Genomic DNA, 72,089 nt, shown 5'->3' with positions numbered 1-72,089 from the left:
CATCTACCACATGGCCTACATCATTGGTGGCTCAGAGGTGGTTTTACTCTGTTGGGGCAGGTTACATTGGGTTGTTTCTCATTATAATCATGGAAAATTTGATTTTTATGTTTATGCATAAATAGTTAATTAGAAAAAAGAGAAATTTCTAGTAATTCATTTTTATGTTAAAAGAGTAATCCCCATGACAATGGAATCCATGTATTCCAATGAAGTACGAGAAAATTTGGGATGCTAAAATAATGTATATTTTATTTAAAAATTAAAGAAGAATTTTAGTTAAATTTATCTTTTTGCATAGATAAGTTTAAATGATGAAAGAGAAATTCCCACCATATTGGAATTCAAATATTTAAATGAGGACAATGTAATTCCTAGTGTAAAGGAATTAATGAAGATTTTTATTTAAATTTTAAGAGAAAATTTAGTTAAATTTATCTTTTTGCATAGATAAGGTTAAATGATGAAGGAGGAATTCCCACCATATTGGAATTAAAATATTTAAATGAGGAAAGTGTAATTCCTAGTGTAAAGGAATTAATGGAGATTTTTATTTAAATTTTAAGAGAAAATTTAGTTAAATTTATCTTTTTGCATAGATAAGTTTAAATGATTAAAGAGGAATTCCCACCATATTGGAATTCAAATATTTAAATGAGAAAAGTGGAATTTTTAGCTTAATGGAATTAATGGATATTTTTATGTAGTTTTTAAGAAGAATTTTAAATAGATTTAATTTATGGTAAAAGAGGAATTCCCATGATAATTGGATTGCACTCATTTTAAAATGAAAAAAAGAGGGATTTCAAGTTTATTAAAAAAAAAGGGTATGATATTTAGTTAAAAAGAAGAATTTTTTTGATAATTAAGAAAAGATAGATTTGAATTAAATTTTAGTGTCAAAAGATGAAATTTCCACCATAATTCTACCTAATTAATTAAGGTTGAGAAATTATGTGATAGAAGGAATATCTTTGGATATTTTAATTGGTAAATCACGAAATGGATATTTACCCAAAACTAGATGTTTATCTGAAGGAAGTCCTTGTAGAACTAAACCGAATGAATTTGGTTAGACTACGAGAGGGACGGACAGTAAACCTACTTATCCATCTCTCGATCTGAATCAAGTAAAAACTTCGTGAGACCAATCCCAGTTTCTAATCAAAGAATAGACTACCGAAACTAAACTAGTTTTTCCTGACTGAACTCACTAAGAATCTAATTGGACAATCAGAATGAATGGTAGATTACCCTGATGAGAGATCAAGGATCCTCATTATGAAACTGGGAATTATGGAAAAAGGGTTTTTGGAACCAATCTCAAATTGGAATTTTACTGGCATTGGAACCTCTGTTTTTTTAATTCAAAGGACTGTTTTAAGCTAGAATGCTGGAGGAACCATTGGCTTATGTTTTTCTTAGAGGAGGTTCGTTGTTGGAATAGGTGGCGGGAAGTCGTCAAGGGACGTTGCTCGTCGCTCCTCGCGGGCAAAGCTTGCCGAGGTCTTGACCAGCCTTGGTACGGTTAAAATGGTGTGCTTCCGATACGATGGGCGAGGACCGACGAAGCGGTCCCTGAGTGAAGTGCTAGGACACCTAAGGAGGATCCTAGAGAGTTTTGACCAGGCGATGCACGGGCTCGCGGTTGCTAGGACACCCATGCGTACGTCGAGGAAGATTTTGGATGGACTAAAAGGAAAGATTTTTGGGAACCAAATTTTGATACTGGATCTCGTTGGTTGGCTAGTTGGTCTTCAACAGAGAGTCCAGAGGATGTTATTGTAATACAATGGACTCGGAATTTTGGAAAATGATGATCAGAAATATTATGATTTCTATTGAAGGATTGTTTTAAAGCTAATCGAATCTATTATAAATGGTAATTTCATATTGGGTGTGTACGTGGTATGCCTACCAATATAGTGGTTGGGGTGGTTGGCTAACCCATGGGCCGGATGGGCTGGATCGGAAGATTCCTGAGAAACAACTAGATACGATTAGTTTAAATCCTGAGAAGACCTTGTTCTGTGGGAGGGGATCAGTGGTGGCGGATGTGCCTCATAAATGAAAAAAGCAATGATTCCATGGACCAAGTGCAAGTCTCTCCACATCTACATGCATACATCCATTTTCACATTCTCATTCATACATCCACATCCACATCCACATACATTCATACATCCACATCCACATCCATACATCCATACATACACATCCACATTCACATTCACATCCATATCTACATTCGTACATCCACATCACATCCATTCTCGCCCTATCACAACCCATATACATCTTATCCCATCAGATACACTTTTTATCTCATCCCATACACATCTTTCATATCCTAACTCATCTTAGCACATCCTATCACATCTCGTATACATCTTATCTCATCAGATACACTTTTTACCTCATCCCATACACATCTTATCACATCCTAACTCATCTTAGCACATCCTATCACATCTCATACACCTCTTATCATATCTGTTAAAATATACAAGTGAATAGGGTGTGTGCGGGAACAAGCCCTTGGTTAGAGGCTGTAAAAGAGAATGAGTAAATGTGAAAGAACCTGTGAAAAGGTGAGAAGAATCTACTGGGAGAGAATAAAGGGTAGCATGAGAAGATTTAGGAAGTGTGGAGATATTCTAGGAAGTGTGGAGATATTCTGGGAAAAGTGAAGAGGTGGAGAGAATCAGGGAAAAGAGGTGGAGTGAATCATGGAGAAATTAGTGGGATTTGATGCTTGATGTAAACTCTATAAATTGAGGCATAGCCCTCATGAGAATTTGCTGGTTTTTGAGTATCCATGCCTACATTAATCTATTTGCTAATTACCCACTAATTATGTCTTAATGAGAATTTACTGGTTTTTGAGTATCCATGCCTACATTAATCGATTTGCTAATTACCCACTAATTATGTCTTAATTATTTGCTAATCACTTTGTTAATGATGTTGATTCTAGTGTTTGATCCACCATAGCTCATCACAATGCCCTAATTTTAACATGGTATCAGAGCCATGCTGATTTGTGAGCCCATTATCTTGCTAATTATTTTGTTAATTAGGATTAGTAGAAAATTATAAATTTCCCTCTTTTTTCAACTCACCTCTATACCCCCAGCCAGTGGAGGAGCTCCCTCTCCTTGCACATATAAAATTAGGCCAAACCCTTCTAGCACATGATAGGTATCTCATAGCTCTTCAAGCTCATTCAAACAACGTAGCAAACCGCCGTTGGATGAAGGAGAAATCGCTGTTTTAGCAGGCTACGTTTTTCAGCAGAAGATCTCAGATCTACACTCACTCAGGGTGAATCACTCTAATTCCTCTTAGCCCAAGGTGTTTTGAAGCATGCTCTACAAGCTGGTGAAGATAGAATTCAATTTCATCAAGTCTACAGTGAGATCCAAGCTCTTCATCAAATTTGCAAGTGACTTTGGTAAAACAGAGATTAAGCTTTCAATATTTGGTCAAATCTTATGTTTCTTGGCTTAATCCTCTACTAGAATCATTGCTATTGATGGCTTTGAAAGCATTTGAGCTCATTTGAAGTCTAAGGCACCAGATCTGGACTCCCCGCATACTCTGTTTTTTGCACACAAAATAGTGGATTAATTTGCTAATCAGTGCTAATCACTATATTTTGGTACAATTGAGGGTTCAAATTAACCATTAGGTATGTGATACTCTGTTTTCTGCACATAAAACAGTGGATTAGTTTGCTAATCAGTGCTAATCACTATATTTTGGTACAATTGAGGGTTCAAATTAACCATTAGGTATGTGATACAGATCCCTATAACTTCAGATTGCAATTCGGAGTTGGTTTGATACTTCAACCATCTCGTACAAATTGGTTACCCTTGATTTAATGTAATTTCTAGAAAAATTGTGCTAATAAAATTGTGATAATCATCATTTTGTATCTAACCCTTGGTTAATGCGTGTCAATCTCACTCAAATTCAAGATTATTCATAGCCAGAGTTGCATTTGGGAATGTGCATAAGAATGAATGCTATACGCATTATGTATTGGGCACATTATATCAGTGTAAAAATGGGATCAAACACTGCCCTTGTCCCAGAATAAGGCAAGAGGTAAGACCTCCCACATAAATTTGGGTTTGCATTGCATAATGACAAGATAAATATCAAAAACCCAAAGGAACTGTCGGCAAAACATTGAAACATGTTGCTCACATGGAGCAAGAAGACCTGAGATGGACAAGCTCATGGCCCCAGCCATGAAAGAAGAAGAATATCTCTTTCCAAGAAGAGGATCCACACCAAGAAGATCTAAAGGAAGATATGGACACGAGAAGAGAAGCTGTCACAAGAAGAGAAGCTGCCCCAAGAAGACTGAAAGAAGAGACGGATGCGTGGAGAGAAGCTGCCACGACAAGAAGACTGAAGAAAAGAGAAGATGTGAGGCTCCAAAGAGTGAGGAGCCATGTAAAAATCTCTGAGAGAGAGAGAGAGAGAGAGAGAGAGACCCCACAACCCAATGTAACCTGCCCCAACAAAGTAAAATCACCTCTGAGCCACCGATGATGTAGGCCACGTGGTACATGTATGTGTGAGCACTTTAGTCAAGGTCGCGGCAGGGCACTTATAGTAGCCTTGGACACATAGAGAGAGAGAGTGTGTCAAGGACTATGGAGTTTAGGGACTTGAGGCACTGGTCGCGGACTATCAAGTAAGAGAGAAACTTGATAAAGGGTCTACGTGTGCTAAGATAACTTGAGGGGAGGAATAGACACTAGTCGCGGGCTATCAAGTAAGGGGAGGCAAACTTGGTATAGGGTCTAGGTGTACTAAGAGTATTCACTTGAGGGGAGGTGTTGAAATATACAAGTGAATAGGGTGTGTGCGAGAACAAGCCCTTGGTTAGAGGCTGTAAAAGAGAATGAGTAAATGTGAAAGAACCTGTGAAAAGGTGAGAAGAATCTACTGGGAGAGAATAAAGGATAGCATGAGAAGATTTAGGAAGTGTGGAGATATTCTGGGAAGTGTGGAGATATTATGGGAGATATTCTGGGAAAAGTGAAGAGGTGGAGAGAATCAGGGAAAAGAGGTGAAGTGAATCATGGAGAAATCAGTGGGATTTGATGCTTGATGTAAACTCTATAAATTGAGGCATAGTCCTAATGAGAATTTGCTGGTTTTTTAATATCCATGCCTACATTAATCTATAATTACGTCTTAATTATTTGCTAATCACTTTGTTAATGATGTTAATTCTAGTGTTTGATCCACCATAGCTCATCACAATGCCCTAATTTCAACAATATCCTATCACATCTCATACACATCTTATCACATCCTATCACATCTCATACACCTCCTATCACATCTCATACACCTCCTATCACATCTCATACACCTCTTATCACATCCTATCACTTCCCATACGCATCTTATCACATCCTATCACTTCCCATACGCATCTTATCACATCTTATCACATCTCATACACCTCTTATCAGGTCCTATCACTTCCCATACGCATCTTATCACATCTTATCACATCTCCTACACCTCTTATCACATCCTATCACTTCCATACGCATCTTATCACATCTCATACACCTCTTATCACATCCTATCACTTCCCATATGCATCTTATCACATCTTATTACATCTCAATATCTATTTATAGAATACAAGAGAATTCTTATATTTGATATAAGATTTCTTTACACATCTATTTATGCATAAATTCCATTTTAAAGAGAATAACACTTTCGAAATAAAAATCAATCTTTTATGCATCTTCCTATGCATAAATTCATTTTAAATGAGAATGACACTTTTGAAGTAAAAATCAATCTTTTATGCATCTTCCTATGCATAAATTCAATTTAGATGAGAATGACACTTTTGAATTAAAAATCAATCTTTTATGCATCTTCCTATGCATAAATTCAATTTTGATGAGAATGAGACTTTTGAATTAAAAATCAATCTTTTATGCATCTTCCTATGCATAAATTCAATTTAGTAGGAATTACACTTTTAGAATAAAAGAATTTCTCTTATGCATCTAATTTATGCATAAAATCCATTTATGATGAAAATCACACTTTTAGTATTAAAAAAATATCTTTTATGCATACCTCTATGCATGGAATCCAAATATGATAAAAGTAACACTTTTATAATAAAAAAATAATCTTTTATGCATACCTCTATGCATGAAATCCAATTATGATAAAAGTAACACTCTTACATTAAAATAGTAATCTTTTATGCATACCTCTGCATGAAATTCAATTATGATAAAAATAACACTTTTACATTAAAATAATAATCTTTTATGCATACCTCTATGCATGAAAATCAAATGTGATAAAAGTAACACTTTTATATTAAAATAATAATCTTTTATGCATACCTCTATGCATGAAAATCAAATGTGATAAAAGTAACACTTTTATAATAAAAATTTATCTTTTATACACATAATCAAAATGCATCTTCTATGCATGAAAATGATACTTTAGAATATAGAAACCATAAGGATTACTCTTTTAGAATAATAAAAGATGAATTTTATTTCACTAATTTCTAAAAATTTTACCATAACCTCCTTTGTATGGCTGACCATTTTTAAAATTTTTAAGTCTTTAAAACTAATTAAAGTGCACCAAAAGTATTGAAATTATCCTAAAGTAAATATTTTTTCACTTAATTAAGATAACATTATAAAAACTTGACATTAATCATTAACCATTCACCCCTAGGATAGAGAATGGTTGGTTTTGCTAGAGAAGAGAGGGGAATGCCTTTTTGTAATGAGGCATAACATTTTTAGAGAAGACATAAAACATAAAAAAACCATTAATTTGGCCTCAAGCATAGATTAATCTTGGATTAAGAAAAAGCTTTATGAAAAGCTTCATTTGGATTGAGAATAGGTCATGAGTATGACCATTTCTTGAGTGAGAGAGAGAAATTACATAAAAACCATTAGAATTAAGCATAAATAAAAATTTATGTAATACTTTATTATCATTCATCAATTAACTTCAATAGCATTCAAAAATCATTCCAATTAAGCTTCTCAAGCTTGAGAGGGGTTGAGAAGAGAGAAACATTGAGAATTTATAGAAAAGATCAAAATTCACCCTTTACCTTACAAATTGCTTGATTCTTTGTTCACGGTAGAGGCCCCCAACCAATCAATTGGTTAAGTATGTTGATGGAGCCACCAATGGGGATTGAAGAAAGAGGGAAGCTCCAATTTCTTCAATTTGGAGAGAATTTTAGAGAATAGTAAAAATTAGCATTATTTTAGCATAATTCTATTATAGTAAAATTCTCCTATTTTTTACTATAATTCTATTATAGTAAAATTCTCCTATTTTTTTCAAAGGACTCATGTTCTATTTATAGGAGAGGGAGGCTCTAACTAAGGCTAACTGATTTCTGTTGGAATTAGGGTTGCAAGAAAGCACACAAAGCTTGGAGAAGAAGAAGCAAGAATGCACACAACACAAAGTGTATTAGATTGTGTCAATGTACAAAAGATAAGTTAGCCCTAGAAGGATGGGCGTATATACAAGCCAGGGGAAAAAACCTCCTAAAGAGGAAAAAAGTACCCCGGCGGTCCTAAGTGTGTTCACACACATCACTGCCTATATATATGGCAACAAATCCCCCCTGGGAGTGATGGTGTGAACGAGAGCTGGCACTCATGTATAGGGGAGTGCCATGCCCGAAGTAGATCAATCCACAAAGGGGAGCAAGCCCAAAGCTTTGCGGAAAGCTTCGAACTTCTCACAAGGAAGCGCCTTTGTGAAAAGATCGACGAGGTTGTCCTGTGTTGGCACATAGGCCAAGCTGATCTCTCCTGTTGAGAGTCTCTCCCTGACATAGTGATAATGCACCTCAATGTGCATTGTGCGAGCATGAAAAACTGGGTTTCTCGCAACTGCCAATGCGCTCTGACTGCTGTCAGTGAAGATAGAGGTGGCAAACTCCTATCCAACACCCAAGTCAGCCATAAGCCGTCTGAGCCACACACACTCAATCGTAGCTATGAAAGCTGCCCTGTACTCAGCTTCACAACTCGAAGTGGCCACAGTAGGTTGCTTCTTGCTCAACCAAGATATGCATGAGCTACCGAGCATGAAACAAAAACCACTTGTGGACACTCTTGTGTCATAGCAACCAACCCAATCTGAGTCTGAAAAAGCATGTAAATCTGGCGGCAACGATCCCCCCTTGGGATAAAATAACCCAAGATATATGGTGCCACTCAAGTAGCAAAAGATGCGTTTAACTGCCTTCCAATGCTGAGACCCTGGGCTATGCATAAACCTGCTCACCTATGAGACTGCAAACTGAATGTCTGGCCTCGTAATGCATACATAAATGAGGCAACCAATAGCTATCTGATAGAGTGTGACATCAAAGTGATCTCCAGCATCATGAAGACTCAACTTCAAACCTGTCTCCATTGGAGTAGCAATAGGCTTGCAGTCTTCAAGGCCAAATCTCTACAACAATGTCTCAATATACTTTGTCTGACACAAAGCAATACCTCCATCACACTACTTAAATTGTATCCCCAAATAATGATGCAAATGTCCCAAATCTGACATCTCAAAAGAAGCATTCAAATCAGCCTTAAAATCAGCAATATGACTCTCATTTGGTCCTGTGAGTAGCATGTCATCGACATAGAGAGCAATGATTAGATATACATCATCCACACGTTTAACATACAAAGTGCTTTCTGTTGGACTATTCTGAAAACCATGTGTAGTCAAATATGCATGTATCTTTTCATACCAAGCTCGTGAAGCCTGCTTTAAACCATATAAAGCCTTTTTCAACCTGCACACTTTGTTTTCCTGCCCTCTTTGAACAAAACCACGAGGCTGCGATACATACACCTCCTCATGCAAATCTCCATTCAAGAACGCAGTCTTTATGTCCAACTGATGTACATTCCAACCATTATGAGCTGCCAATGCACAAATGCTACGAATGGTAGTCATACGACAAGTGGGAGCAAAGGTCTCATCAAAATCAATGCCCTTTTCTTGAGCATAACCCTTTGCAACAAGCCTAGCCTTATAGCGATCAACACTGCCATCTGGCTTTCGTTTCAACTTAAAAACCCACTTACATCCAATGGCCTTTTTACCAATAGGCAAATCACACAAAGACCATGTACCATTCTTCATTATAGCATCATATTCACTTTGCATTGCAGCCAACCAATTTTCTGATTTTTGTGCCTCATCAAATGAAAGAGGTTCTTCTTCTTCACACATACTAGACACAGCCAAAGCATAACAATCTGATGCGTAAGAGGCATGCTGAGAACCTGAACGAGTACGACTAGACGTAGGTGCATCAATTTTACTATCGTGCAAGGTTTGCACCAGCCATTTAGGCATACCTCTATCCTGCTCATTTTCAACCCTATCCTTATAAATTACATCCTGTAAATCTGCATCAGAAATAGGCTGATCTATGATGTCGTTTGAAATCTGCATAGGCTGAATATTTGCCTCATTAGGACTTACATTTGAATTCCCACCTGTAAATAGAGGCAACAATGTATCAAATACATCCCGTGAGCTCACACCTGTCTCTTTGGTACATGATAACAAAGGCTGCACAGTATCTTCCACAAAAACAACATCTCGACTAATCAAGAGACGCTTTGACTGTGGATGATACAATCTGTAACCCTTGCTCTCAGCACTGTAGCCAACAAAAATGCATTTAACAAGCCTTATCATCCAATTTTCTGCGTTGTTGCACAGGCACTAAAGCATAGGCCAAGCAACCAAAGACACGCAAGTGACCAATAGAAGGCTTCCTGCCATGCCAAGCTTCGTATGGAGTAATAGACTGCAAGGCCTTAGTGGGACACCTGTTGAGTATATATGCAGCACACATAACAGCCTCAAGCCAAAACGCATGTGGCATACGGCACTGTACATTGGTGTTTTATCCCCCGACTAGCTAGAAATGCATCAAACTCTTTAGACATGTACTCCCCCCCCTCGATCAGAACGGAGGGTGCCCACATTACAATTGGATACATTTTCAACCATAAGCAAAAACTGTTTGAAGCACAAAAACACTTCGGACTTTGCCTTCAGTGGATATACCCATGCATGCCTTGAGTAATCATCAATGAAAGTCACGAAGTACAAGTGTTTACCAAATGACAGAGTTTGCATAGGGCCACATACATCACTATGTACAAGTTGCAATTTGCGATTGGCCCGCATAGAACCATCCTTTGGAAACGCAGAACGCTGCATTTTGCCCAAAATACAGCCTTCACAAACATGTTTCAATGGTGCCTCAAGAGGGGGCAATAAAGCAACCATATCAAATTTCTGCAAACGCAACAAACTAGCAAAGTTCAGATGACCAAAACGAGCATGCCATAGTTTTGCATCTGAAACTGCCTTTTCATCAGAAATTGCATTTGCTGAATCTTCCACACACTTGTCATAAGAATTGAGCCTATACAGCCCACGAAACAAGGTGCCAGATACAATAATCGTATCACCAGAAGTCAAATCAAGAACAGTACATCTCTCATCCACAAATTTGACTACAAGTCCAAGTCTAGCAAGCGCAGAGACAGACAATAGATTCTTCTTTATCCCTAGCACATACAAAGCATCTGAAAGTGTGAAAGCGCTACCATTTACAGCAGTAAGCATAATTTTACCAATGCCCTTCACTGGGTAAGAAGCATTATTGGCATATGTGACAGTATTCCCATTAGGGACAGCCTCAAGAGAAGTGAACATATCATGATGCGAGGTAATGTGCTTTGTAGCACCACTGTCAAAATACCATACATGAGAGTCAACAAAAACTGCCAAACATGCATCATGTACAGATGGGTCATACTGGCAATACACGCTAAACGCCCATTCTGTATCCTGCACAACATTTGCAGAATCTGCATTTGTAGAAGCATCCGCTATTGTGGCTGCATTTGACTCTTTCTTCTTTGCCTCTTTAGCCTTTAGCTTAGGGCAATTCTTAATGACATGATCATTTGCCTTACAATAGTTGCACCTGGTCTTTTTCTTGCCTTTATCAAGAGCCTTCTCAGACTTATTGTTGCTATCTGTGGAAGGAGAAGAAGTTGCAGACCTACTAATAGGAGAAGAAACAGTGGAAGGGGCTGCCTTACCACTTCTTCTCTGCTGGGCAGCAATCAATGCCTAATCAACTGCACGCTGCCTATCCCTGTTTTGCCTGGACTGCGCTTCTTGCAAGAGCTTGTTGACTAAAGTATCATACTTGACAACATCAGGTAACAAGTCTCCACGTGGAAGCAAAAGTCTGATATGACTCAGGTAAAGTATCAAGAACATTTTGCACAAGAGAATGATCTGGAATAATCTCACCTACAGAAATCAATTGCTCCTTGAGATCTTTAATCTCAGCAAGAAAAACATTCATGTCATCATCTTCTTGCATAATCTTCGATTCTAGCTCTTTACGCAAGTAAGAGATTTTTGCCTCGTTACAACTTGCATACAAACCAGCTAGAAGATCCCAAGCCTGTTTTGCTGTTTTAGCTGAACGAATATGTGGGGTGATGTTACGTTTGACAAAAAGTGCAATCAAGGCATGAGCCTGCACATCTTTACCATCCCAACGAGCTTGTTCAGTAGTGGGGTAAAACAGCAGTAACAGTAGAGCTGCTAGAACCTGCAACATCCTCAATAGATCCTACATCCACAGAACCTGGACGTACATCCATACCCTGCACAACGTTTCACACTCCTTTTGCAACCAAAACATGCTACATCATGTATGCCCAAAGTGGGTAGTTGCTGTCTCCATCCAGTTTGTCATCAGCACAACATGCGAAATACATCATTGCTGTTATCAGTCATGGCCACTGACTGAAACTGATGCAAAAGCTACCTGTATGAAGCAAAGACTGAACAGAAAACAACTTGTGCTATGTAGCACGGCCCACAATAGAATACATATGCCTGTTTTGCAGAAAACTGCACTGTCAAAATTTTTGAACAAAATGACAAAAACACCTGTGTGCAGAACTTGAAATGCAAAAACGGAGCCCGAAACGACCTCAGATGCAATTTCTGAGAACGCGAAGCCCTACGGCCTCGTTTGCAGAGTATAGGGACCTACAAGCGCTCGTGAAAGCTCACCTCAATCGGAGAATGTGAGTCAGAGGATACTGGCGGTGTAGCCATCGGAGCCGATACCTGCTCTGATACCAATTGTTGGAATTAGGGTTGCACGAAAGTACACAAAGCTTGGAGAAGAAGAAGCAAGAATGCACACAACACAAAGTGTATTAGATTGTGTCAATGTACAAAAGATAAGTTAGCCCTAGAAGGATGGGCGTATATACAAGCCGGGGGAAAAAACCTCCTAAAGAGGGAAAAAGTGCCCCGGCAGTCCTAAGTGTGTTCACACACATCACTGCCTATATATATGGCAACAATTTCTAGAATTTTCTAGATTCAATTTGGTTGAATTTGGACTAGATTTGGACCTAGTTTGGTTCCTTTTTGATTCGGTTTGGTTCCATTTTGATTTGGTTTGGTTCAGGAGAGAGGAGAGATAAAAATATCACATTATTTTTGAGTTTAAAACTCATTCAAGCATGTGAAGTATGCACCTCCTTTAAGGGACTCCCCTTCCTTACATATGTGTCAAAATGGAATGATTATACCCAAAATATCTCATTTTTTTAGTAATACTCATAGTTATTTTACTAATAACCCTTGTACATAGTCAACTCTTCATCTTATGTGAGCATTTACTCATTTTTGGATACCCAAAATATCTCATATTTTTTATATTACTCATAGTTTCTTCCTAATAAACCTTGTACATAGTCAACTCTTCATCGTATGTGAGCATTTACTCATTTTTGGATATTTTTTTTACAAATTGGATTTATCTCCTCCCCACACATGGATTGATCTTATTGGCCCATAGGAACCTTAATTGGACCATAATCCAAAAATTTCAGAAAATCTAGACCCTTAGGCTAAGGTCCTTTATACACCCATTTCCAATTTATTCCAATTGCACATTGGAAAGTTCTTTTTGAATTTCTGTTTCAGGGGAATTCAATTTAATAATCCATAATCCAAAAATTTCAGAAATTTTTCTATCTAAAAATATTCAAAATCTGAATATTCTCTCTCTAGGTTAAAACAGTTAGAAATAAGATCTTTTATATTTCTGAAGAGGGGATTGATTACAGGGGAAGATGTTGGATATCTTGAGAGGCCGGGGAGGAATCTTACATTCTCTCCCACTTGAAAAATGCGAGATGCCCTCATCTCGCAAATTGGGGATAATTCTACAAGATGTACAAATATGAGACTAAGAGAAATTTTAATTAGGAGTAACCACCAAGAAAAGTCTCAAAGAGAGCAAGACTCAAGACAAGAACAAAGATTTCAACTTTATTCACTCTTGGAACATATACAGTAAGATAGAAGAACTTTTTACAATTCTATAAGCCCATCCATCATATGGTCACAAAAGCAACACTCATAAGCAGCACACGTATAAGGTAATTCATCTATGGGAATAATTTGGCCGGTTATTGCAGCACCTACCTCAATGGTATGAGGTGACCTAATAAAAGGACCTCTAAGAGGTAAGCCAAAAATGGGATAAAGGCATATCTTCTGGTGAGGAAGAAAACACGCAAGTAAGAAGACCCGCTCAGAAAATCCACCATGCCTTGATCTCATCATGCAATAGTATCGGGGACCCAAACCCAAGGCTTCAATAACCATAGCCAAGCGGACATTGTTACGAAAGTGATGTCGGTCCCACGGTGTTACCCTGGTTATGTCTCGATAGGTCCGCCATTTGGTCTGAGCTACAGAAGTTCCCAAGTGAGGGAAAAGTGAGCGCTCATACAGTTCTATAAAATCCTTCTTCACAGACTCGCTTGCGTCTTGAAGGTGAGAAATCATCATGGATAAAACCAAGTCTTGTTGCCAAGCCATAAAAGAGATTAAGAAAGAAGGGAGATTGATGGAAGTAAGATTATTGCGAGCGACAAGTAAGAGTTACGACTTATATAAAAGAAGGAACTAGCGTATCCTAGAAGCCAACGGTGTATCTTACCACTGAAGTTTTACCGTCTTTCCATGATTTGGGCTTGGCACATAATTCTTTAGAAGGCTTACATGAAATACATTATGAACTTTGAGACGAGGAGGTAGAAGAAGCTCGTAGGCTAAATCACCTACTTTCTTTAACATCAGATATGGCCCACAATATCTGGGGGATAACTTCATATACTTCCCAAGAGATAAAGAACTTCTTTTGGGTCATACTCGAATGAAGACCATATCTGCTTCTTTGAATTCTCTGACTGTCCTCTTCTTATCTGTATACTGCTTCTGTCGATCCTTGGCAACTTTTATATCTTTATGAATTCTCTGACTGTCCTCTTCTTATATGTATACTGCTTCTGTCGATCCTTGGCAGCTTTTATATCTTTATAAATTGCCTGCATCTGCTGCTCCATGTCATCAAGCATTTGTCTGGACATCTCGACGCTAATCAATGGGTCGGACCTAGTTAATGGAGTTAAGCAATCTTGTCCATACTGAGCTTTAAAAGGGCTCCTGAGAAAGTATTCTGAGGAAAGGGTCTTCCTTTTTAAACAGAATCTTTCTTTTATTTTAGAGAGGGAATAATTATAAGATCAGAAAGGGAGGTTCTTACTCTTGTATACCTTGAAGGCTGGGGAAGGAATCTTACATTCTACCCCACTTAAAAATGCGAGATGTCCTCATCTCGCAAAGTAGAGGACAACTCTTTTTCTTAAGATCCAATTTATTCTGGGGTTCTTATATTCTAGTCAACCCAACAGAATACTGGGATAAATATCCCTTATATAGAACTCATCATTAAATAACAATTCATTCAGATCATATCATTCATATCTTTAACACGATAATGGTCCATTAGACCGAAAAAATTTCTTTCTGAACATTCCTCCACAGGAATTTCAGTCAAGCAAGTTCTCAATTTGTCATCCCTTAATTTGATCTACCGTGTCAAGTGTTAACAGTAGCAAATTGACAACACAATCCACTAATCTCATAGTGATTTGCTGAAATCATTATCATTATTCTAGTTATGAATATCATCACAGGGACTCGTCCCATTCATCCTCATTGTGGTTTCGCTCAGGTTATTATATTTCAACTAAATTTCAGAAATCATCATTTTTCAATCAGAATCCAAATCAATTCATCAGTTCTCAAACAGAATTAAAAATCATATCAACCATATTCGAAATCATCATCTGGATAGCATTAATGCTTATAATTTCAAGTCTTAGATTTACTCGTATATACTGCCGGTAAAGAGCTGCAGTTATACCCTCGGTATATACGGATAGTCATGATAGTTGGAACTACAAGGTAAATACCATCATGTCTAGGCCTCAAGCAAGTCAGGGTTCCATACAATTGCGGTACTTCCATTTGAAGACCCAATTACTAATTACGAATTTTCAGTTTGAATATCAAATTGTATGAATTATATCACACAATTACATTCTTTTTGTGCTTCTTGATAAATTTTTGACATATTTGACTTCTCAGTTGATCTTTATTAGCCAATTTGCTCTGATACCAACTGTGAAATCCCTATCTCTACCACGCTTTGGATTCGGGGTGCTAGCAGCGGAAGTAGCACTTCTAGCGCGGGGCAGGGTCCCACACTCGGGGCCTCGTCCACCCACGGATATCCGGACAAAAGACTAATCCGTCGGTTTTTCCAAAACCGAACCCGAAAAAACTTCCTTTACCCGGAAAGCATGAGCGATTCCACCAGGATAACTTTTTACTCTAACGTAGTCAAGACCATTACTGATCAAGCTGATCCGACTACACCTATAAATATACTCGGTTAGATCAAGGAAGAAACTTGCACTTGGATCATTGGGATCAACGCTTTTTTCCCCATCAAGAGGCACAGCCGTTGATTCCTATCCATAGGACAATTACAATCCGAGATTTACTTTATCTATCGTAATAACAAAAATTGAGTCTCGATTTATGGATCCATCAGTCCAGCCTAACCCCATCCAGTCCCATGGGTTAGCCAACTGCCCAACCACTATAGTGATGGGATCCAATTAGGAATTTGGTTAGGTTTTGTCCCGGGTACCAAGAAAAAGAGTTCCTAGGCCCCCTAGCCGGAAGTTCATGCAAACATAAAACTAGTCACACAACTTACACACCCAATATGAAATTGCCTTTTTCTCAGCATCAGCTAACTTTAAAACCATCTTTTAATGAAACCATTATGTCACTGATGACAATCCTCTAAATCTTTGATTGAATCCATATTTCCAATCATTCATTCATCGGTGTACTTATGGCATCATTGGCAACAACCAGAATGCTCACCACCTGTTCACTCAGGGGCCTTTTCAATAGTTCCTAGCTCATAGTACCCAACAATATTTTCACATTAAAAAAATCAAGATGGAATCCTGGTTGAAGATCAGCAAGATCAATCAACAGATCCATATAAGAGAGCCATGGACTCATCCGTTAAGGACCAGCGAGGCCGATCAACCAGATCCATGTCCGATTTCAGAAAACAACTCTTACTCCTTGTTCCAATATCTTCCACGACGCACGTGTGGGTATCTTCGGCGACCCAGAGCCCGAGCACCGTATGGTCTCAGCACCCTCTAGGATCCTTTGCAGGTGACCTAGCGCTTCACTCATAGGCTGCTTCCTTGGTCCCTCATCCACTGTACCGGAAGCTCACCATTTAAATCAAACCGAGGCTGGTCAAGACCTCGGTCGACCTTGCTACGTGAGACATCCTCCATTGACTCTCCGTCAGCAGTTGCAACTTTATCAGTTAGGTCTCCATGACCTTAATCAGTTAGGTCTCCGTCAGCAGTTGCAACTTTATCAGTTAGGTCTCCATGACCTTAATCCACAAGACGATCAAAATGCTTTCCCAGCATTCTTGACATAAAACAGTCATTTACAAACAGGTCACAAAATATAGTTTCTATATCGAACTCTCGTCTTTCCACATTATCCCTCCTCAGTCCACATTACTTATTCCACATTCCATTCAATGTGTACTCATTCTCCTCCATTCACTGATATCGACGACACATTATTTCACATACACATTCACATTCATTATTCTACATACATATCCATGTTCGTACATCCACATCATACATCCAATCCCATATCCGCATTCATACATACACATCCATATCCACATCCACATCCACATCCACATTCACATCCATACATCCACATCTACATGCATACATCCATTTTCACACCAAATTCACATATATACATCCACATCCGTATCTACATCCATACATCCACATCCATACATCCACATCTACATGCATATATCCATTTTCACATCCTCATTCATACATCCCCATCCACATCCAATCCATACATCCATACATACACATCCACATTCACATCCATATCTACATTCGTACATCCACATCACATCCATTCTCACCCTATCACAACCCATATACATCTTATCCCATCAGATACACCTTTACCTCATCCCATATACATCTTATCACATCCTAACTCATCTTAGCACATCCTATCACATCTCGTATACATCTTATCCCATTAGATACGTTTTTTACCTCATCTCCCATACACATCTTATCACATCCTAACTCATCTTAACACATCCTATCACATCTCATACACCTCTTATCATATCCTGTCACATCTCATACACATCTTATCACATCCTGTCACATCTCATACACCTCTTATCACATCCTATCACTTCCCATACGCATCTTATCACATCTCATACACCTCTTATCACATCCTAGCACTTTCCATACGCATCTTATCACATTTTATCACATCTCATACACCTCTTATCACATCCTATCACTTCCCATACGCATCTTATCACATCTCATACACCTCTTATCACATCCTATCACATCTCAATATCTATTTATAGAATACAAGAGAATTCTTATATTTGATATAAGATTTCTTTACACATCTATTTATGCATAAATTCCATTTTAAAGAGAATAACACTTTCGAAATAAAAATCAATCTTTTATGCATCTTCCTATGCATAAATTCAATTTAGATGAGAATGACACTTTTGAATTAAAAATCAATCTTTTATGCATCTTCCTATGCATAAATTCAATTTAGATGAGAATGAGACTTTTGAATTAAAAATCAATCTTTTATGCATCTTTCTATGCATAAATTCAATTTAGTAGGAATTGCACTTTTAGAATAAAAGAATTTCTCTTATGCATCTAATTTATGCATAAAATCCATTTATGATGAAAATCACACTTCTAGTATAAAAAAATATCTTTTATGCATACCTCTATGCAAGAAATCCAAATATGATAAAAGTAACACTTTTATAATAAAAAAATAATCTTTTATGCATACCTCTATGCATGAAATCCAAATATCATAAAAGTAACACTTTTACATTAAAATAATAATTTTTTATGCATACCTCTATGCATGAAATCCAAATATGATAAAAGTAACACTTTTACATTAAAATAATAATCTTTTATGCATACCTCTATGCATGAAATCCAAATATGATAAAAGTAACATTTTTACATTAAAATAATAATCTTTTATGCATACCTCTATGCATGAAATCCAAATATGATAAAAGTAACACTCTTACATTAAAATAGTAATCTTTTATGCATACCTCTATGCATGAAATTCAATTATGATAAAAATAACACTTTTACATTAAAATAATAATCTTTTATGCATACCTCTATGCATGAAAATCAAATGTGATAAAAGTAACACTTTTATATTAAAATAATAATCTTTTATGCATACCTCTATGCATGAAAATCAAATGTGATAAAAGTAACACTTTTATATTAAAATAATAATCTTTTATGCATACCTCTATGCATGAAAATCAAATGTGAAAAAAGTAACACTTTTATAATAAAAATTTATCTTTTATACACATAATCAAAATGCATCTTCTATGCATGAAAATGATACTTTAGAATATAGAAACCATAAGGATTACTCTTTTAGAATAATAAAAGATGAATTTTATTTCACTAATTTCTAAAAATTTTGCCATAACCTCCTTTGTATGGCTGACCATTTTTTAAATTTTTAAGTCTTTAAAACTAATTAAAGTGCACCAAAAGTATTGAAATTATCCTAAAGTAAATATTTTTTCACTTAATTAAGACAACATTATAAAAACTTGGCATTAATCATTAACCATTCACCTAGGATAGAGAATTATTGGTTTTGCTAGAGAAGAGAGGGGAATGCCTTTTTGTAATGAGGCATAACATTTTTAGAGAAGACATAAAACATTAAAAAACTATTAATTTGGCCTCAAGCATAGATTAATCTTGGATTAAGAAAAAGCTTTATGAAAAGCTTCATTTGGATTGAGAATAGGTCATGAGTATGACCATTTCTTGAGTGAGAGAGAGAAATTACATAAAAACCATTAGAATTAAGCATAAATGAAAATTTATGTAATACTTTATTATCATTCATCAATTAACTTCAATAGCATTCAAAAATCATTCCAATTAAGCTTCTCAAGCTTGAGAGGGGTTGAGAAGAGAGAAACATTGAGAATTTATAGAAAAGATTAAAATTCACCCTTTACCTTACAAATTGCTTGATTCTTTGTTCACGGTAGAGGCCCCCAACCAATCAATTGGTTAAGTATGTTGATGGAGCCACCAATAGGGATTGAAGAAAGAGGGAAGCTCCAATTTCTTCAATTTGGAGAGAATTTTAGAGAATAGTAAAAATTAGCATTATTTTAGCATAATTCTATTATAGTAAAATTCTCCTATTTTTTTCAAAGGACTCATGTTCTATTTATAGGAGAGGGAGACTCTAACCAAGGCTAACTAATTTCTAGAATTTTCTAGATTCAGTTTGGTTGAATTTGGACTAGATTTAGACCTAGTTTGGTTCCTTTTTTATTCGGTTTGGTTCCATTTTGATTTGGTTTGGTTCAAGAGAGAGGAGAGATAAAAATATCACATTATTTTTGAGTTTAAAGCTCATTCAAGCATGTGAAGTATGCACCTCCTTTAAGGGACTCCCCTTCCTTACATATGTGTCAAAATGGAATGATTATACCCAAAATATCTCATTTTTTAGTAATACTCATAGTTTTTTTACTAATAACCCTTGTACATAGTCAACTCTTCATCTTATGTGAGCATTTACTCATTTTTGGATACCCAAAATATCTCATATTTTTTATATTACTCATAGTTTCTTACTAATAAACCTTATATATTGGATGAGGGTACTCCAAGCTACACCTGTGGTTCAGAGTAATTAGTGAGAGAAAGCTAGGACATCACATGGCGGCCATGTGGCCATTTGTAAAGTAATTTTGGTAATATATATTCTATTACGAGAGAGAGAGAGAGAGAGAGAGAGAGAGAGAGAGAGAGTTGCAATTTTTCCTTGAGGTCTTATTCAAGGTGTAAAAAGCCCAACCTCTCGAGTTTCCACTATGTTTTTTCCAAGTTACCACCAGTACTGCCAAAATTGTAAAAAATTCATCTCTAGACCAATTTTTGGAGGGGAAAAAGAGAGCCTATTAAGCTATGATTTGGTCTTTGGATAATACTTTAAAGCCTGGATAATAAGCTCTTGGTTCCCCTATTATGTACAAGAAATTATGAAACCTCAAAATCACCTCAAGGGTTTACACAACCGAAAGTTAGCTGCAAATTCCCTTTGTGCAAGCAGTTTTGGGAATATTTGAAGGTGTTAGAGAGGTATCCTCTAGCCAAAACTTTCTACAAGGAATAGCCTTAAATCCTAATTATCATCTCCTCCTCTAGCATCACTAATTGAGAGGAATCAAAGACCAAGAATCACCCCAACAACAGTGTGGCACACATTTTTTTAAAAGTTTGCTATGTGTTGTTTCCATTTTCATCTAATTGGTTCAAGCCCTTCCAATTCTTTTCTAAAGGCATTCCTCTGGTGAGACCTAATATTTGTGTATTCTTTAATTGTAAAGCGCTAACTTTTAAAAAATGTATGATTTGAGAGAGAACTAGCTCCAAAAGTGACCCATGTGTCATGTGTACATAATGAGCGACATATGGATTTATTGGTGGTAATAAAATTACATGATCTATGATATTTAGCACATTATTGGAGTTGGTGATTACATTTTGTGTTTGTAAAAGTGTAATATACCTTAGCACAATGCATTTTGTGTTTGTAAAAATGTAATATACCTTAGCACGATGCATGTGTTGATTCCAAGGGCTCGAAAGGCCAATAATTTCATTGCCTCATATTATGATATCCCTCACTCTCTAGTGGAGATGCCATTGACCAAACTTTAAATTAGAAATGCTAGACCTGGGAGTTTTTAATTCTTTTTTACTATAATTTTTTATTTGAGATTGTTAATTTGTTTGTTCTTTTTATTATAGGGTTAAATATAATTATTAGCAATGATTAGTTAAATTTAAGTTATAGTTTATTGACCTCTTTACAAGAAAGCTTTCTGTGGTTTAAACTAGCAGTGTCCTAACAAGACATGTGAATAGATTAGAGTTTATTCCTCATCTTTAGCGTAATCAAACAACCAAATCAAGAAACATAACTGATCATTCATGGAGTATTACAGTTATGTGCCCCATCATCCGTTTCAACAAAAGTTGTAGCAATCGGATGACCAGGTGGATTTATATCCATTCTTTAGCGTAATCAAACAACCAAATCAAGAAACATAACTTATCATTCATGGAGTATTACAATTATGTGCCCCATCATCTGTTTCAAAAGTTGTAGAGCAATCGGATGACCAGGTGGATTTATATCCATTCTTTGTGATGTTTATTAGTGTTTGTGTGATTGTTATTGATATGTTGTCTTGAAATTATAGCTTAAAAGTTGTATCTTTAATAGTATAGGTTTAGTCCTCAAGAAAACATATTGTATCTTTAGACCTAATTTAATCCTATACTTATGTGTCGACAATCATAAATTTTAATTCTCAATTAATTACCCTATCCACAGACTTTATGTGATGGGAGAATTCAACTTGAATTCTCTGACCTTGCTTCTGAGATTAGTTGTAAATAGCGACTCAATTAGCTTTGTTAGATATCTATTAAATCCAAATCACCATGACTCTTTAAACAAATTGATTATCAAAAAAATTCTTGATGTTCCCAACAAGAATATTATTATACTTCTATAACTAAAATTGTGGGATATTTGATAATGTTTTAAAAGACCTGTAGAGGTAAAGATCAAGATTATCGAGTTATAGTTGGTAGAGTCATTGGCTAGATGTATTTGGCACTCTTCTATAGCTATTATGCTACAAGTTTCCCACTTGTAAACACCCTCTGATCTCTTGATGAGTTAAAACCACCTATAGAGCCTTACACGTGGCTCCAATGATTTGGTGCCATGTGTAATGCACGTGGCAAAGCATTACACAAGGGTGCATGGGCGAGGAGAGGGGGCACAAGGGGGGCGAGGAGTGGGGGGCATGAGGAGAACGGGCGCAAGGGTGAGGAGACGAGATGCGGAGGGTGCAAGGACAGGGGAGCGTGAAGGACAGCCCTCCTGTGGTGGCTGTCCATGTGGCTCTGCAGCTACCACCACTAGTTAAAATACACATATAATTACAAAAGGATGCCCTTGGATGCAATGCTGAAGAAGAGTTTATACAACTCTAATGGAGCAGAATATGACAATATCAAGGATGAAGTAACAAAAAAGGCATACAAGGCAATGTCGCTAATTATGCAAGTAAAGCCAATAGACAGGTACAACAAGGTGCCACTAAATAGGATAGCCAAGGTACATGAGGAAAAAGAGGATGACTGGGCCTATTACATGCACAGAGAGATGGAAAATTATCTAAAGGCCCACCAATCAAAGATCTACAACCTGTACCTAATGACATAGGTGCCAAATCACATAGATCAGAGGCCTCTTCCAAAGCTGGAACCAGAAGAAAGGATGCAACTGGCACTACTGACAAAACAACCACCACTTACAACAACTGAAGAAATGTAGGAAGGATAGGCCGTACTAATGGAAACATAAGAGATCATGAAGGAGATCAAGAAAGGGAGAAAAAAGAAGACTAAGAAAAAGATGAGAGGCATTATACCAGATGTCACAGAAGAGACACAAAGGATTGAGGCCGAGCTAGCCCAGGAAATAGCATCATACCAAGAGGTACTAGGGTAGCAAGAAGCAAGTATCAGCTTGATAGCACCTCTAGAGAGAATGGAAGTACAGCATCTAACTCCTCCTCAAAGTTCAGCTCAACTTATTCAAGAATCTTTCTCCCCTCAAGAATTCAACAATGTCAGATACACCTGCTTCTGCTGGGCTACAAAAAGAGTCTGAACCGGAAGCATTGCCAGAAGCAAAGCCCCAAGGACACAAAAAAGCCACATCACTCCCAGTACGACTCATAGAAGTGCCACTGGGTACAGGAAAACAACCAAGGGTTGAAGATACACCAAGTTCCAGTAAAAGGCAACGTTTGGAGGATGAGAAGGAGATACCAAAGACATCTTTCCTCCATAACTTGGATTATGGCAGATTCTTTCAAGAGACTATGGAGGGGCTAGATGAACTCTTGAACTTGCCACATACTAGACTAGAAGGGGCCTCAGAGCAACAAGTGCTTCCCTTTGGGAAAAACAAGAGCAATATGTTTAGCGATGCCATCTCCTTACAACCCACATGCTTCATGACCAAAATGCAACATTATGGAAGCAAGTTCAAGAGGCTACCAATCAAGTTCAGACATTGACGTATTCTTCTTGTGATGATTAATCTAAATGGCATAATAATTACTAAATATTCAAAAAATTTATGCATATTTAATGTAATGCATCACATCTTATTTGAAATAATGGATGTCTTGGATCAGTAATTAATTATGATTAGAGGCTAATTTAATCACTATTCTTAATTATGGTTACATGTCAATAAACAAAGGATGTATATTAATTACCAATCATATTTAAAATTTAATTTAGAATATTGTTGAAAAAGCTTGTGTTAAATTTTTCAAGGTGGCATCTTTCAAGCGTTTGACTTTTAAGCCAAAATGCCTCCCCGAACTCATTTGCAATTGAGGGGGTGCACCAAAAATTAAGATGAGATCGCACTATCGCAAGACATGGGCATATCACAAGTGGCCACATCAAGCGAGGTAACGAACACCTCTCAATTGTAGTTGACTCTAGGGGCTGGTTCTTTAACGCCCGCTGCTGACGATCGTGTGGCCAATAGTAGTGCCACGATTGTTGAAGAAGAGGAATCTGTAAAAGAGAGCTTCAGTCAAGTGCCACGATTGTTGAAGAAGAGGAATCTGTAAAAGAGAGTTTCAGTCAAGTGCTTGATCAACACATCTCCACGAATCGGGTGGAGGACCACTTGGTCGATAATCATAGCCACCTTCTTGGAGTGCCACGGCAATCCGTACTACGAACAAGGATTCCATCAAGGGGTTAATCAAAAGCATGGTGGAGGAGAGCACATACCAATGGACAATGGCAGCATTCATTGTCTCTGAGGGATTCCTTGGCAAAGAGCCCATTTTATTCGACCATCAAGGTGCAGTCGATCATGACTTATTGTTGTTAGGTGAGTTTGACACAATACTAGAGGAGACAGAAGGATGGCAACACATGGTTGGGAATATGTTTTTTGTTTGGGATGGCAACCATCGACTCAAAGCTTGGCAAGAATTGGAAAAAACCAATCGAGTTGAAAGAGAGAAGATTCCCAAGATTAATTGCAAAGTGGTCCAATTCCTTAAGGAGGAGGAGGCAGATTTCTTATCAGTGCTACGCATGATCATTTTTTTTTTGGTATCAAATGAACAAACATTGCATATGTCATCATTTATCTTGTTTTATATGCATGCAAAATTCCCAGGGTCACTACCATTCATGTGCCAAACAAAACAGCACATGATATATTTATGGTGTAGTGTGTGGGTCTTGCTGATCTACAATCCTTGCTGTCAAAGTTCAATAATGTTGATCGTGCATAGGCCCAAAAAGCTATTACTCATCGAGGACCTGACAGATCCAAGTGGGTGAAGCTTCCCATAGCACTCCTGTCACACATAATTAGTTTTCAAGGTGTGTGCATGCCTCTTTCTCAAACCACAATAAAGCCATGTTTTGATTTCAAAATATGTTTCTTAAACATAAATGCATTGTAAAAGGAGGAGACCGAGTCACTATTTACTAAGACGGAGTTTCCTACGGAGGAGACAGACCAGTTTCATAGTACGTTTCATTGTGTACAGTAGATCATTTGTATGAAGTATGAATCTTGTTTTTTGGGAACTTAAAGTTCCAATGTTGGTTGAATGCGGTAGCCAAGAAGGGCAAGAAGCCTAGCACCGAGTAGCAATTGGCCCCTAAGAAGAAAAAGGCTAAAAATCAACAAACGAGGAGCCTCCATCGTCCATAGCCAAGACAACAATGCCTAAAAAAGGTCATGTAGTGAGAAGGGGATGACATTGAGCTCCAACATTGATCGCCTCTGTCTCGTGCTTTTGGGAAAGTGAAAACACAGGTATGATCTCTAACCTGGGCTAGTGAATCTCTCCATTCATCATCATTATAGTGTTTACAATCCACTTATATGCTTTATTGTTCCAGGAATCTTTTAGTATTGCAACAATTCCTGGGATCTCTAATGAGGTAGGGAAGCATGGGCGCCTTCGATAGCCTTAGAGGCCTATGCTTGGTGTGGGCCGATTTTCAAACACATCTCTGTCTCTACAAGGGTGATGTTGTGGTTCCTCGATGGAATGTTTTTAGCGAGGTACTTGTGGAGTTGGTTTTTGTGCTTGCTGCAAAGTTCCTACAGGCCAACGGCACTATGGTGTGCACTCTACGTGTGGAGCACCTGGGATTGTTGTGCGAGAGGTAGGAACTTGGAACTTCACATTACAAAAGACTTTGTTCTTGCGATTCTCACGATATCTGTATGTCATGTCAAAAGATGTCTAAGAAGAGGTGAGTGCAGGAGTGACTGGTTTTTATTAAAGTTAAGCTCAATGATTTTACTCCCTAATGTACTTACTAGTGTGTGCACGTAGGTCATTGTTTTGATAATCGCCATCTTCACGCACCCCAGTGAGAGTACGTCTAGTCGTCCAAAGTATGGCAAGCGAGGTAGCTGCAGATTGTTCAGGTTTTCAGGTGGACGAGGATATCGTTTTGGAGACGAAAGTGCAAGAGGAAACCTCGCTATACTAGTTGGATGCGGACGAGAATCCCATCCAAGATGCTGTTGAGCATAGCGAGCCTTTCACTAGGTAATTACAGCACTCACTTTATTACAACTCGATCCGAGTAGTGTAATCGTTATATAGTCATTGTCTTAAACATTGTCTTCCATTTATATATATGTCAATTGTAAGCTTGTACTAGTTGTAATCCCCCAAATTATTTTCAGCAAAAACTTTGGCCAATTGTCTAGTTGCCACTCGTTTCACTTTTTGACTAATTTGTCACCTCTTAATTGTTCCTTTCTCTTTTAAAATTCTAATTAACCATAATTTCCCAGTAGAAAGGTTCTAATCTATAACAGATGTGTAAGATATAGGATTCATGTGCATAAAAACTTATTGTACAACCTCCAACCTACACTAGAGGTTTCTATGTACCATTATGTAATCTTAAGACAATCTACAATCCTAGTTTCAACTATGACCATAGAACTCACATTTGTTTTCATGGGGCATACTAGGATACTACATACACCATGTACTGCAAGGTATTTTTTCCTTTCAATGGATGATGTAATATAAACACTAGTGGTGGGATTGGTAATCTTTTATGGATATGGTTACTACTAGTGGTGGGCATACTAGGATGCTAAAAACACCATGTAGTGTAAGGTATTTTTCCCTTTCACTAGATGGTGTAATATTAATACTAGTGGTGGGATTGGTAATCTTGATGGATATGGTCTATATTAGCTTTATGGCATGGGCTCTTGAAACCACATGTCTAATCTTGATCGTAATCTTGATGGATATGGTCTATAATCATATACGCTTGGACACTTGTATTGGGCACTTGTATGGCTGCCCTTTCCTCGTCCACTGCATCATTTATAATTTTCTTGCTCAATAAGCTAATCTATGGGTTGAAATTTGAGACGAGTTTTAGCTAGTATAGATTGATTTATAGCATGTACACGTGTAGGATTATATCAAAGATGTCCAGTGAGCATACATTTTGTTATTTTTCCCATTAAAGCATGGGTTGAACTAAGTTCTCAAGAAATGTAACTCTCTACTCACCAAATTCCACCTCGTGGCTACATGGTAGAATCTATACCCTTTGCTTTATAAGTTGTATCCTACAAAAATGTAGCTTCCTAAACCGTCGCTTGTCATGTGCTTTTCCAAAGTCATGGTCGTATGTTAGTGGTATCAAATAGACAACAACGCAGAGATACTACCACAGGGATACTACCCACCAAGACACCACTTCTTCCCATCAAATCTCACATAATATTTTAGTTATCAACGGATAAAAATTACCATAGGGATACTACCCACCAAGACACCACCTTCTTCCCATTGAACCTCACAAATAATCTTTAAGTTATTATTGAATACAAATTACCATATTTTATAAATTTATAACCAATTATTTTATACCCCAAGCTCTATTATGGTCCTTCAACCCTGTCACAGTCCATGTAACACAACCCATATCGTTTGTGTTGGGATTCCTTCTCTTTTTCATAATAGGGGGGATACATGTAATTCTAATAAGGATCAAATATTTAGTTGGTATTTATATGTCACATAGGTCATATAAAAGGGCTACTATTGTGGCAAGTCTCTTCCTTGTGGTCAGCTTATTTGGTGGAGAATGACACGGCTATATATTGGATGAGGGTACTCTAAGCTACACCTGTGGTTCAGAGTAATTCGTGAGGGAAAGCTAGTACATCACATGGCAGCCATGTGGCCATTTGTAAAGTAATTTTTCTAATATATCTTCTATTACGAGAGAGAGAGAGAGAGAGAGAGAGAGAGAGAGAGAGCATGAGTAGGAAATTTTTCATTGAGGTCTTATTCAAGGTGTAAAAAGCCCAACCTCCCGAGTTTCCACTATGTTTTTTCCAAATTGCCAATACTGAAATTGTAAAAAATTCATCTCTAGACCCATTTTTGGAGGGCCCTAGTTGGAGGGGAAAAAGAGAGACTATTGTGCTAGGATTTGGTATATGGATAGTACTTTAAAGCCTAGCTACCCCCTGTTATGTACAAGAAATTATGAAACCTCAACAAAATCACCTCCGGCACGGGTTTACACAACCAACAGTCAGTTGCAAATTCCCTTTGTGCAGGCACTTTTGGGAATATTTGAAGGTGTTAGAGAGGTATCCTCTAGCCAAAACTTTCTACGAGGAATGGCCTTGAATCCTAGTTATCATCTCCTCCTCTAGCATCACCAATTGAGAGGAATCAAAGACCAAGAATCACCCCAACAACAGTGGCACATTTTTTTAAAAGTTTGCTATGTGTTGTTCCCATTTTCATCTAATTGGTTCAAGCCCTTCCAATTCTTTTCTAAAGGCATACCTTTGGTGAGAACGTAATATTTGTGTAATCCTTAATTTTAAAGCACTAACTTTTAAAAAATGTATGATTTGAGAGATAACTAGCTCCAAAAGTGACCCATGTGTCATGTGTACATAATGAGTGACATATGGATCTATTGGTGGTAATAAAATTACATGATCTATGGTATTTAGCGCATTATTGAAGTTGGTGATTACATTTTGTGTTTGTAAAAGTGTAATATACCTTAGCATAATGCATTTTGTGTTTGTAAAAATGTAATAAACCTTAACACGATGCATGTGTTTTGATTCCAAGGGCTCGAAAGGCCAATAATTTTATTGCCTGATATTATGATATCCCTCACTCTCTAGTGGAGAACCAAACTTTAAATTGGAAATGCTAGATCTGGGAGTTTTTAATTCTTTTTCACTATAATTTTCTATTCGAGATTGTTAATTTGTTTGTTCTTTTAATTATAAGGTTAAATATAATTATTAGCAATGATTAGTTAAATTTAAGTTATAGTTTATTGACCTCTTTACAAGATAGGTTTCTTTGGTTTAAACTAACGGTGTCCTAACAAGACATGTGAATAGATTAGAGAGTATTCCTCATGTTTAGCGTAATCAACCAACCAAATCAAGAAACATAACCGGTCATTCATGGAGTATTACAGTTGTGTGTCCCATCATCTGTTTCAAAAGTTGTAGCAATCAAATGACCAAGGGGATTTCTATCCATTCTTTGTGATGTTTATTAGTGTTTTTTATGATTGTTATTGATATGCTTTCTTGAAATTATAGCTTAAAAGTTGTATCTTTTAATAGTATATCTTTAGTCCTCAAGAAAACATATTGTATCTTTAGACCTAATCGAATCCCATCCTATATCTATAACTAAAATTATGTGGAATATTTGATAATGTTTTCAAAGACCTGTAAAGGTAAAGATCAAGATTGGCGGTCTTCTAGCTATTATGTTACAAGTTGCCCACTGGTAAACACCCTCTGATCTCTTGATGAGTTAAAACCACCTATATAGACTTAAAAGTTTCAACCTACGCAATAAAGATAAGTTCCCAGGTTCAAAGGTGGAAGCTATGAAGTCTTAGATACCAATTGTGTGTGACTACTATTAGCAAAGGCTCTTCCTTACCAAAAAAGAACCTAGAAACTTGTTGCTATAAGAGCCTCTAAGCCTCTCACAAGGAAGAGGTAGGTAGACAACATACCAATAGTTCTCTCTCTCTCTCTCTCTCTCTCTCTCTCTCTCTCTCTCTCTAAAGTGGAAAAAAAAGACCAATTTTTCTAATGAGACTATAATACAAATCTTAGTTACCATACACCTAGGCTAAATTAATATAGACACACAAAGCAAGACAAAATAACTCTAATTTGCTAAGATCGTGGTCCTTGTGGATTTGATACCAAATTACAATTATATGGGAGCTACGGTGGATTAAAGCACAAATCTCAAGCCATGACTAATGACAGATAAACACGATTATTAGCAATTGAGCAAGGAGATAATCTCAAGATTTCTTTTAAAAAAAGCTAATCAAGCTCACAATAGCTTGACCTACACTATAATGTTGTCTCCAAATTGTAACCATGTACATAATTTAGAGCTCTAAGAAGGTGAGCATCTAGACCTGCATTCTTCTCCTTGATTTATTCTATCAAATCCCCTCTTAACAATTTCTCCATCAACTCCCCTGCATTTTCTCAATTACCTAAAATCTCTCAATCAACTTGATTCTCTCCCAATCATCCCACATGGCTAATGAATTTACCTTTTTCACCTTCTTCTCGACTCATCTTCAACCTTCTCTCTTTTGATTACATACAATAACCTTTGAACAATGAACCATCCAACAAGTTGAATCAACAAAAGTTCCATGCTCCCCCTTAAACACACAATGTGGCATCACCACTATTTCAACATATACAAGCGTCGCTTATCTTCTCTTTGTTACTTGTCAATTTCTTTCTACTCCCTCGACATCTTAATTCCCAGCATATAAGGCGGTTTTGACTCAAGCATGCCATTACATCACAATCAGATCTCAAACATTTTCTACACATTGAATCTTTCAGAAGTCCATAGCAGCCCCACAACCTTTGAATTTTTTTTATAAAAAAAAGCATTTTTTATGGTAGCCCTCATTTGCTCACAAGGCCTCGGCCAACTTCATGGGAAATTGCATTAGTTACAACAGGATTAGACTTATCCATACAATCACAACACCTAATCCTCTACCAGTAAAAACTTCATTTAGCCTATGCTTAAAATAATATTTTCTTAGGAGTCACCTTCTCTCAAAAGGTCCAATGCTCTCTTCTTCTTTTTTTACATAGAGCAAAGTGCAGATAATTAGAGAGCTTCGAGTAGAGTAGGGTAGCTATTGCCAACAGTGCTTGGGAACCGATGGCGTTACCAGTTTTTGATGAACCAGTAGTATATATAATGCAATATAGTATAGCTGACTCTCAAAAATTTCATAGACTTCCAACCTGCCCCATAGTCAGCATGCGGAGCTCCAAGTGGAGGAAAGTCAAATACGGAATCCAACACGTCCTTTTGAGAAGTCACTATAATATCTTGGTTTGAGACCACCTGTATGGAGTAAGTAGCCTCCTGGAAAGTGTGCAACAGCAAAATTAGGATATGCATTCTATAAGCAAATAACCATGTCATTGATCGCGTGCTATGCACATAGGTATGCTTGCATCTTTGCTATTTGTTTGGAGAACTTTTGTTACCTTTTCGTCCATTATAACATTTATCTTTTTCATCCGATTAACTTAACAGGCCAACATGTACAGCTCTTTCTAGGAAATGTCTCTCTCTTTCTAAGAATGTTCACATAGCAACTGTCCATAGCGTCAACAACCACTCTAGGGTCATCTAGGGCACTCCCCATCTGGAAGTTTTTAAAACATATGTAGTAGAATAAATTTGAGATTTTGGTATATCAAAATCTTGATTTTTTCCTTGCAATCATAGCTCTATAGAGAAAGTTGTGGTCTGTAAATACACGGCAAGAAACAAACAGAATCATGGTCTGCTCTTCCTAAACCGTCGCTTGTCATGTGCTTTGGTATCAAATGGACAACAACGCAGAGATACCCTAGCTAAACCACTTTTCCAAGTAGGGGAGGTCTCGTCGCGACCACTTCTATGCCTCTTACATACATGGGTCTCATCTCACTAGCAGTTATGAAGTAAACATGGGTGATGGAGTGCTCCAGAGACCTGTTGGAATGTAGATAAAGAGACCAACCCGAGCGATCCTAATAAGACAACAACAATAGAAGGCCACAAGAGAGAGAGTATCTCAGAACATGCTCAACTCAGCCCCCTTCAAGTGCGTCCACACTCGTAGACAACAATAAATCGAGCGAGAGAGAGAGAGAGAGAGAGAGAGAGAGAGAGAGAGAGCCATGTTTCGTGCGACTATGCAATCCATACCAAGCTCAAAATTTTTGCTGCTGGTTAAACCGGACTACAGGTTTATGGAGGATCTAGTATTTCGCAAGTTGCTGCACGGCTCAATGCCATGCCTTTGGCAGCTCCCTTTATTCATAAGATAGGATCAGTCAACAAGAAAAGAAGGCCACACTCGTAGGCTGCATGAATAAAGCGAGAGAACTGAAGTCATTGTAATTTAGTGCACAAATTTTTGGATCTTCAGACCTTGCTGCTTGAACGGGGTTAAAGCGGGCTGAAGATTTATCGAGGAGGATGTACTATCCAGCAAGGGTTGCACGGGTCAATGCGTAGGCTAGAGCACAAAACATTCGAGCTGCTGGTTGAACCAAGCATGGATTCCCCCTTCCCCACCGGTATCTCGACAGGCCCTGCGCGCAACAACACTGGGTCACTTCGAGCGTAGCCAGCTCTATCAAGGGGCTGTGTGTCCCCCTCGACAAGATAAGGGTCTGGCAAAAACTTGTTTTGAAGCCCCAAGCGCGCACGAGGTAGAGATACTCGATCGCAGCAGAGGACCCGTAACCACCTTGTGGGGTGGTGTTGCTTGCAGCTGTCACACTAGAAGAAGTAAAAGATCGGCCCATCTCACTACAAGACCTTAAGCAATGCAACGGTTGGTGTCTACCACATTTTCATGGAAAGAAGGAAAAGATGATCCTTGTTTGCGGGGGCGAAGGGATGCGGATCCAAGATGAGGAGGACAGCATCCCTCGTCGCAACAAAAAAAGGAGGGAGGGAGACACAGCATGCCGCCGAACCTCCCTGGGTAGTATCGAAAGGAAAAGATCATCGTTGCTGGCCTGCGCAGGGATCGGAACCTCCGCTGGGTAGGGCACAAGCGGCTCCGCTCCGGTGGGCAGCAGACCTCTGAGGAGGCTGCGCTGTACGTCTAGGGCAGGATTTATCATAATAAGAGCCTAGGTCTAACGCGGAACGTCCGCCTCCGCGCGGCGGGTAGGGCTAGGCCCCATCATGATCTCCCTTGGCGGCGGCGTACTTCCAGAGGGAGGGCACCTAAGCCCCAAGTAAGTCAGTGAGTCAGTTGGGCATGGCCCTCTGTCCCAGTTTTACACACCATCCATGCTGGCCGGAGCCCAAGCCTAGCAATCCAGCGGACCCCCCCTGCAGCCGCCATATCAACAGCATGGCCGCCGGCCTAGCATATCATTTCATGGTAATTTTCAAAAAAGAAAGAAAGAAAAATTTAAAAGAGTCACTCTCGCAGAGTCATGGCAGCGCTTAAACAAGCTTCTGCAGCGTGAAGAAGAAAAAGATGTGCCAAAATAAGATACACGTAATGTATATATATATATTAGAAACACCACAGAATTTACCTTAGCTCTCTGCGCTGCGCTGCGCTTCGCTTATGATATGATCATGTCGGCCATGGTGGCTATCGAAAAACATTAGCTCTCTGCGCTTTGCTTCATGATGGGTGGATGGATATGGTGGACTCTGGACAGAAATCTATTCGCCTCGTCGCCAAACCCCCCTCCATAAAAAAAAAAAAGGCAGAGAGAGGGGGGGAGAGAGAAAAAAAATTTGGACCATTTCTCGATTTGTGCGTGTCATCCTTGCGCAGGGGCCATGCTAATCTTCTCTGTATCGTTCCAATTTTATCAGATGTCCCCGAAGGGACGAGAAAGAAGGGGCTCCCTCTGCGACCTCTATACTGCTTTTCATGCCGTGGCTTCCATAGATGTGGGGTAAATTGGCCGTCTACCCCTGACACGTGGCGCGCTTCTAGCAGACGCCGGCCACGCCTTCTACGTTTCACCATGACAAAAATGGCTGCTGCTTATATAAATCGCTCGATCGAAAGGCAACAATATAGCCTAGGAAAGCCTTAGCAACAACTACTAGCACACACCATGCCATACCATACCTTTGCAGCAGTTTTCTCCATCGTGCACCACAAGCCCTTCTCACATTCCGTCGATTCAACGTCACCACAGTAAGGATGGACCTTTTTCGCATTCCAAACAACGATATAGTTACCCCGCTTCTCCACGGGGGCGGGCTGAGGTCCGCTTCTTGGTTTCTTTGCGTGGTGCGCGCCGTGTATGTACGCGGAAGGCGACTCCTCGAGGTTCCCGAAAAATGATCCAATTTGGTGATGAGCACACTTTTGGGAGCCACAAGCCCTCTTCTGGACTTTTACACGAGACCTCACCACCGAGGCACCAAAATTTGATCTGATGGTGGTCAGGGCTCCGAACTTCTCCAGCGCACAATTTTTCGAGCCACGAGCCACCTTCTCCCCACAAGGCCGCCCAAACTCTATGAGATGTGGGTGCACGAGACCTCACCACCGAGGCACCAAAAACTTAGACCACAAAAGTTGGCTATTTTCTCACTACTACCACCCACACCAAGGCGGAGATTACTCTACTCGCCTCGTGTGCGTCATGACTAAAGGATTCAACATGGGCCATGTTAAAAAGGCCTCTTTGTTTGAGCCATTCAACAACCTTTAATCTCTAGGAACTTTGAATGATACGTTGGCTATCTAAAGTAAGTAAAATTTTCAAATCTCCGCCATGAGGTTGCCTTACTCGAGTTTTGATTTTAGGCTTCAAGTTGGGCTGTGTTAACACCGCTTCCTTATGACATTAGGGAAATTTTGGACTCAACTTTGGGCCCTCTAAGAAGTGCCAACTGAGCTTAGCGAGAGAGAGAATCCATAAAGTCTAAAAAATAAGATGAAATTGAGTTTGGCGTATTTTCTCTCCAGTTCTTTTAAAACATAAAAGATGCATTCCTCTTCTCCAGTCCTCGGAGTTTTTAATCACTTTTTTATTTTCATGTATGTAAAGAACAAAGTGGTTAATTTTCAGAGTTTAATGGCTCATATCTCTAAAAATCTACATACAGGCCGAAATAGCATATCTGAATGAAAAAGGTGCCTTAATAGTAAAATGAAGTAAATGGCACCTTTTTCTTTGCATTCTCATTTTGCCACTAGGGTTATCGAAAGCAAGGAGGAACACAGAGAGCATAAAGAAGATGGCAGAGGGACCAAGAGCAAGGAGGAATAGAAAGAGGAGAGACATGCATAACCTATACATCGAGCTTAAATGTGAATGTGAACCTCTGAGAGTAAGAGAAATTTTTAAACCCAACACTTTGTCTACTACTGCTGCTAAAGAAATGTTTAGGATGCAAGGGAAGAAAAACATAGATTTATGGATTGATGGGAGGCTATATCCTAAAGACTCTCTTATAAACTCTACATCCCCGTTTAGGGATATGATATCTCTGTGCTTAACTTTTTTGGAGATGGCTATAATGGGCTCCTTAGATATACACATCATTTGAAAGCAACAAGCAATGTTCTTAAATTAGAAAGAGATTTGTTTGAGAAGGAGATTACTTATTTGAAGCAAACCATGGAGCAGTGTGTGCAGAAGTTATTAAGCAATGAGGAAACCATTTTAGGGCTTGGAAAAACAAAGGGATGAATTACTTAAGCAGACCTCGTTAGGTCTCTGTAGACGACAAGAAAAGCTCATGGATATTGAACAAATGAAGCTAGGAGGTGGTGGCATAAAGAAGAGAATACATGCAATCAAGTAGCTCCTTTCTATTACTCAGTTGATTGTTGTTATTGTAATATTTTTATAAGCATCATATTATTATTCTTTATCATTATTTTGGGGATGTTCATGTATATCAATTTGTGCATTTTAATTTGATATCAGACCATTATTACACCCTGATCAGAATCGACGATAGAACCTTCTAGTGTACAGTTTAGTCTTCTTTTCAATCGCCAATATGTAGAAGCAACGATGAAGGACAAGAAATATAAAAAGATTACAAATAAGCAAATAGAGGACTTTATCAAAGAGAATCAACTCAGTCCACAAGACATCCAGGCAATACTCAATGAGGTGAGTATATCACATAGACGATACATAACCATTTATAAGACTTTACAACCAAAGATGAAGGGATCTAGTATGAAAGGATCCTTATTGCCAAATCCTTCTTAGGTTTAAAAATGTAAAAATAAGTAAATAAAGAGGTACCACAAACATTGGGAACCCCATTTCATATTGAAGACACATATGTTGCACCAACAAGAGAGATGTGGTCTACAATAGATACAATAATATTTTTTACGACTTGCAGGCCTTACAATCATATGGCATTTAATTTTTTGAAGTTACTCCTGAAGAATGTGATGGTGTCCTTGAATTTGTGATAAAGCTTGAGGAATGTCAAATTGTGAAGGAGAGAAAGTTAGAAAGGGTTATCATCACACTGATGAATAGGGCACTTGATCCATCTATTTTAAAAAAGATGATCATAGATGGTTTCGTGTTCAATCTAAAAACAGTATACTCACTTTGGGATCCTTTAAAGTAATTTTTTTAAATATTTGTTTGTGCAAAAGCATTACCTACAACAAGCAATGAGTACTGCATTCGTGTGTCCTTATGTGTGTCCTTATGTGTTGCAAGTCATCTTAGAGAATTTTTATATTCTACATTGGGTTTTTCATAGGACATCTATACATGAGATCATCAGTGCGAGTAGAGAAATGACAAAATCTTGGATGTGGAAGGCATGGGGACAATATAAGGTGGAGTGACATATGGCAGGTGATCTTAAAACTCTAAAATGTATGTACAATGTGTCAAAGGGTGCCAATTCAAAAGGCCCTTATTTATATTGCATGTGCAGTGCAACAGTACTTGATAAGATGTATTGGAAGAAGGCATCGGATAGGCACATGAAAGACCCAAACTTCAAGACAATTCTTGAATTCCATTGTTGAGAGTCCACATTTTTACAATGCATGCTCTCTGCAAAATCATTAAAAAACTTTTGTTCTTATACATATGTTTTCCATGGACTCTACAGCCCAATACAACAAAGCCTTAAATCCATCAAAGCACTAGACAAAGTCATATAAGACATTGGTTTGTATGGTGGACATACAAAGATTTAACAAGATGAAAAGGTCTATGGATGCAAGGGTTATACCTAAGAAACCTTCTATTAGGGATGTTAAAGCAAGAAGGTTTCTAGCTTTACAACCACTAGATGATAACCCTCATCATCGGAGAAGACGATTAGTACAGACCCTAAAATACAGCCGATGGAAGTGCGTTCATAACGTAGTAGATTATGCAGACAATGGTAAAGCAAGATCACGGAGGGCCAAAATGTGGAAATCTTTAGACACTATGTTTAAGTTCTATGATTTGAAAGTGTGGACTAAAAAAAGGACCATAAGATCTTCAAACAGCACTAGAAGAGTTAAAGAGATTAATGATTGTTTCACGGATGGATCAACACATCACCCACTATATGGCATTTGATTCATTATGCATTGACTTAGTTGTAAAACTATATGTTGAGAAATTTAGTAATTAAAGTATTGTTTTATTCTTTTACATCATATCACCTACAATCATACTCCTTGGTTTGCAAAGGAGTGTGGTAGTTCATCGATATGGTCAACCCAAGGAATGGAGAAAAAATAATATCAAGCATGCTCCAGGTATTTCAATCATACAAGACATGGTGGAGGAGCAAGAAAGCTAACAGTTTAGAGGAATTGCATCAGTGTGGACATATAGGAAGCTTGGACACTAACCAAAAACAAGGAGTAGTTCATTTGCCATACATACAAGAGCTGTGAACAAGAATTGGGTTTGATCCAAGCAGAGCAAGGTTTCATGGGCCATCATAAGCATTGAGAACACTAAAAAAAGTAATTGCATTTGGCTTTGCACCTTCAAGCTACATCTTTTCAAAGAGGTGGACATACTTTTGATAGCCTCGCTCGGCATATACCCATATCAATACATTCCAAGATGCCTGATCATGAAGACACATATGAAATTAATCAAGTAGTGAAACTTTTAAATAGGGAAAAAATTAGGATATATGGAGAGGAGATCTAATATAAGTATTAAGCGTGCTTAATGGCGACAAAGAAAACAAGGACATGGAAAGATTTGGATATCCATAGATCCATGACTAATAGTTTTACTTCAGAAATGAACATAGCTTGAAGTGTCATTGTATAACATCAAAGAGCCAATTATTAATAAGAGATAGGAGTCTACTACTCCTCCTGATCTTGCTTACTAGCATCCTCCAATGCGTGAAGCCTTGCTCTCTTTGAAGATTGCTTGCCATCATCCTACAACAGTAAAACTGGTGAAACTCTCAGTCTTTTGGATATGAGAAACTACCTTTTGCCATATTCACTTAGCATCTTGGGATCCCTGATCCCACATGTTAATCCACACATGGAATAGGCTAAGTAATATTTACTCCTTAAAGCATACACTCCGAGGCCCTACCTAAAGATTCGCACCGCTAATTATTCTCTAGAAGCATGACTTTGTCTATGACGGGATATCCCGATGATATCTAGATAGTGTCATGATTGCAAACAATTGGAATTTTGCATTATCCTTTGAGATTTTTTGTGGAATATAATGAATTATGGAAATCTCAGTCGGTTGATGTACTCTTCCAGTGCTGAGTCCTTTCCCAACCCTCCCACTCGTTTTCCTAATGCACGCTTAAGAAAATCATCCTCATACACCACCAACTCCAAAACAATGTTGTCCAACCATAAGCCATCAAAATAAATGCAATATGGGACTTGATCACAATATGCAACATTATTGTAAGTAGATCTTCTGATTCTCATCATTAATAAGTAAATCATTTGTCCATATGTTGATAGTTGAGTTGGTGTCCTGGACAGATGAAGACTCCCCTTCCTTTCCCATATGTAAAATATTAAGTCTTTGTTGAGTAGCTTGAAATTCCTCTGCAATGGGAAGGTTGGCTTCACAATGATACATCCTTGCACATCATTGCTATGTCTTAGAATGAGTACAGAACCAATTTTCTTGACATTTGAATTGAGTAGAAGATATTTATCCACATCTTGGTCGACGAAATCATCATCTTCTTCAAGATTCTATGCGATGATGGCGAGGCGATAATGGCATGAAAGTAGTTCTCCATAATGTTAAAGGTACCTTCAATACCTATTATTAGAATATACTGATTGTCACCTATAGGATAGGCGGGTAGGGCTGAGGTCGGAATGTGCTCTGTTTCCTCTATCACAAAGCAATCCCTCGTCAATTGTTACCACTTGGATGTCCTCGTTTGAGGGTGTGAATATCAAGATGCTCAATGAGGTCCCTCTCCATGTCCAAGTTTATCTTCTCTGTAATCTCCTGAAACTCATCTTCTTCTCTTGGAGGTTCCTCCGCTCTCTCCTCCCCTCCTTCAATTTAAACTTGCTTATCCTTTAGTAGTGGCACGTGTGCAAGCAGGAAATAAATTCGTAGTGATAGTTGATAAGACGACATTTGCAGTTGTGGATGGGGCACTTGTTGTTTGTCTCTTCTTCTTATCCTTTATCATCTTTAAAATATCCATGTTTACCTTCTGTTTAAAGGATGTAGAAGGAACAAGATCATTGACATGCACATATCGAACGTTGTCCAAGATGACTCCATCATTTAAAGTGATCTCTTGGTATCGCTACTCTTTCTCTTGGAGACATGAGCATGCAGACACGATCATGTCCTCGATGTAGACATTACAAGCAAACATACATGTTATCTCAGGATGGCGATGATGATGGTGTTATCTTGAACAATTTCTCTTCTAGGGTTTATTCAATCTTAACGTCAGGTTTGACCTGAATCTCAATGAGAACCATCTACAAGCCAGTGAAGATGTCACAATAATTATTAACTATACAAAAATGAGAAAATGGTTATCCCTTTATCTATGAAATCAGTACAATGCAAGGAGGGGAATTGATTGCATGTGATGAGACTGCTTATCGTGTTGTAGTGATTTTTATTCAATAAGTTTTCCTAGATACTTTATTATGAAGACTAACATTTGGAAAAATGTGGACTCATTTTTGGGCCCTCTAAGAAATGCCAAGTCATCATTCTATTACGAAAAGGGGGATCGTGGATAATTCTATCCATAGTACCTCAAAACTATATCATGTAACATATCATTGGAAAGATCTTGATGAGAGGATTCTAACGCACCAACCTCCGACAAATTTGAGGTTTTTATGCTCAAGTTATGGCCTCCCCACCAAAAAGTAACCTCAAAAGTTTTGGAATATTCCCTAGAATCTCAAAGAGCTTAAAAGGCCCAAAAGTGAGTCCAAATTTTCCCTAATGACATCTATCCATTTGATTTTTTTATAGATGGTGCGTATAAAGCAGACCATGAGGGTCCCATTGTCCAAAGATCCTCAGATAGCTAAGAAGGTATGACTAGGTAAAAACATATCCACCCTTCGGTCAATGAGAACTCAAAGGTACAAGTAACATAGATCTGTTCTCTAGAACCTATGTGAGGAAAGATGCAGAGGCACATGCAAAGCGCAATTCCAAATCTCCCATTTCAATGCCTCCCCAAATCCATTTATGAAAGGAACCTTATTAGTATGTGTTGGCATAAGCCACTTCACCATAGTAAGGGATGCATCTGAGCTTCTCTCCATCGAATGACTTTCAATAGTAGTCACAACATCATTGTCCTATAATCGATCGTGTGTTATGCTTCCACGTACTCTTCAATGTTTTTGTTTTCTTCTTTTTGACCTCGATTTGTTCCATTAGCCTATTAGGGGCTACTCTCAAAAAAGTAAACTTTGAATGACGATGGTACATGCAAACATATATTATAACTTTTTGTACTTGATATGTAGCATGCATAAAAATTTATCTCTTAAAAACTAGAACTTTTTTTATAAAAGTTAGCTAAATCAAGACCATGGAAATAATTTTCTAAAATTCCTTTTTTTGTTACTTGAAAGTTTTTTTTTCAATAGTTGTCCTTTTTGTTGAGATTATTTTCCTAGAGGGATTCTCTTTAAAGTTTTTCTAGCGGGATTCTCTTTGAAGTTTTTCTTTTGAAAGAATTTATCTTTTGTTAAGATTATTTTCCTTGATGGATTCTCTTTGAAACCTTATCTTTAAACATGAATTTTTCTGCAAAAATCTCTTCAAGCAATACAAGACTATTAATAGCAAGCTCTACAAGCGAAAGAGCTAAAAAAGGTGGAAAAATTTACCCTTTTGGCTGTTGATAGGGTGGTTTAATGGCCACCATCTTGGACAAGCCAAGTTTATAAAGAGCGGCCATCTATTCCACAACCATTTCTCCTCTATCTTACCAATGCATGGCTTCCCTACATTGAAATTAGGAAAAGGGTGACCTTGCATTTGCCACACTTTTTTGCCTCTCATTGTCCATTTTTGTGTTCTTCCGTTTTGTTTGGTTTGTGAATTATCTTTAATGCTCTAGTGAGTGTTGATGTGGATGTTTTCTTGTTGGTGTTCTGTGTAGTTACCTTATTTATATTAGTAGTCTTCTAGGAGTCTTCTAGGAGGTTTCTAGGAGGTTGTTCTTAACTTACTTTCAAAAAAGTGCCAAAATAAATACCATGAATAAATACAACTTTAAAACTTTTTTTCTAGTTGATGTTTTTTTCTAGGATTTTTGGGCAAGTGATGTTTTTTTTCAACTAATATTCTATGTTGAGATTATTTCCCTAGAAGTAATTTCATGTTAACCCAATTCTAGGGTTAACAAGAGCTACCACCATTATCTTACATCAAGGAGTCATGTGATAGATACACCAAAGGGTCATACATTCAAGATATGAAGCAATAGTGTCCAAAGCTACAAGTTGGACGGGCGCCCGTAATGGTGTGACGGAGTATTTATGGTGGCGATTCCCACTTCAAGAGCATGTGGTAGCAAGTTAGGATGAAATCCTAAGTGATGTACTTCATGGATATATTGTGAGAGTAGTCATTGTAATAGAATTAGGCCTCTTATGAGCCTAAAGTGCCCAACCGACCACAGTTTAAGTGAGTGTGAACACTTATGGCCATGTATATAAGTGAATATCTCTCATAATACAACATACTCTCCCATTATGCAATTCACTCCTGCTCTTGCTAATCTATCTCCCTAATGCATATGCTAGTGAGTGTGTGTGAGTGAAGTGAGGTGAGAAGAGGGACGAGTACCCGCTCTAGTGCAACACGACGGTGTGATAACGCTCATAGGAGGTGCGGTGGAATTGCTTCTCAAGGAGTTGTAGAGCTTGGAGACCTCAAGGGTTACGAGTTGAGTCATTAGAAAGATACGACAGTTGTGGTTCACCAGCAAGTAATCTCTTTTTGGATGTGTTCAAGGAGGGTTAGGGTGAGCCTTAACATTTTTGGCATCGTCTTGCCGCGGAGCCATCACTTGGCTTTTTCCATCGTTTTTTCTCTAATCTACGCATTACCCATTGCCCATTATCTTGATTAATTGTTTCCCATGAAAAAGATGTTGATTTGATGGTGATTTGTGTGAGATTTGGAGTAGAATAGCTCTCTTTTTTATTTTTTAAAAGAATGCCTTTTGCTTAATGTTTAGCTTAATTTGTTATTTTTGTTGTTGTTATTGTGGTTTTTCATGTTCTTAGGGCTTGAACCACATAGTTTGTATTAGGCTTAGTTTGCATCCATTGCATCAAACAATGCAATAGAATGTAATTTTTAGTGAATGTTAGTTCTCTTTAGTGTTAAACATAGAACTAAGATCATTAATTTTAGTTTAATTGTGTGTTTGTTGTTGAAATTGTTTGGATTAGACAAGCAATAGGAGTAGCTTAATCTTTCAAAAAATTTCTTAAAACCATCAAAAGACCCTTGAATTGAACTAATTTCTCTTAATGGACTGGTTTTTATCATTAAGGGTGATTAATCTTGTTCAAAAGGCCAAAAAAAAAGTGTTAATTGGGGTCTAATTTGATCATATGAGTAGTCGAAATTGGTGTTTTTGAGTGTATTGAGAGCATTTAGATGCATCAAGACACCTAAGTTATCAATTTTTCATTAATTAGAGAAATTTGACTCTCTTTGCTTAATTTTGCCTTAAAAGAGGAGACCATAATTAAGAGTATAATTAATCTCCTATTTTAGATTAATTAACACATTTGTTGATGCACAAAGATTAGCATTCCCTTGCTCTATCTAATGATGTGCTTGGAGATTAGTGGTTAATTAGAGTCCTTGATTAGTGTAAAAGAGGGAAAGATTAGTGAAAGGATTAATTTTGGATTAATTCTTAATCACTTTTTTACATAACTCATTAAGGTTAATGCATTCAATGAGTAGATGCTCATGAGTTGTCAAATTGTCCATCTTGGGGGTCATTTATGAAGGGTGTAAGGGGTGTAAGGGGTGTCATTAAAAGGTTGGCTTTTTTTTATTCCCACTTACCTTTTTGGAAAAATGCCAATATCTCTTTCATTTTAAATTCAAAAAATATTCCCCCCAAAAAGAGAAATTTATGAAGTCCGGTTACGGCGTGAACAATTTTCTGCAAACTTCACAGGTTAAGGGTTCACGTCCTCGGTAACCGCGCCCCCCAAAAAAATTAATTTTCCCGTGAAGTCGGGTTCGGCGTGAACCATTTTCAACTTCAGGCCTAAGGGTTCATGCCCTCGAAAATCGCGTAAAAAAATAAATTTAATTTTTTTGTGAAGTCCAATTCACAGCGTGAACCATTTTCTGCAACTTCACGGCTTAAGGGTTCACGCCCTCGAAAACTATGCCCAAAAAAAATAAATTTAATTTTTCCATGAAGTTCGGTTCACGGCGTTAACCATGTTCTGGAACTTCACGGCCTAAGGATTCACGCCCTCGGAAACCGCGCCTAAAAAAGAAAAACGAATTTAACCTTTTCATGAAATCCAATTCATGGCGTGAACCGTTAAGCGTTCACGGCGTGAGACCCTTCATTCACGTGACAAAAAAAAATAAAATATATAAAATCCCTGAAGTCCGCTTCACGGCGTGAAAAGGGGTCTGTCGAAAAAAAAACTCTGGAAAACACCCTGTTTGGAGACTTGTATCTCCTATATCATATATCCGATGAAGGTGCTCTAGGGCTCACCGAAAAGCTGACACCGAGCTCTTCGACTTTGGACCTAGCCATCCGAAGTCAAAATCGATCATTTTGGTCTTTGACCAGCAACCTCAAAAGTCGACCCGAAAATCAAGGCAAAAAATAGCCCAAAAATTGTGAAAAATCACAAAAAACAGTGCGAAAACAACGACGAGCCATATTTAGGCTACTTTTTGAGGGTCCAAATGACAAAATCACAAATGACTCAGGAAAACAAAGTTGTAGTACTCCAAAAATACTACAACTTCCTCATACAGAGTTTTTCAAATTTCCTTTTGGTGGAACACCCTCAAAAAAATGCTGCAAAATAGGAAAAAAATTCTCAAATTTTTTTCATCTTGGGACCAATGATGGAAAATAGGGACCTCCTCTTCCATCTGGGAGGATACTAGCACACTCTTTTTCTAGAATATTATCTTAGAGGTCGGTCGTGTGCGTATAGCGCCTAAGCTAATTAGGGCAAACGGACATCCGTTGACCCAACGAAGAGAATGTTAGGCCTCTTGAGGCTGTATAACAGGCTTTGAGAGAATATAAAAAGTGGGAAAAAAAATGTGCTTACTCATTAAGGAGCATTGTCTCTGCCCTTGCTTGTTTTCTTCACTCAGGATTGATATCCACGTGATCGACTGGTTCATTGTTGTGTGAGCACACATTGAGGCCACTAAGTAGATGTTGCAAGTGCTCCACTGGAAATACGCCCTATTTTTGCAAATTCTTCGACATCATCGAGAAACTTGGTACTTGCAAATGATTGCATGTGCACATTGTTTTATCCTCTAAACTGAGAAAATTTGAAATGTTCATAGCACTCATAGGCTCCATGTATGTTGAATACACATGTGAATGTGGGTTTAAGTGAGGGGGAGGTGGAGCCTCTTTTATATTTCATGCATGTCCTAGTCAGTACATTCTAATTTTAAATGGATTGGTGTCGGGCTGCCAAAAAGTTTAAATTTGAATGAGAATTTGCATGTTGAAATGATAGGTAGCAGGGGTCGAAATAAACGTCAAAATAAGCATCAAAAAACAAGAAAATATTTTCGACGATTTTTGCGATGGATGTTCGACGCTTATTTCGACTCTAGGAAATGACGCCAGGTCACTTATTACGTTTTTACATTTTTAGAGGTTTGAGAGAAGTGACTTATTTCCAAGGTTTTCTCTCCTCTCTGCATCTCCCCCCATCCCTTAAGGAATGAACCTAAGCCCTTCCCTCAACTTTTTCTTCTGATTTTGTGTGTGGTTTGTGGTGTGTGTGTGTGTGTGTGTGTGTGTGTGTGTGTGTGCTATGTTGTGTTTTGTTTGTTTTGCAGGCTCACAAGTTCTCCTTGCTCTCTCATGCTCCAAGCTCTCCCTTGAGACTCTAGCTAGCTCAGGTACCCCTTCTCCTTTGCCCTTGCTCTGTTGATTGTGTGTGTGTGTGTGTGTGTGATTTTACTGCTTTGCTAATATGTCTTGTTTGTGTTTGTTTTGCAGGGTTTTTGCTTATTTTCTCTCAAGGCTCAAGCTCTCTCTTGTTCTCTCGGTTGCTCAAGCCCTCCCTCGAGACACCCATTAGCTTACAATCTCTTTGGTAAGTGCCCTAAGTGCATCGTTTTGATTTTTTTTAAATGCATCTTCTTACTTTTGATGTTGCCACTGCATGTGGGCTTTGGGTATGTAGATCCTTCAAGACCATGGTCCTCTCCTTATTGGAGTCATGGAGTAAGCATGCACTGATTCCTTATGTCATGAAAACCCTAAACCCTAAACACTGGCACCCTTGCATAATCATACGCATAAATACCTTCAATTATGTGTGTGTAGACCATGGATTGCACACCAAACAACACACCCGCATATAGCCCTAATACCTCCATCGTGCCTTCCCCAGTCAATTTTACAATTTCATCTCTCAAATGAGCCTCGAGCAAAGGGCTATGGCTCATGCCTACTTTGGGGGAAGGAAGGGGTGACAATTCTGCACAACCATCACAACCCACCACAAGTCACGCCGACGAACACTCCACGGCAGGTAGTGAAGAGGTCCATCCTAGGTGGATTAAAGATCACATGGTGAATGTATTGAAGCACTGGCGCAGTGACATTACACGCAGGGTAAAGATAGGGGGATAAATCCGTGGTATTGTATGAGGAGTGCAGGAAGCACAACACAAATCCCCTGCAAGTATAAGCATATTGAGGAGGCCACAACCAAATGGATGGAGAGCGTAGAGAGCTCCCATCTTCAGAGTGGTGGCTGGGACGCTTTCCACATTACATTGTAAATATTAATAGTACACTCACTCTCTTTTTTTGGCATAATGTGCATTTCATGTACATAAGTATTTATGGTTGGTTTTCATGCTTCTATGATACGGAGGAAAGGTATGCCCTAAGCAACTTGAGCGAGAGGGCGTCAACATCAACTGGACAAATGTGGTCAATATGGTAAGCACTCTACACTTTGCACCCATGCTAAAGTTTTGTATCACTTGCCATTTCTGAGTTTTTGCATTATGAATATTTTTTGTAGGGACCAATGCCAAACCTTGAGTCCACCGATGATTAGGTTCGGTCTTGCTCACAAGGCACTATGTACATGAGCAATACATCCACATTCGTATCTACATCCATACATCCACATCCACATCCATACATCCACATCCACATCCACATTCACATCCATACATGCCTTTAAGTGTTTTTTTGTTGGCTCCATGTGTTTGAGAATATATTGGTAACATAAATAAAAGACGCTATGTAACTTCTTCTAAGTAATAAAAATCCATGTTTTGTGAAATTTGAGTATAGTTGTTTAAGTACTCCTCAATGCTAGCGTAGTGGTGCATTTAATTGTAATGTAGTGGTGCATTTAGCTACAAAACTACACCTGGATGTACCATTATGCTAAGAAAAAATTCAAAACCTGCATCCGTCGAAGTAATCATCAAAATAACCACTAAAATAGTCATCAATATTCTAGTTGAAAAAAGCATCGAAAAACCCCTTGTAAACAAATCTTCCTTTCGACGCTTACTGTAACGCTTGTTTCGATGCTTGTTTCGGGTGAGAATTTCGATGAAATGATACCAACGCTTTTCTTGACAGGAATTTTGACACTTTTGGGGGTTTTTACATGTTCATTTCCGTCGAAAAGGATATCAAAAATAGGCCCGCTTGTAATAGTGCTTGAGCTTTAGCATTTAAACAATAAATTGATAGAAGTGCTTTTAATTTAACTACATCATTCGAAATGGTACATGTAATTTTGGTAGCTAGTGCATGACACCTTCTATAAATCAGAGAGTCATAATGTATTATATATTGTAGCTTGAAATTTCTTAGTGATTGAGAGAACATTATAAAGTTTTGTCCTTTTTTTGAGCCACATGTTTCATACCTGCTCCATTAAAAACAAAAACAAAATACATTTTCCACCTTACTTGTCAAATCTGTTCTTTGTGATGGTTCTCAGTTTAGGCCACCACTCACCTTAACTATAATTGAGGAGAAAGATGACATGTTACCCAAAATAAAGAATTACCACTCATCTTTGTGATGGTTCTCGCTTGAGGCCCACTCACCTTAACTATGATTGAGAAGAAAGATGATCTGCTACCCAAAATAAAGAATTAAAAAGGGCACCACTTAGAGGAAGTCAAAATTCATTTGTGTCTGATTTAAGCTTTCACATCAACCATAATTCTTTCATTTTTAAATTCCTAATTTTTGTTATTGGTTTCTTATTGATAAGCTTCTTGTTTTTTTATCTCCTCCATTTGGGTTTTATCCAAAACCTCCTATCTCATTAAAATTCATGAAAGTTTTTAAAAAGATGCAATGTTAGCATAGCCCATTTGAAGCATATAGTCAAATCAAGATCAAACGTTTACCTCTTGGTGTGATAAATAAGAACAAAAAACTCATTTCTTCTTGTAATAGCTCTTCCATTTGCCTTGCCCATCAAAAGCTTATTTGTTCCTTTAATAGCTCTTCCATTTACCTTGCCCATCAAAAACTAATTTCTTCCTTTAATAGCTCTTCAGTTTGCCTTGCCCTTCAAAAACTAGCTTTTAAAGGTTGTTGAGAGGCTCTAGAATGAGACTATGTTGACATGGCCCTTTTGAGCCGCCTAGATTCAAAATATGATCAACCTCATGGTTAGAAATTGTTCTTTCCTTTTATAGCTGCTCAATTTGCCATTATGTTAAAAGGTATTGGTTATTGAAGGTTCTCATGATGAAGTCATGAGCATGAGGTTTTGTTAAAGGCATGATGCCTCTTTATTCTCCAACTAATCATGAGGTTTTACCTTGCTCATGTGGTGGTGACATTAGGCTTCAACTTTGTAAATGGTTTTATTATAATAAGCCATTTTTATAGCTCCTAGGGTGATGTATAGAAAACTTATTTCTATCCAAAGTAAAGGTTTTAATGAAATGTTAAGGCTCACCCTAACTCTCCTTGAAACACATCTAAAAAGAGATTACCTGGTGAACCGCAACTATCGTGGGAGGATCTTTCGAATGGCCGATCTCGTAACCCTTGAGGTCTCCAAGTTCTACAACTCCTTGAGAAGTAATTCCACCGCTCCTCCCGCGAGTGTTGTCACATTGTCGCGTTGCACTACGGGTACTCATCCCTCCTCTCACCTCACTTCACTCACACACACTCACTAGCATGCATTAGGGAGATAGATTAGCAAGAGGATTAGTAAGAGCAAGACTCAATTGCACAATGGGAGAGTATGTTGTATTATGAGAGATTCACTTATATACAAGGCCATAAGTGTTCACACTCACTTAAAGCGGTCGACCGGGCACTTTAGGCTCATAAGAGGCCTAATGCTATTGCAATGTCTATGCTCATAATATATCCATGAAGTGCATCACTTAGGACTTCATCCTAACTTGCTACCACACGCTCTTGAAGTGGGAATCGCCATAAATACTCTGTCACACCATTACGGGCACCTGACCACCCAAGTTGTAGCTTTGGACACTATTGCTTCATATCTTGAATGTATGACCCTTTGGTGTATCTATCGTGACTCCTTGATGTAAGATAATGGTGGTAGCTCTTGTTAACCCTAGAATTAGGCTAACATCCCCCCCTTCCTGATGGCGATTGCATCCTCATCGCGTTGAAGACCTTTGTGTGGGGAGAATGGACAAGCTTTGTTGATGGCTTTGAAGTTGATTAATGCTCAATGGTCTTTGTCGATGGCTTTGAAGTTGATTAACGCTCAATGGTCTTTGTTCCTCTCTGAAAGGAATAAGAAAATCTATTTAGTGAATGAAGAGGTTAGTGGTTTATTGGGAATTCCTAACGGGGTGGGGGTGGGGTTTTTTGCGCGAATGATTGCATTTTTATATTTGTGTGGGCATTTTTTTTGGGGCTGTTTGATCACTTTGTTTTTGGCAATCATAAGCAATGTTACATGTGATTTGTGTTAGTGGGAATACTTAGAGATGTTAATAATGGGAGAGAAGAGGGAAGGATCCAGAGGAACGTAGACTTAGTCATCAGAACAAGATGGTGATTCTCAAGTCCTCCTTTGATTCATTGAAGCAACATTCATCATTTGAAGAAATTGGCCTTCGATGATGTCCCTTTGTGTGGCAGGATTCTTGTCAAATGTTGTTGAGTAGGACATGTTCCTGCTCTCTTCTACCCATGTGCTTTTTATGTTTTTATGTATATTTAAGTACTTTTATGAAGCAGATATACATGAAGTACAAGAATTGAGTCATATAGACTCTTACTGAACTGCTCTATGTTGAAGTAGCCACTTGTTGGTGAGGATTGAAAGAATTACGTCGACTTGCGAGGCTAATAAGGATTGAAGATTGAAAGAATTACGTCGACTTGCGAGGCTAATAAGGATATTTTCACTAAGGATTGAAGATCATTGATTTGTGAAGATGGTGGCATCGTTTGGAGAGGTTTGTAAGTTAAAGGAAAATTCTAAGCGATGGGTTGTACATTGACCAGGCCTTTGCCCACCATGGCTCCCCCATCCAGAGATGTACCTGGAAGTTTTTGATGGTGAGGCTTTGGTGGAAATGTTCTCCTACGCATGAGTATGGATATGTACTCAATCATGAAGCAGCTGTGCGACATTAATTTAGCCAAAAGAGTAGTAAGCAATAAGCTTAACAAATATATAATGGCTATTGAAGATCGTTGGGAAAGTGTTAGTGCATGAGATGGCTTAATATGCGATGTGGATTAAATCGTGAAAGTGCAGGTTTTTAAGCCGTGAAACTGTAATTAGTGAGAAACTTGAACTCGTGAGATTCCAAGTTTTTTTGGCCGTGAATGGATATTTTGTAAAATGGTCTAATCCTGTGAGATTGTAGGTTTTTGGCCGTGAAGGGATATTTTGTGAAATGGCCTAAACCCGTGAAAATTAATCCCATGAAATGGTGTTTCCGTGAAAGTGCAGGCCGTGAAATGAAATTCCGTGAGAAGGAATTCCGTGAAAGTGTAGGAGGTGAATTGGAATTCCGTGAGAGGTAATTCTGTGAAAAGAAATTCTGTGAGATGGAATTCCGTGAAATTGCAGGTTTTGACCTCAATGGTTTGTTGATTTTAATTGATTTTATGGGTCAGCTAGGTCATGACGTGCAAGCAACAGGTTCTTGTGCACTTATTTCTCACATCCATAGGGGTGACAAGAGCATTGTTATTTTGTCCTTGATGTGCTCATAAGTCTCTGTTTGTAGACATGGGTATTGATTCTTGAATTTGTTGCTCAAATGTTGTTGAGGAAGTAGGTAAGACTGCTAGTTGTTTGCTTGAACACACAAGCTCTTATGTAGGTGTGCTGAATACACGAGAGTGGTTGAGTGATTTGCTTGTTGTTGTTTGGTCCTCCATTCTTGTCAAACCTTAGGTGAAGTTGTTGAGGTTAAAGTCAGTGGTGGTGAGGCTTTCTTCACATTGTTCAATTTTGGTAACCATATGATGGGATTACCATCATAGTACCCTTGTTGAAGCACATGCACAGGCACCCATCGTTGATGATGAACATTATAAACAGGTGGCAGATGTGCTTGGTGCTGAGGCTGCCTTCTTTGTGTAAGCTTAGGGGACTTTGTGATGCGCTTGGGAATCCAAGCTTTGGTATTTCTTCGGTAGTACCCTTGTGCTTGCAGTAGTGTTTTTGGTACCCACACTTGTTGACTTGGTGGAGTTCTTTAAGGAACTCACATAGGCTTTTTTGGACGGTGTTGTGGAGTACTTTTCTTTTTCTTTGGCCTCTGAGTACTGTGTTGAGGAAGAGGCTTTGACTATCAAGGCACCCAAATTTGACCTTTATAGTAGCCTTGAGCTACAAGTAGCTGCTTCTCCATCCACATCTTGATACTATTAAGATACCTTGATTGTGGTTATCTTGGTGGAATTTTCTTTTGGGTTGATGTGGAAGGTTTGGAGCCCTCTTGACTTTGGTTAATGCTGAGGCTACACGTTTGAGACTCATGGGCATTGTTGACAATGATGAGGCTAGAGTCTCTTGTGGAGTGGTTGTCGCGACGAGGCTTTTAAGCATGTAGTTGTCTCCTTTGGATAGGTTTTTTGATGAAGATGCATAGGCTTCGGGGCCTTTCCTTTGAGTTCCTTGTTAGAGATAGATGGTTGGGCTGTGGAAACTTTTTCAAGAATAGTTGTTGATTGCGATGTTTTGGAATCGAGCTTCGTAGTAGGTGAGGATTGGGTTGAAGGAGTAGATGCTTTAATGGAGTCAGTTTTTGATGCAGATGATAGGTCATTGGGTAGAGGGTCTTCGATGGAAGAGGCTTGTAACCTTTTGCGTTCAGCATTATAGAAATCCATTAAAGTTGGATCCTCTTCCTTGCAGTATGATATTGTCAACTTTTTGTCATTGGCCACCATGATGACTCTATCGTTAGCAAAGCAGAGTGGTGTAGCAACAGTCCATTTATGCCCCAAGATCAAATCTGCTTCCAACACATACTCAATCACCAAAAACTTGCAAGTAAGGGGGTTAGTTTCAATATACATTGTATGTTCAAAGTACCCCAAACATGGCATGTTCAAGTCTTGTGTAAAGGGAATTCTTTTAGGATGAGCTGTGATAATTGACCTAACAAATCCCATAACTCGAGAGTCATGAGATTGTGTTAGGGAGATAGATTAGCAAGAGGATTAGCAAGAGCAGGACTCAATTGCAAAATGGGAGAGTATGTTGTATTATGAGAGATATTCACTTATATACATGGCCATAAGTGTTCACACTCACTTAAACTGTGGTGGCCAGTCGGGCACTTTAGGTTCATAAGAGGCCTAATGCTATTACAATGACTACTCTCATAATATATCCATGAAGTACATCACTTAGGACTTTATCCTAACTTGCTACCACACGCTCTTGAAGTGGGAATCGCCATAAATACTCTGTCACACCATTACGGGCGCCTATCCAAGTTGTAGCTTTGGACACTATTGCTTCATATCTTGAATGTATGACCCTTTGGTGTATCTATCGTGACTCCTTGATGTAAGATAATGGTGGTAGCTCTTGTTAACCCTAGAATTGGGCTAACATGAAATTACTTCTAGGGAAATAATCTCAACATAGAATATTAGTTGGAAAAAAACATCGTCCAAAAATCCTAGAAAAAATCATCAACTAGAAAAATAGTTTTAAAGTTGTATTTATTCATGGTATTTATTTTGGCACTTTTTGAAACTAAGTTAAGAACAACCTCCTAGAAGACTACCAATATAAATAAGGTAACTACACACAGAACACCAAGAAAACATCCACATCAACACTCACTTGAGCATCAAAGATAATTCACAAACCAAACAAAATGGAAGAACACAAAAATGGACAATGAGAAGAGAAAAAGTGTGGCAAATGCAAGGTCACCCTTTTCCTAATTTCAATGTAGGGAAGCCATGCATTGGTAAGATAGAGGAAAAATGGTTGTGGAATAGATGGCCGCTCTTTATAAACTTGGCTTGTCCAAGATGGTGGCCATTAAACCACCTTTCAACAGCCAAAAGGGTAAATTTTTCCACCTTTTTTAGCTCTTTCGCTTGTAGAGCTTGCTATTAATAGTCTTATAGTACTTGAAGAGATTTTTGTAGAAAAATTTATTTTTAAAGATAAGGTTTCAAAAAGAATCCATCAAGGAAAATAATCTTAACAAAAGATATTTTTTTTCAAAAGAAAAACTTCAAAGAGAATCCCTCTAGAAAAACTTTAAAGAGAATCCCTCTAGGAAAATAATCTCAACAAAGGACAACTATTGAAAAAAAAAACCTTCAAGTACAAAAGAAAAAGAAATTATAGAAAATTATTTCCATGGTCTTGATTTAGCTAACTTTTACAAAAAAAGTTCTACTTTTTAAGAGAAATTTTTATGCATGCTACATATCAAGTATAAAAAGTTATAATATATGTATCTGAACCATTTGCATGTACCATCATCATTGAAAGTTTACTTTTTTGAGAGGCTTCATAAGGAAGCTATGTTAACACACAAGCCCAACTTGAAAGGCTTCATAAGGAAGAGATGTTAACATAAGGCCAAGTCAATAGCCCCTAATAGGTTAATGGACTAAAACGAGGTCCAAAAAAGAAGAAAACAAAAACATTGAAGAGTACGTGGAAGCCTAACACACGATTGATTATAGGACAATGATGTTGTGACTACTATTGAAAGTCATTCAACAGAGAAGAGAAGCTCAGATGCATCCCTTACTATGGTGAAGTGGCTTATGCCAACACATACTAATAAGGTTCCTTTCATAAATGGATTTGACTAGGCATTGAAATGGGAGATTTGGAATTGCACTTTGCATGTGCCTCTGCACCTTTCCTCGCGCAGTTTCTAGAATACAGATATGTGTTACTTGTACCTCTGAGTTCTCATTGACCAAAGGGTGGATATGTTTTTACCTAGTCATACATTCTTAGCTATTTGAGGATCTTTGGACAATGGGACCCTCGTGGTCTTCTTTATACGCACCATCTATAAAAAAATCAGATGGATAGATGTTCAGTCTTCTTAATAAAGTATCTAGAGGAAAACTTATTGAATAAAAATCACTACAACACGATAATCAATCATCGCACACAATCAATTCCCCTCCTCCCGTTGTACACTGATTTCATAGATAAAGGGCTGTACTGCACATACTAATTCATCTACACTTTTAAAAGACCTATTACTGTGTAACATGCACCAAATCAATACAAAGCAAGGAGGCGACCCAAAAATGTGCAAGGAAGCCACCTCGCATTGTGGTGTTCCTTCATGGAGGAGTTTATTCATGACTTATGAGAATTTGACATGTTAAATAACAAAGTATTAAACATGCCTAATGCAGACATGGTTTGGTTCAATACACCCCGGTGATGGAGTCTCCAATAAATTGCACAGCCTAGCAGGAGTTGTGCCTATTTGCACTCATAGGGTCTATGCAAAGGTCCTCCCGTGTTGTTGTGAATCGGACTATGTCTGCTAGCTAAAGTAAATGCAAAGGTCCTCCCACGTTGTTTTGAATTGAATGCCTAAGTTTTAATAATGCGTTTAGGACATAAAAACTTACCCACCATAGTAGAGTTGGCATCCACAAGCATGAAGAGTTGAGATGGCATCGATGAGGCACACGCGTGAAAAAGACAATTTAAAGGGCTTTCTACTAAATATGGAAGTTTAGGGTTAAACAAGAGAGGTCACACCTTAAATAGGTGTGATGCAGCATGATGACATCGAAACAAATGCACTGATTACTAGTAGTAGTGATGAGGCATGATGATGTCATGTACACATGGTATTGAATGATGATATCAAATTCGTGAATGATGACATGGAGGAGAATGTGGTGCGGCCGCTACCAATGGGAGCTTATCACGTGTAAAGACCATTTGACATCGGGAATAAAGCATTCCCACGCACATTATTGGTAGCATGATTATTATACACTCTTGCTCTTTTGCAACACTGATCATGATTTTCAGACACCTTTTCTCTTCTACAACCGATCGTAACACTGTTTATCTCTTACAATCGATCCAAATTTTGATAGCGTGATATGGATAGTAGTTCTCGATAGATACTAGTGACAATCTCTTGCCCAATTCTAAATTTTGAGGTGTGTTCTAAAAGCTTGCCGGTTTTTGAATATTGGTTTTAAAATAAGAATGTGCACTTTAGTTCTGTATTTAATCACAATAACATGACATGGGATGTCGTATCTCAACTCTGGCCCTAAATTGCATAATGATCCTTGAGAATTTTCAATTATTGATTGTTTATAGTTGATGCAAATTAGTATAATGTGATATGGAACCTTATACCCCATGCCAGGCCTAATATCAGATTGTAATGAATCTTTTAATTACCCTGATGTTCCCCTTGTTTAAAGCCGGTTGTCAAAGATTGTTGCATATTTATGTAACATAGACCCTTATAATAGAAATTCAGTACAATGCGATATGAGACCTCACTTGTAACCCTCACATATCGCGTGCTCCTATCATTGCAAATCACTACCATTTTCTCATTTTTGTATAGTTAATAATTATTGTGACATCTTCACTGGCTTGTAGATGGTTCTGATTGAGATTGAGGTCAAACCTGACGTTAAGATTGAATAAACCCTAGAAGAGAAATTATTCGAGATAACACCATCATCATCGCCATCCTGAGATAACATGTATGTTTGCTTGCAATGTCTCCATCGAGGACATGATCGTGTCTGCATGCTCATCTCCAAGAGAAAGAGTAGCGATACCAAGAGATCACTTTGAATGATGGAGTCATCTTGGACAACGTTTGATATGTGCATGTCAATGATCTTGTTCCTTCTACATACTTTAAACAGAAGGTAAACATGGATATTTTAACGATGATAAAGGATAAGAAGAAGAGACAAACAACAAGTGCCCCATCCACAACTGCAAATGTCGTCTTATCGACTATCACTACTACGAATTTATTTCCTACTTCCATGTGCCGCTACTAAAGGATAAGCAAGTTTAAATTGAAGGAGGGGAGGAGAGAGCCGAGGAACCTCCAAGAGAAGAAGATGAGTTTCAAGAGATTATAGAGAAGATAAACTTGGACATGGAGAGGGACCTCATTAAGCATCTTGATATTCGCAAACTCAAAAGAGGACATCCAAGTGGTAATAACAATTGACAAGGGTTGCTCTATGATAGAGGAAACAAAGCACATTCTGACCTCAGACCTACTCGCCTATCCTATAGGTGACAATCAGTATGTTCTAATAATAGGTATTCAAGCTACGTTTAATGTTAACTTTCATGCCATTATCGCCTCGCCATCATCACATAGAATCTTGAAGAAGATGATGATTTCGTCGACCAAGATGTGGATAAATATCTTCTACTGAATTCAAATGTCAAGAAAATTGGTTCCGTACTCATTCTAAGACGTAGCAATGATGTGCAAGGATATATCATTGTGAAGCCAACCTTCTCACTGAAGAGGAATTTCAAGCTACTCAACAAACACTCAATATTTAACATATGGGAAAGGAAGGGGAGTCTTCATCTTTCAAGGACACCAACTCAACAATCAACATATGGACAAATGATTTACTTGTTAATGATGAGAATCAGAAGGTCTACTTACAATAATGTTGCATATCGCGATGAAGTTTCATATTGCATTTGTTTGGATGGTTTATGGACAACATTGTTTTGGAGTTGGTGGTGTATGAGGATGATTTTCTCAAGCGCGCATTAGGAAAATGAGTGGGAAGCCCTAGGAAAGGACTCAGCATTGGGAGAGTACATCAACCGACTGAAATTTCCATAATTCATTATATTCCACCAGAAATCTCAAATGATAATGCCAAATTCCCAAGGTAGGGCCTTAGAGTGTATGCTTTAAAAGGAGTAAATATTACTTAGCCTATACCATGTGTGGATTAACATGTGGGATCAGGGATCCCAAGATGCTAAGTGAGTATGGCAAAAGGTAGTTTCTCAGATCCAAAAGACTGAGAGTTTCACCAGTTTTACTATTGTAGGATGATGGCAAGCCATCTTCAAAGAGAGCAAGGCTTCATGCATTGGAGGATGCTAGTAAGCAAGATCGAAAGTAGTAGTAGACTCCTATCTCTTATAATAATTGGCTCTTTGATGTTATACAATGACACTTCAAGCTATGTTCATTTCTACAGTAAAACTATTAGTCATGGATCTATGAATATCCAAATCTTTCTATGTCTTTGTTTTCTTTGTCGCCATTCAACACGCTTAATACTTATATTAGATCTCCTCTTCATATATCTTACTTTTTTTCCCTATTTAAAAGTTTCACTACTTGATTAATTTCATATGTGTCTGCATGATCAAGCATCTTGGAATGCATTGATTGGGGCATAGCGAGAGGATATCAAAAGGATTTCTAGCTCTTTGAAAAGATGTAGCTTGAAGGTGCAAAGCCAAATGCAATTAGTCTTTTCAGTGTCCTCAATGCTTATGATGGCCCAGGAAACCTTGCTTTGCTAGTAAGGAGATCCATGCTTGCATTGCTGATGCCGAGCTTTGTTCACAGCTCTTGTGAGTATGTATGGCAAATGAACTACTCCTTGTTTTTGGTTGTGTCCAAGCTTCCTATATGTCCACTGATGCAATTCCTCTAAACTGTTAGCTTTCTTGCTCCTCCATCATGTCTCGTATGATTGAAATACTCGGAGCGTGCTTGATATTATTTTTTCTCCATTCCTTGGGTTGACCATATCGATAAACTACCACACTCCTTTGCAAACCAAGGAGTATGATTGTAGGTGATATGATGTAAAAGAATAAAACAATACTTTAATTACTAAATTTCTCAACATATAGTTTTACAACTAGCTCAATGCATAATGAATCAAGTGATGTGTTGATCCATCCATGAAACAATCATTGACCTCTTTAACTCTTCTAGTGCTGTTTGAAGATCTTATGGTCCTTTTTAGTCCAACCTTTCAAATCATAGAACTTAAACATAGTGTGTAAAGATTTCCACATTTTGGCCTTACGTGATCTTGCTTGACCATTGTCTGCATGGTCTACTACTACGTGATCTTGCTTGACCATTGGTCTGCATGGTCTACTACTACGTTATGAACGCACTTCCATCGGCTGTATTTTAGGGTCTGTATTAATCGTCTTCTTCGATGACGAGGGTTATCATCTAGTGCTGGTGAAGCTAGAAACCTTCTTGCTTTAATACCCCTAATAGAAGGTTATCATCTAGTGCTGGTGAAGCTAGAAACCTTCTTGCTTTAACACCCCTAATAGAAGGTTATCATCTAATGTTGGTGAAGCTAGAAACCTTCTTGCTTTAACACCCCTAATAGAAGGTTTCTTAGGTACAACCCTTGCATCCGTAGACCTTTTCATCTTGTTATATTTGCATGTCCACCATACAAACCAATGTCTTATATAACTTTGTCTAGTGCTTTGATGGATTTAAGGCTTTGTTGTATTGGGCTGTAGAGTCCATGGAAAACATATGTATAAGAACAAAAGTTTTTTAATGATTTTGCAGAGAGCATACATTGTAAAAATGTGGACTCTCAACAATGGAACTCAAGAATTATCTTGAAGTTTGGGTCTTTCATGTGCCTATCCGATGATGCCTTCTTCCAATACATTTTATCAAGTACCTTTGCACTGCACATGCAATATAAATAAGGGCTTTTTGAATTGGCACCCTTTGACACATTGTACTTACATTTTAGAGTTTTAAGATTACCTGCCATATGTCACTCCACCTTATATTGTCCCATGTCTTCCACATCCAAGATTTTGTCATTTCTCTACTCGCGCTGATGATCTCGGGTATAGATGTCCTATGAAAGACCCAATGTAGAATATCAAAATTCTCTAAGATGACTTGTAACACATAAGGACACACGAATGCAGTACTCATTGCTTGCTGTAGGTAATGCTTTTGCACAAACAAAAAAATTACTTTAAAGGATCCCAAAGAGAGTATACTGTTTTTAGATTGAACACGAAACCATCTATGATCATCTTTTTTAAAATAGATGGATCAAGTGCCCTATTCATCAGTGTGATGATAACCCTTTCTTTCTCTCCTTCACAATTTGACATTCCTCAAGCTTTATCACAAATTCGAGGACACCATCACATTCTTGAGGAGTAACTTCAAAAAATTAAATGCCATATGATTGCAAGGCCTGCAAGTCGTAAAAAATATTATTGTATTGATTGTAGACCACAACTCTCTTGTTGGAGCAACATATGTGTCTTCAATATGAAATGGGGTTCCCAATGTTTGTGGTACCTCTTTATTTACTTATTTTTACATTTTGTAAACCTAAGAAGGATTTGGCAATAACGATCCTTTCATACTAGATCCCTTCATCTTTGGTTGTAAAGTCTTATAAATGGTTAAGTATCATCTATGTGATATACTCACCTCATTGAGTATTGCCTGGATGTCTTGTGGACTGAGTTGATTCTCTTTGATAAAGTCCTCTATTTGCTTATTTGTAATCTTTTTATATTTCTTGTACTTCATCGTTGCTTCTACATATTGGCGATTGAAAAGAAGACTAAACTGTACACTAGAAGGTTCTATCATTGATTTTGATCAGGGTGTAATAATGATCTGATATCAAATTAAAATGCACAAATTGATATACATGAACATCCCCAAAATAATGATAAAGAATAATAATATGATGCTTATAAAAATATTACAATAACAACAATCAACTGAGTAATAGAAAGGAGCTTGATTGCATGTATTCTCTTCTTTTGCTACCACCTCCTAGCTTCATTTGTTCAATATCCATGAGCTTTTCTTGTCGTCTACAGAGACCTAACGAGGTCTGCTTAAGTCTTAATTCATCCCTTTGTTTTTCTAAGCCCTAAAATGTCACGTAGGCTGTAATGCCTGTGAGATGACCGACGGGGCAGACCGGATGGCCATGTCCGGGGTTCAGTGGGAGAGGACGCCCGTGCAGAGTCATGGGCGACCAGGCTAGTGTGGACGGCAGGCCACACACTATATAGCCTGGGGGATGAGGGGCAATCCTCATTCTTCCTCTATGGCTGGGTGGTGAGCCAGAGGCCACACACTATATAGCCTGGGGGGGGATGAGGGGCAATCCTCATTCTTCCTCTATGGCTGGGTGGTGAGCCCGCCAGAGGCCATCCCCTCTCGTGGTAACGCCCGTATAGCGGCGTTACGGATATCTAACACTGGTATCAGAGCGTGGTTCGAGGGGATCGTGAGAGTCCGTGCGTGAACGGGGTCGATGGTTTTCAACCATTCATCTTCTCACCTTATCTCCACCAGGGAGTGTGTGGAGGGAGGCGGCCAAGATTTTGAAGGGAAGAACTCTCTCTCTCTCTCTCTCTCTCTCTCTCTCTCTCTCTCTCTCTCTCTCTCTCTCTCTCTCTCTCTCTCTCTCTCTCTCTCTCTCTCCCCGTCACACACAGCAAGTCTCCACGCAGGTAAGCAAAGTAATTTTCGTTTTGTTTTGTTTTTTTTTCTCTGCGTTGAATGGCTGCGAAAGTCGTTGAACCCTGTGTGTAGAGGTGGGGGGGGGGCGCAGACCAGCCCCACGAAAGCTTTGGAAACACACTACCGTGTGTGGGGGTGGGGGGCGAAGCAAGCCCAGGGCGAAAACCAGCCCAAGACCGAAACGTTAAATGAACCCGCCGTGAAGGGGCGAAGAGACCATGTACGCCGTCTGAGGGGGTACTTGCTCGGTTGTGGCAAGCTTGATGAGAATGGGGGCGTGCAGTGCCGTCAAGCCCACAACCCAACAGCGAGACGGCACCTTCACCCTGCACCCGCCGAACAGCCAAGTCGGTAGACGTCGTTGGAGGAGACGAACTGGTGGTCAGCCTGGGAGCGGCGGAAGGGTGTGAGATCGGTGGAGGAGTTGACTTGGCTACTCCTATCCGGAGATACTCCGAGGGGCGAATACCAGTCCCACAGCGACGCCCAGGCAGGCCAGGCGGCCAGCCAACAACCAATCTTAGGCGGCCAGCCAGCCAGGCGGTGGTGGCGGCCAGCCCGACGGCCGGCCGGCGGGGCAGCCCGCCGGCCGGCCCCGCCGGCCAGGCGGCGGCAACGACCACCAAGACCGGCGGCCAGCAAAACGCCAGCCACCAGCGCTGTAGGCAACCAGCGGACAGGAGAAAAAGAAAAAAAAGAAAAGAAAAAAAATATATTTATTTTTTTAAATATACATTTCATTATTCATTTTTAATGAAATTAAAAATGAAACTCAATTCAAGCAAACCCTCTCTCTCGGCTGGGGAGGAGGGATAATCCCCGCAAGAAATAATCCGAATTTTTTCGGCACAACTTTCCGAACAAAAATTTATTTTTGATATGAGTTACAGGCATTTTTCTCGTGGATCGGAGCATCCCGAAAGCATCCTTGTAGAGGCTCGCAGCGCAACACAAATCGACAGGTGACCGTAAAAGGCTGGTGACTATTCTCTCTCCACCAGCGTTTTTTTTTAGTAAGTTCTGAGTTCTTGCATTGTTTTTTGCAAGAATTAAAGATGTCTGCTAGGCGTAGTGTGTCCCCGCCGCCTTCTACTTCTCTAAGTTTTTCCAGTCTCTTGTCCTCGGTCGCGGGTTTGACCCCGACCGAATTGTCAGGCCGTACACGCCCGACCGTTGTTCGGTCTGGAGTGCGCTCGTCGATCACGCGTGATCCGCCAGCGCCCTCCTTGTCTATTGACCCCGCCTTAGGACCCAGCGAGCCCGCAGCAGCGGCCGCATTGGTTGATGACCCCTTTTTTGCCGATGAGCCAGAGGACATGAACACTGACATTGCCGAGAGGACCGAGGAGGACCTCTTGGATTATGACGACGATGACTATGACCTATTGGACCCTGCTGATGTCCTGACAGAGACGGAGCTCTCTAGTGGACTGTTTAAATATCTTAATGCCAAATTGAACACTATGGGTAAAGTCCAGGCTGATTTAGTAACGATGCTACAGAGCATCTCCACACGGTTAGATGCACTGACAGCCGCCTCGGCTAGTACTCCGACTCCTCGTGGTAGCCGAGCTCCTGCGGCACGGGTGAGCGTAGCCTCGCCAGTAATTGTAGGAGTATAGGCCGATGCGCATGCTGTGCGGGGCCGTCCGTATAGTAGCGACAGCTTCGTCGTTGTTAAAAGACTTAAAGCCGCCTAGTTTTGGTGGCGAGGAAAAGGAGAGAAACAAGGACTCAATCAATATGTTTCTAGAGAAGTGGTCAGATTTGCACGCGCTGCGACAGCAGCCTAGCCGTATATACAGCCCGTAGAGGCTAGTCTCTCATTAACCGGCAAAGTGTACAAGTGGTGGATGAGTTTGACAACTCGCCCTGCCACTTGGACGAAATTTGAAACAATGTTTCGAAAAGAATTTTTGCCTGTTAATGAGGCAGAGAGAAGCTGGGAGTTATGGGACAAGTGCTCGATGGAGAACAAATCCCTAACTCAGTACATCTCAAACTATAGGGAGATAGTACTCAAGCTAAAGGGAATCGATGCATTCCAGACATTGCGAGGCTTTAAGAGAGGCCTCAAAGATGATTACCTTGAGTACGTAGAACCCTTACAGCCTAAAGACTTAGCAGAGGCAATTCAATATGCACAGATATTTGATGACATCAAGCGCCGTAGTGCACGTGGTGGCTCTAGCAGGGCCGAGGGTAGTGAAAAGAGGAGGTCAGGCCTCAAAAGAAAAGGGTTCCGCAGTGAGAAACAAGGGGATAGGACGGACCAGGAAGGACAGGGTGGTCATTGGTCTAAAAAACCGCGACCATCCAGGAAAAGAAGAGACACCGAAATCCAAAAGAAAGAGCAGTATATTAAAGCGCGAAAGGAAAATCGCTGCTTTAATTGCAATGAAGTAGGGCACACGAAGGCTGAGTGTCCAAAGCTTAAAGCCAGCACAAGTGGCAACAACGAGCCCAAAAAAGATGGTAAATCTTCTAGGCAGTTGCATACAGTGCAGAGACTCCCTCTCAGTTCCGCAGAGTTCAAAGAGGTGACAGTGTGTCATTGTGATGAGCATCACACTTGTTCAGTGACACCAGCGATGTGGCAGCCTACTGTAGGTCCGCATGACATGGTGCGCATGTATGGCACTATAGGTGGCCGTAGAGTCACAGTTTTTATTGATGATGGAGCTAGCCACAACTTCTTGAACTACTCGTTAGTCAAGAAGTTGGGATTGACTGAGACCCGGAGTGATCATGAGTATACTGTTGGCCTAGCCACAACGGATATGATAAAACGGTATGGAATACCGTAGTATTGGGGGTCCCATTATCTATGCAGGACTACGAGGCTCCGCTTGACTTTCAGGTCATGCACTTAGCCAGAGCAGACGTATATCTAGGCAGGGAGTGGCTGTATGGCTTGGGCCCTAGTCTAGCTCGGAATTACTTACATAATACACTATGTTTTGAGCACGGAGGTAGAGTCATCACCCTGCAGGGCGACCGTACTGTCCCTGCCACACCACTTATTTCCTCCATGGAGCTGTGTACAGTGGTCCGCAGAGACCAAATAGCAGAGGTATATGCTTGTTACCCTCTTTTGAATCTGTTTCCGTAGATGAAACGATAAATAATGTTTGCGTAGACAAACAAGGAAAACAAAATAACCTTGGACGAGACCCACTGTTTGAAAACCCTGTTTGGCATGCATGTGATTCAAACAAAAAAAAATCCAAGGTGAATGAGACATTAAAGAAAAAGTACGTAGATACTTTAATGAATTTACTAGAGGAATTTCAGGATGTTTTTCCTGATGATTTACCAGATGGTTTACCACCATCTAGAGAAGTAGACCATCGCATCGAAGTTATGCCAGGATCAAAACCTATAAGCAAACCTGCTTATAGATTAAGCCACTCCGAGGCATAGGAGGTGGAAAAACAATTGACGGAATATTTGAACAAAGGCTTTATTCGGCCTAGTTCAAGTCCGTGGGCATCGCCTATTCTTTTGGTAAAGAAGAAAGACGGATCTATGCAGATGTGCATAGACTATAGGGCTCTTAATCAGATAACGATTAAGAACAAGTATCCAATGCCACGTATGGATGAGTTGTTTGATTAACTCTATGGATCGAGATACTTTACAAAAATAGACCTGAGATCTGGGTATCATCAGGTTAGAATAAAAGCAGAAGATGTTGCGAAGACAGCATTTAGGACCCGTTTCGGGCATTTTGAGTTTTTGGTCATGCCATTTGGACTAACCAATGCTCCAGCGACGTTTATGACGCTAATGGATAGCATTTTACGTCCATATCTGAAAAATTTCATAGTAGTTTTCCTAGATGATATTTTTGTGTACAGTAAGACACAGAAAGAACACTAGACGCAAATGCTCTATGTGTTCTTTCTGTGTCTTACTGTACACAAAAATATCATCTAGGAAAACTACTACGAATTTGCGTCTAGTGTTCGAGTTGTTGCGAGAGCACAAACTATTTGCGAAGAAGAGCAAATGTGAATTTTTTGAAACAGAAATTCACTATCTTGGCCATATTATATCTGCCGATGGTACGCGGATGGAGCCAGAAAAAGTAGAGGCTATTCTTAAATGGCCAGCGCCGAAGAATCTCGAGGAACTGCAGATTTTTCTTGGCATGTCGGGGTTCTACCGACAATATGTTAAGGACTACGCGAAGATCGCAGTCCTGTTGACTGACCAGTTTACGGTCAAAAACAAAAAACATTAGTTGGGGGAAGCCCAACAGAAAAGCTTTAATAAGCTTAAGGTGACCGTCAGCTGCACCTGTTTTGACTATTGTGGATCCAAATGAGCCGTTTGTTTTGGAAACAGACGCTAGTAATGAGGCCATTGGGGCTGAACTAATGCAAAGGGGATGCCCAATTGCATTTGAGAGTAAAAAGTTAGATCATGCGCAGCGTAACTACTTGGCTTACGAGCGAGAGTTACTAGCAATAGTTCATGCACTGAAAAAGTGGAGAAACTATTTATATGGTGCTACTTTTGAGGTCCGGACGGACCATGAAAGTCTGAAATGGCTTTCAAGTCAAAATGAACTGAAGGGTAGAAAAGCTCGGTGGGCGGAGATTCTACAGGAGTTTGACCTTCAGATACGTTACTAGAAAGGTAAGTATAACATGGTGGCAGATGCACTTAGTCGCATGCCACAGATTAATGAACTTAGTTTCACAGTCTTCAAGAATGATTTCTTGGAGTCCCTACGTGGTTTATGTGAGCACGATCCATCTTTTACAGAGGTCTGGCGCGCTGTACGCGTACGCACTTCTTCACAGACGCGACCACCTCCCTCGAAGCACGTATTGCTAGTTCGGAAAGACTGGTCGAAGGTGCAACGGGAAGGGAAGCGAGAGTTAGTCCGGAGAGACTAGCCGTGTCTTCTAGGTATAGTTTGGAGCCGAAGAGCTCTGACGTAGGCCCTTCATCACCTTTGACTGCCACATGGCTTCAAAGGGGAGTGATAAACTTCGTCGGGGGGAGAAATATGCTAATTACTCCATTGACAACGGGTACTTACTCTACAAGGGTAGAATATGTGTATCAACTATTGGTGACTTTCGGGCCCAAATTCTTAAAGAAAGTCATGATAGTCCAAGTGCGGGTCATCCTGGGATTCAGAAGACCTATGCACTAGTAAAAAGACAGTTTTATTGGCCTAGTTTGTTTAAGGACGTTCAGACTTATGTGCCAGGTCAATGAACATGAACATCTTAAGGTTGGAGGACTACTCCATCCGCTGGAGATTCCTCAAGGGAAATGGGAAAGCATTTCCATGGATTTCATTACCGGTTTACCCAAGACAAGTCGAGGGAATGACTCGGTGTGGGTGGTAGTGGACAGGTTAACTAAAATGGCAAAGTTTATTGCCACGAAGAAAACTGTAAAAACGCCAGAGTTGGCAAAACTCTTTATTGAACATCTCTACAAGCTATATGGCCTGCCCGCCGCAGATATAGTGTCGGATAGAGATAGAAAGTTCAACAGTCATTTTTGGAGGGAAGTCTTCAAAAAGCTGGATACTACTCTGAGTATGAGTACGGCAGATCATCCGGAGTCTGATGGTCAAACTGAAAGAGTTAACCAAATTCTAGAGGATATGTTGCGTTCTTATGTTAGTAAGAAGCAATCTAATTGGGAAGAGTACTTGTCCTTATTGGAGTTTGCCTATAACAGCTCCAAACACTCAGCGTGACTGGATTTACACCATTCATATTAATGTATGGATTCCAGCCGAGATCTCCGATGGCTGTAGGCCTAGAAAAGGAGAAGATTCAATCTGTCAAGGATATCCTTGAAGATATGAATGATATGCTCAGAGCCGCACGTGAGAGCATTCGTAGCGCTCAAGATCGCGCTAAAACTTATGCGGATAAAGGACGAAGAAAGGTGACCTTTGCAAAAGGTGACTTTGTATTCCTCAAGGTTCCTGCGCAGTCAGAAACCATGAAAACGGGAAAGTGTAATAAACTTTCTCCGAGATACTGTGGTCCTTTTAAAATCCTTAAGAAGATTGGGGACGTAGCATATAAACTTGAGTTACCGGAGAGTTCTCAAGTCTATCCTGTCTTCCATGTCAGTAAACTGAAGAAATCAGTTCACGGGTTAGAGAACGCAGTTTCTCCAGAGATTTTGGTGGACTTGATAGAGCCACCAAAGATACCACATGAACTTGAAAAGATTCTACAGTATCGTGATAGACAAACCCGACATAAAGTGTACCAGGAGGTACTTGTTAAATGGACAGATAGGGATGAGGAGGTAGCTACTTGGGAACGCCGTAGTGCAATTTCCAAAAGGTTTCCCCAGTTTGTTTTCGAGGACGAAAACTCTTCTTAAGGTGGGGGGTAATGTCACGTAGGCTGTAATGCCTGTGACCGACGGCAGACCGGATGGCCATGTTCGGGGTTCAGTGGGAGAGGACGCTCGTGCGGAGTCATGGGCGGCCAGGCTAGTGTGGACGGTAGGCCACACACTATATAGCCTGGGGGATGAGGGGTAATCCTCATTCTTCCTCTATGGCTGGGTGGTGAGCCAGAGGCTATCCCCTCTCGTGGTAACGCCCGTATAGCGGCGTTACGGATATCTAACATAAAATGGTTTCCTCGTTGCTTAATAACTTCTGCACACACTGCTCCATGGTTTGCTTCAAATAAGTAATCTCCTTTTCAAACAAATCTCTTTCTAATTTAAGAACATTGCTTGTTGCTTTCAAATGATGTGTATATCTAAGGAGCCTATTATAGCCATCTCCAAAAAAGTTAAGCACAGAGATATCATATCCCTAAACGGGGATGTAGAGTTTATAAGAGAGTCTTTGTATATAGCCTCCCATCAATCCATAAATCTATGTCTTTCTTCCCTTGCATCCTAAACATTTCTTTAGCAGCAGTAGTAGACAAAGTGTTGGGTTTAAAAATTTCTCTTACTCTCAGAGGTTCACATTCACATTTAAGCTCGATGTATAGGTTATGCATGTCTCTCCTCTTTCTATTCCTCCTTGCTCTTGGTCCCTCTGCCATCTTCTTTATGCTCTCTGTGTTCCTCCTTGCTTTCGATAACCCTAGTGGAAAAATGAGAATGCAAAGAAAAAGGTGCCATTTACTTCATTTTACTATTAAGGCACCTTTTTCATTCAGATATGCTATTTCGGCCTGTATGTAGATTTTTAGAGATATGAGCCATTAAACTCTGAAAATTAACCACTTTGTTCTTTACATACATGAAAATAAAAAAGTGATTAAAAACTTCGAGGACTGGAGAAGAGGAATGCATCTTTTATGTTTTAAAAGAACTGGAGAGAAAATACGCCAAACTCAATTTCATCTTATTTTTTAGACTTTATGGATTCTCTCTCTCGCTAAGCTCAGTTGGCACTTCTTAGAGGGCCCAAAGTTGAGTCCAAAATTTCCCTAATGTCATAAGGAAGCGGTGTTAACACAGCCCAACTTGAAGCCTAAAATCAAAACTCGAGTAAGGCAACCTCATGGCGGAGATTTGAAAATTTTACTTACTTTAGATAGCCAACGTATCATTCAAAGTTCCTAGAGATTAAAGGTTGTTGAATGGCTCAAACAAAGAGGCCTTTTTAACATGGCCCATGTTGAATCCTTTAGTCATGACGCACACGAGGCGAGTAGAGTAATCTCCGCCTTGGTGTGGGTGGTAGTAGTGAGAAAATAGCCAACTTTTGTGGTCTAAGTTTTTGGTGCCTCGGTGGTGAGGTCTCGTGCACCCACATCTCATAGAGTTTGGGCGGCCTTGTGGGGAGAAGGTGGCTCGTGGCTCGAAAAATTGTGCGCTGGAGAAGTTCGGAGCCCTGACCACCATCAGATCAAATTTTGGTGCCTCGGTGGTGAGGTCTCGTGTAAAAGTCCAGAAGAGGGCTTGTGGCTCCCAAAAGTGTGCTCATCACCAAATTGGATCATTTTTCGGGAACCTCGAGGAGTCGCCTTCCGCGTACATACACGGCGCGCACCACGCAAAGAAACCAAGAAGCGGACCTCAGCCCGCCCCCGTGGAGAAGCGGGGTAACTATATCGTTGTTTGGAATGCGAAAAAGGTCCATCCTTACTGTGGTGACGTTGAATCGACGGAATGTGAGAAGGGCTTGTGGTGCACGATGGAGAAAACTGCTGCAAAGGTATGGTATGGCATGGTGTGTGCTAGTAGTTGTTGCTAAGGCTTTCCTAGGCTATATTGTTGCCTTTCGATCGAGCGATTTATATAAGCAGCAGCCATTTTTGTCATGGTGAAACGTAGAAGGCGTGGCCGGCGTCTGCTAGAAGCGCGCCACGTGTCAGGGGTAGACGGCCAATTTACCCCACATCTATGGAAGCCACGGCATGAAAAGCAGTATAGAGGTCGCAGAGGGAGCCCCTTCTTTCTCGTCCCTTCGGGGACATCTGATAAAATTGGAACGATACAGAGAAGATTAGCATGGCCCCTGCGCAAGGATGACACGCACAAATCGAGAAATGGTCCAAATTTTTTTTCTCTCTCCCCCCCTCTCTCTGCCTTTTTTTTTTTTATGGAGGGGGGTTTGGCGACGAGGCGAATAGATTTCTGTCCAGAGTCCACCATATCCATCCACCCATCATGAAGCAAAGCGCAGAGAGCTAATGTTTTTCGATAGCCACCATGGCCGACATGATCATATCATAAGCGAAGCGCAGCGCAGCGCAGAGAGCTAAGGTAAATTCTGTGGTGTTTCTAATATATATATATACATTACGTGTATCTTATTTTGGCACATCTTTTTCTTCTTCACGCTGCAGAAGCTTGTTTAAGCGCTGCCATGACTCTGCGAGAGTGACTCTTTTAAATTTTTCTTTCTTTCTTTTTTGAAAATTACCATGAAATGATATGCTAGGCCGGCGGCCATGCTGTTGATATGGCGGCTGCAGGGGGGGTCCGCTGGATTGCTAGGCTTGGGCTCCGGCCAGCATGGATGGTGTGTAAAACTGGGACAGAGGGCCATGCCCAACTGACTCACTGACTTACTTGGGGCTTAGGTGCCCTCCCTCTGGAAGTACGCCGCCGCCAAGGGAGATCATGATGGGGCCTAGCCCTACCCGCCGCGCGGAGGCGGACGTTCCGCGTTAGACCTAGGCTCTTATTATGATAAATCCTGCCCTAGACGTACAGCGCAGCCTCCTCAGAGGTCTGCTGCCCACCGGAGCGGAGCCGCTTGTGCCCTACCCAGCGGAGGTTCCGATCCCTGCGCAGGCCAGCAACGATGATCTTTTCCTTTCGATACTACCCAGGGAGGTTCGGCGGCATGCTGTGTCTCCCTCCCTCCTTTTTTTGTTGCGACGAGGGATGCTGTCCTCCTCATCTTGGATCCGCATCCCTTCGCCCCCGCAAACAAGGATCATCTTTTCCTTCTTTCCATGAAAATGTGGTAGACACCAACCGTTGCATTGCTTAAGGTCTTGTAGTGAGATGGGCCGATCTTTTACTTCTTCTAGTGTGACAGCTGCAAGCAACACCACCCCACAAGGTGGTTACGGGTCCTCTGCTGCGATCGAGTATCTCTACCTCGTGCGCGCTTGGGGCTTCAAAACAAGTTTTTGCCAGACCCTTATCTTGTCGAGGGGGACACACAGCCCCTTGATAGAGCTGGCTACGCTCGAAGTGACCCAGTGTTGTTGCGCGCAGGGCCTGTCGAGATACCGGTGGGGAAGGGGGAATCCATGCTTGGTTCAACCAGCAGCTCGAATGTTTTGTGCTCTAGCCTACGCATTGACCCGTGCAACCCTTGCTGGATAGTACATCCTCCTCGATAAATCTTCAGCCTGCTTTAACCCCGTTCAAGCAGCAAGGTCTGAAGATCCAAAAATTTGTGCACTAAATTACAATGACTTCAGTTCTCTCGCTTTATTCATGCAGCCTACGAGTGTGGCCTTCTTTTCTTGTTGACTGATCCTATCTTATGAATAAAGGGAGCTGCCAAAGGCATGGCATTGAGCCGTGCAGCAACTTGCGAAATACTAGATCCTCCATAAACCTGTAGTCCGGTTTAACCAGCAGCAAAAATTTTGAGCTTGGTATGGATTGCATAGTCGCACGAAACATGGCTCTCTCTCTCTCTCTCTCTCTCTCTCTCTCGCTCGATTTATTGTTGTCTACGAGTGTGGACGCACTTGAAGGGGGCTGAGTTGAGCATGTTCTGAGATACTCTCTCTCTTGTGGCCTTCTATTGTTGTTGTCTTATTAGGATCGCTCGGGTTGGTCTCTTTATCTACATTCCAACAGGTCTCTGGAGCACTCCATCACCCATGTTTACTTCATAACTGCTAGTGAGATGAGACCCATGTATGTAAGAGGCATAGAAGTGGTCGCGACGAGACCTCCCCTACTTGGAAAAGTGGTTTAGCTAGGGTATCTCTGCGTTGTTGTCCATTTGATACCAAAGCACATGACAAGCGACGGTTTAGGAAGAGCAGACCATGATTCTGTTTGTTTCTTGCCGTGTATTTACAGACCACAACTTTCTCTATAGAGCTATGATTGCAAGGAAAAAATCAAGATTTTGATATACCAAAATCTCAAATTTATTCTACTACATATGTTTTAAAAACTTCCAGATGGGGAGTGCCCTAGATGACCCTAGAGTGGTTGTTGACGCTATGGACAGTTGCTATGTGAACATTCTTAGAAAGAGAGAGACATTTCCTAGAAAGAGCTGTACATGTTGGCCTGTTAAGTTAATCGGATGAAAAAGATAAATGTTATAATGGACGAAAAGGTAACAAAAGTTCTCCAAACAAATAGCAAAGATGCAAGCATACCTATGTGCATAGCACGCGATCAATGACATGGTTATTTGCTTATAGAATGCATATCCTAATTTTGCTGTTGCACACTTTCCAGGAGGCTACTTACTCCATACAGGTGGTCTCAAACCAAGATATTATAGTGACTTCTCAAAAGGACGTGTTGGATTCCGTATTTGACTTTCCTCCACTTGGAGCTCCGCATGCTGACTATGGGGCAGGTTGGAAGTCTATGAAATTTTTGAGAGTCAGCTATACTATATTGCATTATATATACTACTGGTTCATCAAAAACTGGTAACGCCATCGGTTCCCAAGCACTGTTGGCAATAGCTACCCTACTCTACTCGAAGCTCTCTAATTATCTGCACTTTGCTCTATGTAAAAAAAGAAGAAGAGAGCATTGGACCTTTTGAGAGAAGGTGACTCCTAAGAAAATATTATTTTAAGCATAGGCTAAATGAAGTTTTTACTGGTAGAGGATTAGGTGTTGTGATTGTATGGATAAGTCTAATCCTGTTGTAACTAATGCAATTTCCCATGAAGTTGGCCGAGGCCTTGTGAGCAAATGAGGGCTACCATAAAAAATGCTTTTTTTTATAAAAAAAATTCAAAGGTTGTGGGGCTGCTATG

General features: G+C 39.4%; 2 long non-coding RNA genes and 2 other non-coding genes across 4 annotated transcripts; 2 read left to right on the top strand and 2 right to left on the bottom strand.

Annotated features, from left to right (window-relative positions):
• Positions 1-30,800: 30,800 nt before the first annotated feature.
• On the bottom strand, positions 30,801-34,032 carry LOC147631748 (uncharacterized). The gene is made up of 3 exons (XR_015267344.1): positions 33,722-34,032; positions 33,508-33,640; positions 30,801-31,318 (listed from the first exon to the last, which is right to left on the bottom strand). It is a non-coding gene; the product is annotated as an uncharacterized LOC147631748 (long non-coding RNA).
• Positions 33,710-33,812, bottom strand: LOC147631749 (U6 spliceosomal RNA). The gene has a single exon (XR_015267443.1). It is a non-coding gene; the product is annotated as a U6 spliceosomal RNA (small nuclear RNA).
• Positions 34,033-68,840: 34,808 nt separating the features above from the next.
• On the top strand, positions 68,841-72,071 carry LOC147631746 (uncharacterized). The gene is made up of 3 exons (XR_015267343.1): positions 68,841-69,158; positions 69,240-69,372; positions 71,554-72,071. It is a non-coding gene; the product is annotated as an uncharacterized LOC147631746 (long non-coding RNA).
• LOC147631747 (U6 spliceosomal RNA) lies at positions 69,068-69,170 on the top strand. The gene has a single exon (XR_015267442.1). It is a non-coding gene; the product is annotated as a U6 spliceosomal RNA (small nuclear RNA).
• Positions 72,072-72,089: the final 18 nt, after the last annotated feature.

This window comes from Cibotium barometz, chromosome 14 (assembly GCF_041138505.1).
Source record: "Cibotium barometz isolate CiBa-2024 chromosome 14, ASM4113850v1, whole genome shotgun sequence".
Taxonomy (NCBI): domain Eukaryota; kingdom Viridiplantae; phylum Streptophyta; class Polypodiopsida; order Cyatheales; family Cibotiaceae; genus Cibotium; species Cibotium barometz.
This window is presented reverse-complemented; position numbering and strand designations above follow the sequence as displayed.